Here is a 72,089-nt window from a genome sequence, read left to right as displayed (position 1 = left end):
GCTCAGAGAATTAGTTCATGGATTCCATCACGAGTGATTCAGAGGCTATAATATCTTATGATCTTGAAACAGAGATATATGAGTTGTAATTTACAAGTCGGTTGTACATTGGTAATGCGTAAACGCATCAGTAACTGGATGTTATAAAACGTATTATCATACATGATTTGATGAGTAAAAGATGCAAGCATATGAGTCAAAGTTTATTTGTTCCTTTTTCCCTAACGAGAAAAGTGATATCTTTGGTCCCCTCGGTGATTTGGTGTTGACTTATAGTGTTGGGCCCTACCATGACTAAATTGATGTGTTCGATTAGAAGTCCTATATCATCACAAATTAGAAATCGGGAAACAAAGTCTTGGATAATGATATTGATTCTATTCCATGACTCATGTCCAATTGATATCTTGCAGAACGGAGGATTATATGATCACTTATCTTAGGACACATTTCTGACTAGATCAGAGTTTGACAGCAGCTTTTGGAAACTACAATTTGCTGATCGATTCAGAAGTTATACTCACAATTATAGTTATAGACTTATCCAAGTGGGAGACTATTGGATTAAGTGTCTAAGCTGTAGTGAATTGATAACCGAGTATGAAACAAATCAGAGTTAATCAAACGTAATTTGAACACGAGAAGTGAATATAATCTGGTTTCAGCTCTATTACTTCCGATGAACACGAGTTACAAAATGATAGTAAAAAGGGTGAACTCTTACAATCACTCTTTGACTCTTTATCTCATGAGTCAAAAGGCTAATGCACCACATGCAAGTGGGTCTACAAAAGTTAAGCATTTACAAAGTCAATCATGAATAACTTTGTACCCCAACATAAGCCCATAACTAAAATTGGTATATACTTGAATTGATAGTAGCATAGTCGTTTTGGGTTTCCCTCAAACCTAGCAATTGGACATGGTGACTTTTAGAGAGAGAGAGAGAGAGAGAGAGAGATAGGGAGAGAGATTAATTTATTATGTGATTAATAAATTGAAATAAACAGTTTATTAATATATAATGAAAATAATATATTAATTAGAAAAGCTATTATTTAATTAATAATTTATCAGAAATTAATTAGAATTAATTTTGGGATTAATGAAATTAATTAAAAGTGCAGGTTCTGAAGTGTAATTGTTCAATAGTTGAATAAAAGGCTCCAGAACCTTCCAACCCTAGGGATGGACGGTTTTGAGGGGATATTCTAGGGTTTCTAGAATATCCCATATGGATAAATAAGGAATGAGATAAATACAGAATTTAAAATATTAATTTAATATTCAAATCAAGGTTATCTAGGGTTTCATGTGCCACTATATAAAGACCCTTAGGCCTCTTATTTTCGGCCACTCCTTCTCCTTAAGAGATAGCCAAAAATCCTACTCTCCCCTCTCTTCTCTCGTAAGCCTCTTTCTTACTAGCTTGGTTGTGAACCATTAGAGGCACGATAATTGTGGTGCTTGCTTCCAAGAGATCTACAAGTGAAGGATTATTGTTATTTACTATAATAACAATAAGATATGTAATCCTAAACCCTTCTTTGATATTTTCAAAAATAACCTAGGGTTTCTAGGGTTTATTATTTGATGTTCTTAGTTATAGGTTCAATAGTGAAAACATAGATCTTTTAGGTTGCATGTGAACTTAAGGGTTTTAAGTTTATTTGTTTTACCTAAATCCTATTAAACACATCATTAGGTGTTTGCTCTTTTATGTTTGATACGATTTCTGGAATATTTTAAACACCAAATTTAAATGTTTAGAATCACATTTCCAAGAATAACTTTCTGCCTCAACTTGGACAAAATATTAGATATGCACCACTTTAAAGTTCTTAGACCACTTCCTCTTTTAGCACACATGATGGGTAGCACCTGTATCAGTCCATCACACAATGGAGTTAGCTTCCATAGAGTTCACTTAGGAAATCATTCCATTATAGATGGTGACATTTCAGAAACATTTAAACACCAAAAGTAATTGTTTAACATACAATTCCTAGAAAACAAACATGTCTCTTGCTTGGACAATATTCAACAGATTCTAAAATAGCTAAAAACTATTATTAAAATTTATAACCTGTTTGAGAAATATATTTTAGCAATTCTGAAATTCTGATATCAGAAAATTATGTCTGAATTTCTAAAGATTGAAAAACTGAAATTCTGAAAATCAGATTATCTGATTTTGTAAACTTTCATGAAATCGGATTATGAAATATTCAATCTCTTACAGAAAACTGTTTCAACAATTCTGAAATCTAAGATCAGAAATTTGTTGCTAAAATGTTGAAACAAGAAAACTGAAATCCAATAATCTGAAACTATAAATCTAATGTCTAAAATCAAAAAACTGTTTCTGGAATCCTGAAGGCTGAAAACTGAAATTCTAAAACTCAGAAAACTGGATTTCTGGAATTCTGAAATCTAACAAATAAAATCTGAAATGGAGTTTTCAGAAAGTTAGTAGTTCTTTTCAAATAATCTGATTATTAAAACCTGATTTTAGAAAACTGGAATCTGACTTATGATATTTAAATCTGATACAGAAAAAAATGGAGCTTTTAATTTTCTAAACAAAAAACTGATGGTTTTATTTTCTTCTGAAAATTGGTTCAAAAAATCTGATGCTAGAATTCTGAAATTCTGATGTACAAACCTGACAAAGAAAACTGATGAGTAAACCATATATTCTGATGCATAAATTTGATGCACGATCTGACTCAGAAATCTGATATAATATTTGATGCTTAAAATCTGATAAAAAGAAAAGTGATGTTGAAATCAGAAATTCTGATGCAAAAATTTGATGCTATATTTCTGAAAACTGATTGTCACAACTGACAAAAATTAGATTAAGATGTAAACAACCTTCTTGACCTTATTGGGCCTTTTGGGCCGAAAACATACACTAGGACCTTAGTTGGGCCGATAATTATTATTTTTGGGCCCTTTGAACCAAAAACCCTTTCCTAAGCTTTAATGAGTCGAGAATCCTTCATGGGGCCAAGCCAAATCGAAGCCCATCATTTTGGGCCATCATATGGGCCGAGAAACACCCCTAATAGGTTGGCCCATTTAATAAAAAAATGGAAAAGAAAAAGAAAGGGGTGGACTTTTGAGTGTCACCTCATATTTACACATCATATATCTAGGTTATAAGCCAACATGTATCTAGGGAAGGAAGTTTTAACCATCAAACATCAAGGCACAAGTCTTTTCCCTCTCCCCTCTCCATATCTCGGCCAACCCTCCCCATTTCACCTCATTCTTCCCTTCAAACAACACAAGAACTCTCTCATATCCCTCTCTAGAACACAAAGAAGTTCTTCCTTTTCTCATCTAAAAATCGTGACCTTGGGGTGGGATTTCAAGAGTTTTGCATCAAGTATTATCATCTTGGTAAGTTTACTTCACACCTAAGTTGTGTAACTCCATTTTATGCTAAGATCTTACCTTAAAATCCACTTTATTTTCGGGTTTATGCTCTTAGAACACCAAAACAACAAAAATCTCATCAAGAACTCAAGCTAGGTTCAAAGATCCTTCTTCTTCTTCATCTACATCTCAAAAACCCCCAAGGTGAGTTCATACCCCCTTGTTTTCGGTTTTATAATGTTTTTGGGGGAGGATACAAGTGCTTTTGTGTTAGATCTATGTATATATGCATGTTTATGTGTTTAACTTTTAGATCTTTACTTGAAAATGAAGTTTATCACTTGGATCTTCATATAAACCTTGAGAAAAGTATGTGTCCTCACATATAATACTTGTAAACTTGTAGATTTGGGATTTATCCACTTAAAATAGCAAAAACAAGTGTTGTGAACAAACTTAGATAACTTAAAATCAAAAATCAGCCCTTGACAGAAACGTTTTAGTCCAATCTCGAACTGTTTTGACCTCCTTAATGGAAATATTTTTCAAAACTGTTTTACATGAAAAAAGTTCAGGTTATTACCTTTAAAATGACTACTCCCACGTTTTCATATGATTTTTCTACTATTTTTGGCGAATTTTACAAAACTGCCTATCAGATTTGAAATAATTTCGGACCAACCTGTGAAGGTGAACAATTTCACACTTGTTAGAGGCCAATAAAAATTATGAGAAAAATTGTGAACAAAGTAGACAAAATTTCCAAACTTCCAGAATTTACGGATCCAAATTTTGACTTACGATGATTTTTCTACAAATTTTCCAACAACTAGGTCGGAAAAGCCAAAAACCAGAAAAATGTGTATTTCACAAAAATCAAGCCAAAAATTATATTTCTGACAAAAATGGGTTTAAAATGTTATTATTACCACAAACTAGTCAAAAACACAAGTTTTGAACAAAATGGGGACTAAAGTGTTATTTTTACTATAATTGAGCCTTAATTGAAAACTTTGTGGCTTATTGGGCCAAGAATGTCATTTTTACAAAAAGTGGGCTTTTTATATCAATTTTGTAAATAATCGAGCTAAAATAAACAAAACAATAACAAACGGGTTAAAAACGATATTCTTATCCTTATTGGGCCTGGAAATAATATACATGTTTAGTGGGCCTTAGTGTCCCTTTTACATGTATATTGGGCTCAGGGTAGACATTCATATTCCTTTTGTGCCTGGAAATAATAGATACGTATAGTGGGCCTTAGTGGTCCACTTACATGTTTATTGGGCCTAGGAATGAGTTTTATATGTGTTCTTCTTTCTTTTCCGTGTAAATTTTCGATTAAGGATCTAGTGAGACCTGTCGGTTGGCACCTTTGAGTGTACAATCGTAGCCTGTAGTTATAACCAGAGTTTTCTGGAGGGATAGCGGGAGTTTGTGTATAGATCTATACGGGGGTGACACCCCACACCTGAGTTGTTCGCTACAGTTAGACTAGGCCAGTCTAGGGTGACAAAAACCTTATCTTATTCCGTCGGCGTCCCAAAGACGCAAAGACAGGCGAAATTGTCATTATTTAGTATGGTTATAACGACTCACTTAGAGGAATTAACGTTATAAGATTTACGGGAAACCATTCTATTTTCTTTTTGGGATAAAACAGGAAACCATTCTATTTTCTTTTTGGGATAAAACAGGAAACCTTCTTTTTGATAAAACGACAATCTATAAGCATCGGTACTCAACCACTGGGGTTGAGATTTCAGCATTATCTATTGCAGACAACATCGGGTTGTCTGGAAATCATTCTCTTTCTATTTTTGTAACCATTAACACTCATGCATTAATATAAGATCGGACACAAATATTTCAAACCATTTCTTTTTAGAAAGTATCAGATATTTTTGAAAGCACTTTGAAAACGATTCTAAACAAGTACAAAAACCATTTTTATTCAAAACTGCTTATGAACTCACCAACTTTTTAGTTGACGCTTTTCAAAACGACTTGTATTCTCAGGAATTCCAGTAGCAGGTAATAAGTTCGACTATAAGATCAAGTGGTGCGACTTCAAGAAATTTTACCTTCTTACTTTTGTGTAACTGATGAACAAGATTCAATATGTAAACTATGTAAGTGTGTATTTCCAATGTATGATGTTTGGTTGCTATGTTTCATTCATATTCAATTGTTATGATACTGTACACGAGTCGTCCACCCCCGGACGTTTCCGCCGTCCAGGTTCGGGGGTGTGATACTGATGGAGAAATTTGATGCTGAAACCAGAACTCTGATGTATTAATCTGATTTATGAATCTGATGTAATATCTTATGCAAAAGTTCTGATACAAACTGATACAAAATCTAATAGAAATTCTGATTTACAAGCCTGATGCATTCTCTGATGAACACCTGAAACTAAATTCTGAAATAAGAATTTCTAATGAAAAAAATCTTGATGTAGAAAATCTGATTGTGAAATTCTGATGCATTTTCTGATTTAATATCAGATTCTGAAATTCTAAAATGCTGAAAATCTGATTCAGCAAAATTGTTTTTCCTTTTCATTTGTTTGATGTAAATTATGAAAAGCATAACAACATAAACAACAAGCTCTTTTTTTCTTCCAGAACTGAAGCTGTTTTTTCAAAACAAGCAAGAAAAACTCAAAAAATGATTTTTTTCCCGTTTTCCTGTTAAAACCGAACAAAAAAATGCAAGTAAAAAATTGTTTTCGAACACCCAACTAGGAGGATTCTCAACACTCCCTCTCAAGTTGGACTGCGAATATCACGAACACCCAAATTGCTACGTAGAAATTTAAAACGTTCAACTCCCAATGCTTTAATAAAAATGTCAGTTGCATGTGATTCAGAGCGAATAGGGCAAGGTTTTATCTCACAACTGTTAAGCTTTTCACGAACAAAGAAACAATCCATCTCACATGTTTTTCCTCTCGTGATAAAAATGATTAACTGCAATGTGACGAGCTGCTTCACTATCACACATTAATGGTGTAGCTCCCTCGTGCGTATCATCCAGGTCCTGAAGGAGCCATCGCAGCTATAAAACCGCACACACAGTACTATCCATGGACTTATATTTAGCTTCAACTAAGCATCAAACCACAACACTTTCCTTTTTGGCTCTCCAAGAAATAGGGACACCTCCCAAGCTAATTAAGTAACCAGTACACGAGCGTCTTTTTGAAGGGAAACTTAACCAACTAGCATCACAATAAGCTGCCAGATTAAGATCCCCATTTGAAGGCAAAAACAATCCTTGTCCCAGTGTAGTTTTTAGATAACGCAAGACTCGAATAGCAACATCCATGTGAGTTTTTCAAGGCTTGCTCAAAAATTGGCTGAGCTGGTTCACAGAAATACAAATATCTAGACAGGTAACTGTCAGATTTAACCATCTTCCCACCAACCGACGATACTGTAAAGCATCAACTTCTAGGCTATCATCATCTTTGTGTAAACGAAGATTTTGTTCCATTAGGAACTCGTTAAGGCGTCCTCCTTGAATACCACAATCCTCCAAGATATCAAGTGTGTACTTGCATTGACTGATCACAAACCCCTCTGAAGATAGAGCTACTTATATTCCTAGAACGTATTTTAATGGCCCCAAATCTTTAATACTAAAAGGCATGTGAAGATAATCTTTCACATCTTGAAGTTTTCCATTGTCATTACCCATTAATAAAACATCATCAACGTAGATAAGAGCAACGACATGGAATTGATTTCTTTTGAATATAAACATAGAGTGATCAGCCTTAGACTGTTTGAATCCATTTGCGATCAAAGCTTTAGTAAACTTTTGATACCAGTTCTCAGAGGCTTCTTTTAAACCATAAATCGATTTTTCTAGTTTGCACACCCAACCTTCACTAGACTTCACAAACCCTTGGGGAACCTTCATACATATGTAACATCCATAAAATTCAAGCCAATTTAAAACTTTTTCAACCATTCAAAAACCATTAATTATTACAAAGTGTTTTCAAAATAGTTTTGACATCAGAGTATCCCAGAAATCCAAATCATAAAATGTGAGGAAGTGTACGGTCACGCCTTCGCCTTCCCACGGTCATCTGAAGTACCTGAAACAAAATCAACAACTGTAAGCCCGAAGCTTAGTGAGTTCCCCCAATATACCTGCACAACAAATAAAACACATACAATAACAACATACTATGGGCCCAATCAACCATCGGGATGGAATGCCAATACACTATGGGTCCAATCATCCTCGGGATGGTATACCCTCAGCCCACAACCATTGGGGTTGAATGCTCTGGTCTGTTGGCTCATGCACAAAGCAGATAAGCCTCAACCACCAATCAATCATGTACACATATATCAGATAATCACATAACAGTCTACAGACAGACAAACCGATCTACAGATCACTAAGCATAGCAACATCCTATCTACCAGGATACCAATCTAACTGATCATAACCACATGGAATATCCTATCTACTAGGATACTGATCTAATAGATCACACTAACAACAAAGCAGGATAACAATCCAAAGGGTCGGCCTTGGTGCCTTAGACCCTTGAGTATAGTGAGGAAAACTCACCTTGCGAGTAAGACTGGATGATAATGTCAAACTCCCCAAATACAGCTCCAAACTCAACCACCTACAATTATCATATGACCAATTCTATAAAACCCAAATTACCAAAATACCCTTGAAGTCAAACTTGGTCAACCCTGGTCAAAGTCAACAACAGTCAAGTTCAACAGTCCTTATTGACCCAACTCGTCGAGTGCATCCAGCAACTCGTCGAGTTCCTTCAGAACTCAGAGACCAAAAACTCAAGTCAACTCACCGAGTTTCCAAACAACTCATCGAGTTCATGCAGTGTCCAAAAGATGGAAAACCCCTAACCAACTCGCCGAGTTATCTCACTAACTCGTCGAGTTCATGCAGAATCCAGAAAGCGGGAAACCCTCATCTAACTCGTCAAGTCGACTATGCAACTCGTCGAGTTCCTTCAGTCATTTTCTCATTCATACGCTTTTAAGCTAAACCAAGGCTCCAAATTGTAGATCTAGCCTCCTAGAGTGTAGTTACCATGTAAAGTTACTAACTTTACGTGCATGTAAGGCTTCAAGAAGCTAAAACACTCAAATTAGCCTTAGGAAGAGGTTTTGGACATGGAAGAGGGCCAAAGCTTTATAAAGCTTTACAACTTCAGATCGTGTTCAAAACCAGAAATGCTTCAAGATTAAACTATAAATGGCCCTAAACTCTTGGATGAAGAGATCTATCAATATAATGATCAAGGTAATGACTTTTTACTAGGGGTGTAAACGAGCCGAGTCGAGCCCGATCCTTGTCAGGCTCGGCTCGGGATCGTTTATGTTATAAGAGGCTCGAGCTCGAGCTCGACTCGATTCGAGCTTCTTGTACTGAGCTCGGCTCGAGCTCGGAGATAATTATACAAGCTCGACTCGAGCTCGGGCTCGGCTCGTTTTTTGTCTAACGTGCCTAAATAAGCTTAAGCTCGGCTCGAGCTCGTTAAGAAGCTCGTTTACTAATACCCTAAATTCCTAATCCCCAAATATGTTATTATTTTAATATATAAAAATAATAATAATTTATTTTTTATAAAGGCACATTTAGGCTCGCGAGCCTAATCGAGCTTAGTGACATAGGCTTGAGCTCGAGCTCGTTTAATAAATGAGCTTAATATTAAGCTCGAGCTCGGCTCGGACTCGTTTAAAATCGATTTCGAGTCGAGCTTTTAGCGATCCGATCTTGAGTAGCTCACGAGTAGCTTGGCTCGTTTGCACCCCTACTTTTTACCTTCAAATGCAAGCCAAAACGATGTAGATGATGGATCTACAAGCTCCTTCCCGTTCCAAGCTTCTCAACCTTCAAGTCTCTTCAACAAATACACCAAACACACGCTTTTAGCCTGACACACACTCAAAATAGGGTTAGCTTTGTTGGGTTATGAGCATTCTAACACTCCTAAGTGTACATGCAACCCTAAATACCTTGGATCTATGTTTTCTCTATTATACATACAATTATGAAAATCCAAGGTATTATCCTAATCTAGCATACAAAATAATAAATATAACAAGATAGAATACATACCTCTTTGATGTAGAATGTCTTCATGAAGCTTGAGTGCCTAGTGCCCCAAGTGTGACACCTCAAATGGTTCACACAACACCAAATACACTTGGAATAACTTGAGAGAAACTTGAACACTCCTTGAAATCATCTAGCCCTCACACTCACACATTAGTGCCCGATTTCTTGAGCCATGGGATTCTTTTATATGGTGGCTATTAGGGTTACACCATGTAACTCATAACTTTACCCATTCCTTATGCACCATGGATTTTAACCTCCATGGAGTATCCATGGGTCACCCCATGGACTTAGTCCAACATAAGGAATCTTGGATCACAAGCCCACATATATAAGAATGAATGATTTACACAATCAACCCATATATTTAATTAGTCTCCTTTTGATCACTTAATTAATTCCAAATTAATTCTTGATCAATACTAATTAAATAACCTTATTAATATATATTAGAACTTATAATATATTAACCAACCTTATGTGTTATTTCTCTCATTATAGTCTATCCAAATGCATGATGCCATGCAACCCAAATGGACCATGTCGGGTCGGGTCAAGTCTTACCAATTATAGTTATGGACTTAGACATTAATCCAACAGTCTCCCACTTGGATAAGTCTAAAACTATTATTGCGTATGACTTCAGGAACCGATCAGCAATCGTAGCTCTCAAAAGCTTCTGTCGAACTCTGACCTTGTCGATGAACTCTGACCTTTGTCAATGACTTGTCCATTAGATAAGGGATCATATATTCCTCCATTCTAGATATCATATGGACTGAGACATGGATTATCAATCATTCTCTCTGTCCATTTGTTGTTTCCCGATTTCCGATTCATGATGACTGACTGATTGAACAAATCAAATCAGTCCTGGCTTGGCCAAGCACTCACATGTATCATCTTTAAATCATCGAGGGGCCCACAGATATCGCTTTTATCCCGAAGGTAAAAGGAATGGATAAACTTCGACTCATATGGCTTGTTCTACTACTTGTTGAATCATACACAAAGGCACGTTTTATAACATCGAGTTACCAATGCGTTTTCGTGCAATCAATGTATAACCAACTCATAGTAACAACTCATATCTCTAGGTTTGAAGAATATAAGATATTATCGTCTCATGATCACTCGTGATAAAATCCATGAAGTGATTCAAATGAGCGCGGGTTGAATCCAATACTCAGAACTTATGAGCACTCATGAGTGTTGTAGCACCACTTTGTCCACCAACTTGGACCTCTACAAACCAACCCATGACAGTCTTGATTCATATCTACTTCCAACATATGACCGACTGTGGATGGTTTGAATAACTTAATCATTCAGGAAGAGCGACTTAGTTATTCTGGAAGTCAAAACATGCAAAGTGAAACACAAGAATAAATGAATCAAATATGGTATCAAACCCTATGAATATAAATAAACACTTTTATTTATCACCATACTGATTACTCATTATTCATTGTTTCGGTTTTATCAACTTTATACTTGAATTTAAAACAATAGTTGTCCCATGCTCCAAGCATGTACACTATGTTTTCTAAACACTAGTCATGCCATACACCAAGTATGCATACTATGTTTGTCTATGATCTTTACTTTGTAAAATAGATCAATTGAACATCACTCCAATGGTCCTCTTTTCACAGTCCCAAATCCTTACTGCAAATGCAAGAATTCCAAATTCATGTCATTTACTGAAATCTGTTAGATTCTAAACTTATATGCATTGATCCTCTTAATGATTATGCACGAAGTCATAAAGACTTGACAACAATCATTACAGAGCATTCCAAAGGAGATCAGCTCCTTGGAAACATCCTTCTTTCATTAAGTTTCCTAATCTTACACAGATTGAATAACTTCTAACTTTGAAACATTTCCATATTCCATTTTGACTATCACTTCTGAACAAGAGTTGCCTCCTTACAGATTATGTCAATATGGTCCTTGAGCAACCAATCTTTGGTAAGCCTTAGATTGTCCTCGACAATTGCTTAATCATTTTAGTCATATCCAATTGTAGACCATTTCCCTTCATAATGCCCCAGGCATTTGGAAAATTTTAGAAAGGATGAATATAGCACATGTAACCGATCATATATCCGAAGCATATGGGACACGATTCATGATGTCTCACATAAAGACTAAACCAGTCTTTTGCTATAATATTTCCATTTCAATTTGCCAAGTTCTCAAAATTCAGATTATGAAAAAGGATGCCGTAATCATAATCGAATTTTAGAACGCAAATAATGGACCCATATATAGAATTTCCTTATGTTGAGCCATTCCAACATGAAATTCATATATATATCCTTGATTAAATACGATTAAAATCTCAATCTAAGCTTTTAGAATTGAAATGAAGTATAATTTCCTCTCCCTTAATTATAGCAAAACAACTTTTTCAACCCCTGCAACCTCACGAATTGAAACTTTTGTTTTCTATAATTAACATTGCTAACTTGCAACCTTTGTCATAATTATCATGCTCCCACTAACATGATTATTATTAGCATAACACTTATGCTCCCACTAGCTTTGACATGTACTCAGAAATCAGCTGACTTTCTTACCAAAGTTCAGAATTCTGATACTAAATTGTTTTGATAAAACTTTATCAAAATCATACACCTCTCTTAGATAGCTCACATGTGTGTCTAAACAATTTTAGAACTATGAAAAGGGATGCCGTAATCATAGTCTCAATTGTTTAGACCTTTGCCACTTCTCACAAGTCCATGTTAGTGTGCCGGTAAACCACACACGCTCCACTAACGACTTTGAGAATGCAAATATCACAATTGCTATCTAGCTAAAATCTACTTAGTGAAAGTGTTTCCTCACCATCATTTTCATGAATCGGAGAGAAACCTTATGACACTTAGATTTAATAGTGTATGTGTTCTTATCCATGTGAATTTGTCAAAACCATAATCACAAGACAAGGTTAGTGACAAATCCAAACTCATATTGATTAAACTTGTGCAATCTTAAATTCTTGCCATTTGGCAGCTCAGGTGCCTGCCATTGCTTCCAAGTAGTTGTGCAACCAATTGAGATCTCTCAGAACTCCTATGCAAAGCCAACTTGAATAGGCACAAAAAATTCAACACGATAGGTTATAAACCTCAAGTCGTGTGCTAGTGAAGGACTTTAGGTTTTATTCTTGATTAAGTCTTGAAACTTTCAAGAGCTTTAAGACTCCCTCTGTCCTCTTGACATATAAGACTCCCTTGTCAAATATTCAAGAGATAGTGCGGATTCTTTATCAAGACTAACACTTTACACAATTGGCCAAAGTTGGTCTCTGTTTTATCCAAAACATCACAACTTACCAATTTCAAATGTACAAGAGTAGATAACCTTTTACTCTTACATTTGACTAGTGTTAACAAACCCTCTTTAAGATATGTCACTCAAGTTACAATCTTGGAGTATGACTCTAAGAATTGTTTTGGAACGAAGTATGACTCATCTTTTTGATTTAACCATTTCAACAATTCATGACTCCTCTTCTTAGTCATAAGAATGCACTAAGATGACTTTAGAGGACCAATTGTGATATGGTATCTTAATCACTAAGATGATCATAAACATGATACTAAAGTACTCTCCCATCTTTTCAGATTTGAGAAACTTTTATCTTTCTGCCATACTTTGATTCTTCTTATTCGTTCTGTCTCACATTGAAACTTCTCCAATGCTACAGACTTATACTTAAACTTCTAAGTATAACCATATTTACTGAACTTAAGTAAATCATGATGAATAGTCTTCTTGATCTTTTGTGGTGGACTTGACCAGTGCACAAGAATGTGTACTCGATCCCTTAGTCCTTTCCTTATTCACATAAGGAATTAGTCTTAATTTTCCAAGCTGAAAGTTCTCATTCATCATACTGTACAACTTGCATGATTCCAAGTTTCGGTCCAATTGAACCTTGGGTGATGAGAATCTTTCCTTATTTGGTAATATTAGACACTACCACAACCGAAAGAATCAAATCCATTTTTCCAATATTGCTATCAATGGAATCTTATAAGCAACAACTTTTCACAAATGCCATTGTAAGGATACTTAAAATAAATAAAATCAAAACCTTTTTCTTTTATTTTAAAACTTTGCGGAAAAACTTATCCTTACAATCCATATGAAAACCTTGTTGGTATCTATTCCTAAGCAATATAAATATCATAACTCTTAAGTAATAGCCCAAAATTCTGATCACCGAACCATGCGATTGAAATCCATCTTCGCGATCAGAATCAGCATGTACTTAATAGAGTTAGACAATGGACTTTACCTGAAGTAGAGCCAAACTTATTGACTTTAACATCCTTAGGTAAATTTGGCAGCTTCGTAACCAATGCCCCTTCAATATGTGACTACATCTCCAAGATGTGATCACACCTAGACCTTGCCTTGCCAATAGGGCTTGAATGACCTTAAACTTTTTAGGAACTTGTGGGTTAGGGAGAATAATTGGAGGAGGTGAAAGAAGTATGATATCCATGGGACATCATCTTCATTTAGGAAAGCTTGTTTCAAGAGATTTGGGAAGATCATAAATGTCTAGACCAGACATCTTTTTGGGAGATATTCAAGATAGTTGATTTAAAGTCCTTAATATGACACCCAATATGAAATATTAAGGCTAGGACCCAACAAACTATTTTATAACTTAGAAGAGGGATGCCGTAATCCAAGCTATAAAATATTTGAAGGTAGGTGAATGACGATTCACCAATTTCCACCATGAAAAACGAAATAATTTATTAGGTTTTAATTGGATTTGAAAGTCCTAGATCTTTGAGATTCATTGAACTCTTCAAAGGCATGTTTCAATCTCGAGTGTGCCCTTCAGGTTTTGTGACTGGGATGCCGAGGATCACAAAACAAGGTGTGAATAACCATGCAAATATACTTAGTACCCTTAATATTTACCCCTTAATCAGTGTGCCGGTTAACCACACAGGCTCCACTAACGACTTAAGCAAAGTGCAAAGTGTAATTTCATGGGTTAGCACCAAATTCACATTTTCCTAAGTAACTAAGATTGTGTATTAATAAGAGTTTAGTTACTTAGTATTTATCATTAATACTTTTAATGAAAGGAGAATTATAGTCCTTGTCCTACCCGTTCGGCTAACGACCCTCCACCAGTCAAGGAAGCGGTGGGTGAGAGTGGACACCCATTAAACTGCCATTTTATAGGCAGTAACCTTATACCCCCCTTATAGACCAGCTTCGTGAATGAGGCCTACTAACGGTAAGACTGACTTTACTCTTATACATATATATAAATATTATTAACTTATAATATTATAAAGTATAAGGGTTGAATTTTAACTTTTAAAATTCTAAGGGCTAACTTAGAATTAAAGTATTCATAAGTGAAAACTTTTCAAATTCCAAAACTTGAGGGCAAGTTTTGAAACTATTCAAAACTAATTAATTCCATAACTTATGAGTTTAAAGTAGTTTTAATTAAAAAAAAACTCTTCAAGTTCCATAACTTGAGGACAAGTTATGGAAGACTTTAAACTAATTAATAAAAAAAAAATAACTTTTTTTTTATTGTAACTTATGGAACCAATTAAGGTTACACTTTTTTTTTAATTTAATGAAGAGACTCTTAAACCTCGATAACTTGAGGACAAGTTATGGAGTTATAAAACCATTTAATTAGAACTAGACTCTTCATTTTGTAACCTTTGCCAACTTTTATGAGTTTTATGATTCTTAAATGTGACTTTTCATATAACTTGAGGACAAGTTACAAAAACACACTTTGGAATCAACTCTTAGATTAAAATGGATTGAAAACAACTATTTCACACAACTTTTCTATTAATCTAAGAACCTCATAAGAACAAGATAATTCAAATCATCAATCTTCAAGAAATTAGCATGAACATACAAACTAATACAAATCTTGAAATTATGACAATTATCTTAGAAATTGGATTAGCATGAACATTACCACATCAAAAACAAGTTTATAAGTCCAAAAACATCTTAGGGTAATGTTCCTAGTCCAATTCCAGCCAAAACAATTGAATATATGCATCCAACTCGATTTTTCAGCTACTTTTGCAAGTATAACAAGAAAACAAACCTGGCTCTGATACCACTGTTGGGTTATGAGCATTCTAACACTCCTAAGTGTACATGCAACCCTAAATACCTTGGATCTATGTTTTCTCTATTATACATACAATTATGAACATCTAAGGTATTATCCTAATCTAGCATACAAAATAATAAATATAACAAGATAGAATACATACCTCTTTGATGTAGAATGTCTTCATGAAGCTTGAGTGCCTAGTGCCCCAAGTGTGACACCTCAAATGGTTCACACAACACCAAATACACTTGGAATAACTTGAGAGAAACTTGAACACTCCTTGAAATCGTCTAGCCCTCACACTCACACATTAGTGCCCGATTTCTTGAGCCATGGGATTCTTTTATATGGTGGCTATTAGGGTTACACCATGTAACTCATAACTTTACCCATTCCTTATGCTCCATGGATTTTAACCTCCATGGAGTATCCATGGGTCACCCCATGGACTTAGTCTAACATAAGGAATCTTGGATCACAAGCCCACATATATAAGAATGAATGATTTACACAATCAACCCATATATTTAATTAGTCTCCTTTTGATCACTTAATTAATTCCAAATTAATTCTTGATCAATACTAATTAAATAACCTTATTAATATATATTAGAACTTATAATATATTAACCAACCTTACGTGTTATTTCTCTCATTATAGTCTATCCAAATGCATGATGCCATGCAACCCAAATGGACCATGCCGGGTCGGGTCAAGTCTTACCAATTATAGTTATGGACTTAGACATTAATCCAACAAGCTTCGCTTAGGGTTTGCTTCTGGACGTGAAAAGGTGGTAAGGAGGACAAAGGAAGGACTTAAGGTCCTTTAAATAGGGTGTAAACCTTAAAAATTAGGGTTTCCATGCACAACTTCTACTCGTCGAGTTGGGGTCCTCCGACTCGTCGAGTAGATTCCTTAAACCACGCGGCCTGATCCGTCAACTCGTCGAGTAGGTCTAAAACATGAATATATAAAGCTTTAAATTTATACCTGGGAGTAAGGATGTTACAATATACTTCTTCGTCCAAGTCACCATGCAAGAACGCATTGTTAACATCGAGTTGGTGAAAAACCCGTTGTTTCTTGGAAGCTACAGCTAGACCACTTCGAATGGTTACCAGTTTAGCTGCCAGTGCAAATGTCTCGTGGAAATCGATCCCTTCAACTTGCATATACCCTTTGCAACCAAAAATGCGTTAAATCGCTCTATCTGCCCATCTGGTTTGTATTTCACTTTAAACACCCATTTTAAATCAATAACTTTCTTTCCTGGAGGAAGCTTAGCCAAGATCCAAGTTCCATTATCCTCAAGAGCCTTGATTTCTTTGCTCATAGCTTCACGTCATCTAGGGTCAACTGCTGCTTGAGAATTTTTTTTTTGACTCATCACAAGATGTGATGGCCACTAAGAAAGCACGATGTGATGAAGTGGGAAAGGGAGTCGAGTGCTCAAGAGATGGTGACAAATCCATGACAAACTCGCTGAATCATGTAAGTTTTGTTCTAACTCTAGTGCTTTGTCGCTTGTTGTGCCTCGACATCATACTTGGGTTGATTGGGTGTTTCTCGATTTGGACTGTCGTGGGTATTAGTTTCGTCTTCATTCTCTGTTCCAAGATCAACATCATCACCTTCATCAAGGTGTTCACTTTCAAGCTCATGTTCAGTATCTTCATGAACATTGGCACCTATATGGTTTTCCCATAGTTCATTATCATTGTCGATTACTTGTTCGAGTTTTGTTAATGATTAAGCGAAACTTGTGTCTTCAAATTCCCTTTTGGTCTCATAATCGGTTCCAAATGGGAAGATGTGTTCGATAAAAGTCACATTACGACTGGTGTAAACCTTTTCTCCCTTTATATCATAAAACTTGTAGCCCTTCTTTCCCATTGGGTAACCCAAAAAGACACACGATCTCCCTCTTTCATTGAACTTATTTTGCTTTCCAATGTTATCATGGACGTAAGCAAGGCATCCAAAAGCCTTGAGATGGTTATAGGTGGGTAATTTTCCAAGAAGTATTTCATATGGATTTTTGCTATCAAGAGCTTTAGTAGGTAATCTATTTATGATATAGGATGTAGTTAAAACACAATCACCCCAAAGTTCGATGGGCAATGATGCTTGGAATCGTAATGCACGGCCCACTTCCAATAGATGATGGTTTTTTATTTCAACAACATCCTTCTGTTCTAGTGTGTAGGGGCACGAAGTTTCCAGGAGGATTCCTTGTTGTTTATAGAAATCAAACATGTGTCTTGATTGGAATTCAGAACCATTGTCTGTTCGTATCCTATTAATTCTTTTATCGAATTGTGTTTTAACCATGTTATAAAAGGAAATTTGTAACACCTGTTCCAGGAATTGCTTAACGGATGCAAGTTTTTAGGGTCTTGGTGTCGGGACTCGACGAGTTGGGAGCCCCAACTCGACGAGTAGAGTCATTTAAAGGATCACGGAATTTCGACCCTACTCGACAATTCGGAAGGCCCCGACTCGGCTAGTAGGCGCTGTAAAGGAAACCCTAAATTTTAGGGCTTGGTACCCTATTTAAAGGACTTATGTCTCATTTGCAGCCTCCCTTATTCCCCCCTTTGTCCAGAGAAACCCTAGTTCGTGCCCTCCCTCTCTTTAAGTGTGTGTATGAGCTTGGAGAGTGATTCTTTGTGCTCTTTTGGAAGGAACTTGAAGCTTGAAGAGGTTGTATTGAATGGAAGGTAGTAGATCCGGGATTTCCTCCAGTGTTGCAGCTACTTTGAGGTATAAAGTCGAAACCTTGGCTTTTCATTGCTTAGATTTCCTTCTATGGAAGTTTATGGCCATTATTAGCATGGTTTGGGATCATTCTTGGATTTGAGCTTGATATGAGCATATGGCTTTAGATCTGGATATCTCAGGGCCTTTTGGGACTTAAAGTTGCCAACTTTATCAAGTCTTGGCCCCCTTCATGCTCTAAGTCCCTTGTCAAACTTTTATTAAGTGTTTCTAGCCTTGGATGCTTTGCATAACATGTAAAGTTTGCAACTTTACGTGGTAACTACACCATAAGTGGTTGGATCTGTGATTTGGAGCTTTGGTTTCAACTGTAAAGGACCGAAAACGAGAAGGGCTAAAGGGACTCGCTGAGTCCTTTAATCAACTCGGCGAGTCGGCCAAAGGGTTTACGGCCAAGGAGTTTACGGCCAAAGGGTTTACGGCCATGGGTTTGCGGTTGAGGGTTTACAACCGCAAACATCGGGGAACTCGACGAGTCACTCAAGTGACTCGGCGAGTTGACGAGTCAAGCAAGAACTTGGCGAGTGGCTGGATATACTCGACGAGTTGAGGTCAACATGGATTGTTAACCTTGGCGGTAGACCTTGACTTGGTCCAGGGTTGACCTGAGGGTATTTATGGGGTTGTGTTAAGCTAATCACCTGATAATTATGGACAGTTGAGAAGGAGCAGCGTGTGGGATATATCTGACTTCAGCTTATCAGTTCAGTATTCGAGAGGCGAGTCTCCTCACCATACCAATGGGTCTAAGGCACCAAGGTCAGCCCATTCAGTTAGTTGTAGTGTTTATTGTAGATTCACTACTGATATGTCTGGTATGCATGTATATGTGTATGCTAGTGATTATGTGGTATGCTATTGACTATGTGGTATGTGTTATGCTAGCTGTCTTTGTGATACTTGCATGGAAGACCATGGGGGAGCCCATGGCACTGGATGTAAGACCATGTGGAGAGCCCATGGCTTTCCTATTAAAGACCATGGGGGTTGCCCATGGCACTTGGATGTAAGACCATGTGGAGAGCCTATGGCTTTCCTATTAAAGACCATGGGGGAGCCCATGACACATAGGTGTAAGACCATGGGGGGAGCCCACGGTATCCGTATATGTTTATATGCATGGTTATGTGATTGATATGGTTATCTGATTGATATGGTTTATGTAGCTTTTATAGCTAATGTTATGTGCTAGAGATAGCTTTTATAGCTAATGATATGTGGTAGAGATAGCTTGTATAGCTAATATGATATGTGATATGTGGTAGAGATAGCTTGTATAGCTAATGTGATACGTGTCATGTGGATTGTGTGTGGGGTATGCTCTGGGGGAACTCACTAAGCTTTGTGCTTACGGTTTACGGTTTTGGTTTCAGGTATCATTGATTTGGAAAAGAAGAGCTCGAATTGATCGCAGTGCACAAACCTATGAATTCCGCAATGAATGATTTTGGGATGAACTCTGATAAATGATTTACTTAACGATGATTTGAAATGTTTGAAATAAATGGTATCAATGTTTTAGCTAAATTAAAAACGAAATTTTTACCCTTGATTTTTGGGTCGTTACAAAATTGCAAATTCTCCTGCTTCAGATTTGTTTCTCATTAGATAAACCCAAACTCCCCAATTATGATCATGCATAATAGACAAAAAAAATAATGTTCTCCATTAAGAGTATGTTGTTTCTATCGACCCCAAATATCAATGTGTAATAAATCAAAACACTCCATGGATTTAGAAAAACTAATGGGAAAAGGTAACCTAGTTTGTTTTGCTCGAATGCAAGAATCACAAAATTGTTTACAATTACCTACGTTTAATTGTTGTATCTTCTTTAAAATTGTTTCAGATGCATGTCCCAATCTTCTGTGCCAAATCATTTGCTTACTCAAAACTGACATTGCCACCCTATCTCTTTTGAATGGTTCCAAATAGTATAATCCATCTCGTTCTTTACCGTCCCAATCAGATTCCTCGAACATAAGTCATGTATTAGACATGAATACGAAAAGAAAGTTATAGAACACTTTTGGTCACGAGTTAGCCGGCTTACTGATATCAAGTTACATTTAAAATTGGGAACATTTAAAACATCCTTTAGTCGAATCCATTAGGAAATTGGACATTTCGTACATGGTCAATCGGTAATGACTGGCCATTAGAAATAGTCAGAAGCCAATTCTCCGTTTTTAATTGGTTTTAACCAATGTTTGTGATGAGTGACGTGTTCACTGGCTCCCGAGTTGATGACCCAAGAATTTTGAGTTTTGTTCTTACCAGTCATGTATGATTTCAGAATATTTTTACCAGTCATGTTGGCTTTTAGTGTGTTTTCAAAAGGTTTGGCTGGCCGTATCATCTTCAGGAGGCTGTCATATTCCTATCTAGTGATCACCGATGAGCTTGTTTCCTCCATGACAGTCACAACATGTGCTTGAACTTTTTTCTTTATTGGTTGAGTTTTCACTGTGGTGGACTTTGTGTTCCACCATTCAAGATAACCAACCAATTCAAAACATACATCGATGATGTGCCCTGATTTCTGACAGTGAGAGCATCAACGGTCATCGGATTTTGATCCCTTTCCACAATCATCTCGTTTTGATTGAAATGTAGATTTTCCAGATTAGCGTGTGCCTCCTATTCCCGTGGTTTACAATTTCACTGTTTGAAGCAATTGAAAGAATCATCTAGAAGACAGCTAGGACGATTTTCAACAAATATTAATTACAATTTCAGTTTCGAAAGAAAAAATATTTACAAGAAAGGTTCCTGAACTTTTTTTTTCTCTCACCCATTAAACTTTTTTATTTACTTCTTCCAACATCCTTACTTTAAGTATTAATTTTCATTCATCTGAAATCCGTTTTGGACGTGTTCAAAAATGGGGAAAACCTATTTTATAAATTGGTTAACACTAATTTTTCAACACTTGGATAGATTACCTACTCGTAATAATCTGGTGACTAGGGGTATAGATCTCAATTATGTGTTATGCCCTTTATGTTCTGTTCAGATTGAAGATTGTGGGCATGTTATTGCGGAGTGTGATGTGGTAAAAGAAATACGAGGAAAAGTTCTTAAGTGGTTTGACCTGTCCTTTCCTTTGTTCACAAATGTCTCGGAGATCTTGGAGTGGATGGATTTCGGTTTCTTTGTTGAACAAAAGAAAGATTGAAGTAATTGTTATCACAATCATTTGGGTTATTTGGTCATAAAGAAATAGCGAAATCTTCAAGACGTACACCATGAAGAAGAGTCATATTTTTTAAAGTATAGTTATTCATTCTTTTAATTGGTTTGCAAGTAAAAGTAGCAAAAATAGTATTAACGATCTCAATGGTTACAAAATCCTCTTCTTTAAATTGATTTTCTTTTCTAGCTCCTTGACATTTCTTTTAATAAAATACAGCTGTTAAAAAAAGATACTGTAGTACCTAAAACACAACATAAAAATGAAAACGTAATATCAAACTATCATAATTCACTATTCATTAAGGAACTCTTTACATCGAATATTGCAACTCTAGTAACAAGAAGACGTTAAAAAAATACAAGATATTTATATTTAAAAAAAATATTTACTTGAATTTTGAAATGAACGTTGAAAATTGTAACAAAAAGAGTTTATTTTCTACTATGGATTACTCCTTGTCTCACTTCAATTTCCTTTTCAAGATGGTGAAAAACTGAAAATAGTTGAACAAACATAAAATATCCAGGTTGGCATCACATATCCATTTTCAGCAACATTTACCCATTTTTCTTCTGTTTCCCGAATTTTCTTGTACTTTTCGACGTTTCTTTAGTCGACTGTTTCTAAGAACCACAAAAACTAACATAGAATGACTTTAGGATCGTTCATTATCTTTGCAGAGACAATTATATATAATTTTCATATATCATTCACATTGACCTTTCTCAACGTTCTTATATGATCTAGACCATGATTTTTTCGACCCTAAAATTCAAAAGAAACAAAGTATTTTAACTTCAGTATCATTTACTCAACCTAATTTTCTCAAAAGAAAAGGTAAAACAAAAAACTTATTATAACAATTTTTAATCTAAAATAATCAAAAAGTTAGACACCAAACACCACCTAAATCCGCGTCCTCCTCTTTTCATGGGGAGAAGAGTAGTTCTTTTCTTTCTAAAAAACGCTTCTAGTAAATTACACGAATGGTCCCTATGGTTTGGGGTAGTTTGCATGTTTGGTCCTTAACTTATTTTTTTAATTCGGAAGGTTTCTATAGTTTGTTTTTATTGTGCGTTTGGTCCATGTCTTACCTAAAAAGACTATTTTGTTCTTAATTTTTTAATTTATTTAAATAAGGTGGGTAGGTAGGGTAAGCTAAGATGAGGTGGAAGTGGGGTTGTGTTGTGTTTATTTATATAAATTAAAAAATCAATGACAAAATAGTATTTTTAGGTAAGATATGAACCAAATGCAACAAAAACAAACAGTAGAGATCTTCCGAGTTAAAAAAATAAGTTAGGAACCAAACATGTAAATTACTCCAAACCATAGGGACCATTCGTGTAATTTACTCAAACGCTTCGTATGATATGAACGCAAGAAATGAGGATCAGTTTCTTTGGCCCCCAATCTCTTTGGAGGGCATCAAACGGTTTCTTTTCTTCATGCCACTCGAAAAAAGACACCAAAAGAAGAAGAAGAAGCTGTTAACATCAAAAACATCAATGAGGAGGGGGTCCTCATTCATCTTCTTCTTCTTCAACACAAAAAAGTCACCTTGACCACCGTCACCACCGCCCCCTCCTCCACCATATTTTATTATTATTCCACAATACCTGCATTTTCTTGATCCCTTCGTCTTCCTCATTCGTATTTATAACCAACCCATGACCCATTACGTTCTCAATTTCATAAACCGGTGAACAAAATTCAATTCCCACAAAAACCCTCGTCAAAGATTTGATTTTTAGTCATGGGTATCTGTTTTTCGACCACGAAGATCAGCGGCTCCGACAGCACTACCACCTCCCTTACCGACGCCGACGCCACCACCACCGGCGCTGAAAACCATCAACGGCATCTTATCTTAAAACAGGATGGAAATGTCAATTTGCCCAAAAGGAAAGAATCCAATAGGAATTCTCATAAAAAGCAGGATTTCAACAATAATAAAACTAAACCGAAAGGTAAGCAGACGCCAAAGCGTCAAAAGGGTTTGATTCCTTGTGGGAAAAGAACAGATTTTGGGTATCTTAAAGATTTTGATCGAAGGTATTCGACTGGTAAATTGTTGGGTCATGGTCAATTTGGGTATACATATGTTGCTGTTGATAAGGCAAATGGCGATCGTGTTGCTGTCAAGAAAATCGATAAAAACAAGGTAATTTCTTGCTGCTTTTTGTGTGGATTTAATCCAATTTTAGCTAATTTGCGTTTGATTTTGGGTGTTTTATCATATATTGATTTCAATTTTCATATGCTTGATTATGAAATTTCGTTGTCTTGAGATTAATTTGTGTTTTTTTAACAGATGGTTCTTCCAATTGCTGTTGAAGATGTTAGACGAGAAGTCAGAATCTTGCGTGCTTTAAGTGGTCATGAAAATGTGGTTCAATTTCATAATGCATTTGAAGATGATTCCTTTGTATATATTGTCATGGAGTAAGTTTTGTTTTAGTTCTTGGATTTTAATAACAATAAATCCTTAAAAAAAAGTTAAATAAATCTCGTAATTAACATTGAGACATTTCAGGTTATGTAAGGGTGGCGAATTGCTGGATCGGATCTTGTCAAAGTAAGAATTTCACCATTCTTCAAACAAAAATCCAAAATTCCATTTGTTTATCTTCTGATAGTATTTTTTTTTTTTTTTTTTTAACTTTGTAAAAGAAAAAATATTTTTCGTTACCTATTTATGACATTAATGTGATAAAAAAAATTACAGAAAAGAAGGTCGTTACACAGAGAAAGATGCAGCAATTGTTGTAAGACAAATGCTTAAAGTTGCAGCCGAATGCCATTTACATGGTTTGGTACATCGCGACATGAAACCCGAGGTTAGAATAAAATTACATATTTACCCATTGTCAATTTGTCATTCACTTAAATTAATACACGTGTCAAGTAAAACATTGTAGCTTTCACACAAAGAGTAACATTTTTTTTTTTGTAGAATTTTCTTTTTAAATCCCCAAAGGAGGATTCACGCTTGAAGGCAACGGATTTCGGTTTGTCGGATTTTATAAGACCCGGTGAGTATTATCATATCTATCATATCATATTGTAGTTCATATTTGTATTTATTTTTATTAATTAATGAGAGTTTTCAATAAAATATTTATGATTAAATATAGGAAGAAAGTTTACAGATATTGTTGGTAGTGCATACTATGTTGCTCCGGAAGTATTAAAGCGTAGATCGGGGCCGGAATCCGATGTTTGGAGCATCGGTGTCATCACATACATTTTATTATGTGGGCGTCGACCCTTTTGGGATAGAACTGAGGATGGAATTTTTAAAGAGGTATTTTTTTTTTTTCATGTGATTTGTAAATTGTTTGTATATTAGGGTTGTGGTCTGTTTTGTTGGATGAAATGGAATGGAAATTCGGTCAAGGGAATTGAATAAGCAAGGTAATGGAATGAATCATTAGTTTCCGTTGATGATGTTTTGTAGACTATAGGAAAATAATGGGTTTTTTTATATTTATATATGAATACAAGGTATAATACTAAGACTATTATATATGTTATATGTTATATGTTAATTAATTATAAGTATATAGTAATTTATTGTTTATGAAATTACTAAAGTAAACATAATAAAAACTCATTAGAACACAAGTTGTGGCTAGACCATTTGTCTAACAAGGAGGTTTTGAGTTCTATCCCAGACATATATTAACAAGCTGTTTTTAAAAAAAAAACCTCATTAGAACCCAAATAAGATTATAGTAAAAGGATATTTCTAGTAGTCTTTAGGAAACAAAATTATAATTCAACTAAAATCGTTAAATCCTTAAAATTTCAATTGAAAGTTTTATAAATGAAAATAGGTTATATCACAATTCTTCATTCCATTTCCCTTAAAAAAAACAGTGGTTAAAAGAATGAACATTATTAAACGTTTTCTTTGATTCCATTGAAATATACGATTCCATAATTTCCATTCCATCACACAAGACATTACCTTTGTCCTTTACCATGGCTTCTACAAAAGTTCTTCTTTTCAAAGCCCAATTGGGCCCGATTCTACTTAGTAGTTACTACCTAATGTTCATTTCCCAAGGCCCGATACATTGGCCCATTACTTAAAATTGTTTTATCGAGTAAATTAAACATTTGGTCGCTATGATTTACTTAGTCCAAAACTTGAAATTGTCTCAATATCGTCCTTAAGTTTGCACATAATTGCGGACATGCTCGCATACTTTACACAAAATGCAAGTTCAATCCAAAATTTGACGTCATTTTATATAAAACGTAAAGACTACATTGGAACAATTACAAAATTTGTCTGAACTTGCGATTTATAATATACTCGTCTATTTCATGTAATATAAATGCAATATTCAGATTTTTGTATACTATTTATTTACATAATCCACCTTCTCATATAAAAATCCACAGGTATTAAGAAACAAGCCTGATTTCCGTCGCAAACCATGGCCAACTATTAGCGACAGTGGTAAAGATTTTGTAAGGAAATTACTCATGAAAAATCCTCGTGCAAGACTCACCGCTGCACAAGCACTATGTATATTTTTATTTTTAAAATATTTTATATAATCTTTTAACATATTTTATATAAACTTTTTCAAAATTATTTAATAATTTATAAATTTATGCAGCTCACCCATGGGTTCGAGAAGATGGAAATGCGTCCGTGATTCCTCTTGACATTTATGTTTTAAACAACATGCGACAGTTTGTGAGATACAGTCGCCTAAAACAATTTGCTCTACGGGTAAAATTTTGTTTTTTGCATATTAAGTGGTAAATAGGGAAAAATACATAAAAACCATTAAACTTGGATACAATTTTCTATTGTAAAACTCGGGTGTCTTTTGTTGACAAAACTGAATATAGTTATTAAACTACAAAAATGTCCAAAGTATAGTCGTTTATTTTTTTTTGTAATTTGCATTGGTAAATAATAAAATAATAAGTTTTTGTGACACTTTAGGCATTGGCTAGCATGCTCGATGAAGAAGAAATATCTTTCCTTAAAGATCAGTTTCATGCAATTGATGTAGACAAAAACGGTACCATTAGTCTCGAGGAAATGAGACAGGTGTGTTTTTCTGAATCTTTTTACCGAAGATCTGTTATATTTGTTCATTTTCAATTCTAAATTTTAAAGTATAATTAAAAAAATACATAATATAATGTCACATTTAACAAATCCACCATCTTTTTGACCAATTGTACAAAATAACTTATACCAAATTTCGCAATTGGTCTGTTGTGAAATTCTAAAAAATTGGGAAATTACTTTTTACTGAAAAAAGGCACAATAAGGATTTCCTTTTTCTATTGTGAAATTCCAAAAGTTTGCAAAATCATTCAATATGTCGCAAATTTTTAACAATTTCGTTGAAACAATTGCAAAATACTTTTTTTTTTAAAAAAAATTCAAGGGTTTTTTTTTTTTTTTTTTTTTTTTTTTTTTGTGGTGTGCACCATTCATATTGCAATTTCACAATTCGCAACTGATAAATTAGGAAATGGTGGTAGTTTTGTGTTTTTTTGGTTAAAAAGGTGGTGAAATTGTTAAAATGCAAATCACATGGTGCTCTTTTTTTTATGATTGTATCAATTTTATTCAAATCATATTTTTATTAAATTATATCGGTTTTTCGAGGTAGGCTCTTGCTAAGGATGTTCCATGGAAGATGAAAGATTCTCGTGTTCAGGAGATATTGCAAGCGGTGAGTCACCAATTTTTAATCTTTTAATCTTTTCTTTTTCATTTTCTTTTATTAAAGCAAATTACATAAAATGCACTGTATTTTAACTATTTTTGTGGTTTAACCACTATATTTAAGTTTCATTAATAAAATCACCCAAGTTTTACAATTTTTTTCTATGTTGAACACTTTGACCTAGCTATAACATGTTAAAGTGGTCACAATCTAAAACATTGTCAAAGTTAAGTGACTTTAGTGAAAATTTTGACACTAAAGTTAGACAAAATTTTCTATTATAACCACTATAAAAGGTTGCCATAGAAAAAATTGTTTAAACTTGGGTTGTTTTTATTTATGAAACTGTGGTTAAACCATTGAAGTATCAATTTTGTCATTGTTTTTAAGATAGGAAATTACACGAATGGTCCCTATGGTTTGGGATAATTTACACGTTTGGTCCCTAACTTATTTTTTTAACTCCGAAGGTCTCTACTGTTTGTTTTTGTTGCGCGTTTGGTCTCTGTCTTACCTAAAAAGACTATTTTGCCCTTGATTTTTTAATTTATTTAATAAACACACTCCAACCCCAACCCCACTTCCACATCACCTTACCTTACCTTACCTTATTTAAATAAATTAAAAAATCAAGGGCAAAAACGTCTTTTTAGGTAAGACAGAGACCAAACACGCAACAAAAACAAACTGTAGGAACCTTCCAAGTTAAAAAAATAAGATAGGGACCAAACGTGCAAATTACCCCAAACCATAGGGACCATTCGTGTAATTTACTCTTTTTAAGATCATTGTATAATCAATTATGTGGGTGTGACACAGATCGACACTAACACAGATGGGCTTGTGGATTTCATGGAGTTTGTAGCTGCTACTCTTCATGTTCATCAATTAGAGGAACATAACAATGAAAAATGGCAACGATTATCAAAAGCTGCTTTTGAAAAATTCGATGTAGATAGAGATGGATTTATAACTCCCGAAGAACTCAAAATGGTGAACTTTTTTTTTTTTTTTGTTACTTTAACTCGATTAATCAAAGGGCAAAATACTTATTGATTGATGTTTATTGGGGTTTTCATTTTCAGCATACGGGGCTAAGAGGGTCTATATATCCAGTTTTAGAGGAAGCTGACATTGACAAAGATGGCAAAATTAGTCTGCACGAATTCCGTAGGCTGCTAAGAACAGCAAGCATTAGTTGAAGAATTATCACAAGCACAATTGTACATAAAATGGTCCTACTAAAAAGTGCAACATAAAAAGAAAAAATGACACCTTTATAAAGAATGGTGTTACCTTTTTGGGTATGGTGGGCTCCACGGAATTGAATTAATAAGTTTTGGAGAGTGAGGAGGAACGATTGAGTGGCATCATAGGTTTGTGATAGAAAGAAATATTATTGGTGGTGTTGGTGTAAATTGTTTTCTAGAGTGGTTACATGGGTTTTGTTAGATTGGTTTGATGATTTGATGGGAGTGATGATATGTAAATAGGTCTATATATATTGCAATGAGAAGCACTTGAGTTGGTGGATTTACATGTGTCTCTCTTTAATCATATTATGGGTTCATTGCTAACCTTTGTTTCTTCTTGTTAATAGAAAAGGGTATGTAATTTTTTTACAAGATCAATAGGGAAAATGAATTTCGGGAATAACAAAAGTATTACAATTATATAAAAAATAACAAAACTTTTCTTTGACCGCATATTATAAACAAAATATAGACTTTTTACACATATGACCATTAAATTTTATATTTTGTTCCAAAAAAATATTATCGATGTTACTGGGTTACCTGCCACATGGCAAGCCACGTGGAACATGACATGGATTTTATTATTGACGATGTATATTTTATTATAAAGTATTTTTGTACACAAAGTAAAAGAATTCTACAAAAATATAAAATATATCTTTATACACGTATTACCAACATACAATAGTCTTTGTATACGTATGACCATTGAAGTATATACTTTTTGTTTAAAAAATACCATTGGTGTTATCGGAAATAATAGGTTACCAACCACGTGGATATTACTATTGACGATATACATATTTTACCATTAAACTTTTCTTCACACAAGTTATCATTAAATGTTATTTTGTATACATTTTGCAATTAATTTTACATAATTTGCTCAAAAAATAAGTATCTTTTATATATATATATATATATATATATATATATATATATATATATATATATATATATATATATATATATATATATATATATAACATATGTTCATTTATAAACATGGGATGTTCATAGATAAACATGTTCATCTATGTAGTTAGGACATTTTCATTTGGTTTTGTGGTTATGTGATATATATATATATATATATATATATATATATATATATATATATATATATATATATATATATATATATATATATATATATATATATATATAATAATAATAATAATATTTTTTAAGACGTTCAAGTCTCTAAGCTTAAAGTACAAGCACTTATGAATAAAATGATATTAAATTTGATATTATACAAAATACCTAACACTAATTACAATTACTTAATGCATAAGTACCTTCTCTCTAGCTTTTTACTCGACCATTTTAATCATCCATGACCGAGTCTATGTTAAATCCTGAGATATGAGTCTATGTTAAATCCTAAGATCTGTGCAAATATATCTCGATCCGTTGTTCTGCATCGACATAAACAACCCACATCTGAGTACTGCTCCACCGCCTACCCCCACCCCCTTTCTCTCAAATAAGCCCTAACAACACTCATCTTTCACCACCACTCCTCCCTTCTGTCATCTACATATATCTCTCATTTGTTCATCTGAATTCAAATTTTGAATACAAACTCTCTCTCTAAAACCAATTTTTCTCCCCCTCTCCAGAAAAACCGTAGACGTTGGGATCTTCTTCTTTGTGGTCGGTCGCTGCCAACGTTCGAGCAAAAAAGGTAAATATTTTGTTTATGTTCTTCATCTTAAGACACGTTAGTGTCAGTGTTTCTTCTTTATTCCATTGGTTGGTTAAACCCCTAATAAGTCTGCCCTATTTCTTCCTATGTTTTTTCTATCTATTGCACAATCGAGAAAGGATGCAATCATAGATACATACACATACCTTCTTTCTATTGTCTATACGCACACACATACACCAGTCACTCTCTATCTTTCCTGATTTTGGTTTTTCATTTCTTTGACTTTATATCTTTCTTATTTTCTTTATGACTTCAATTGCATGTATGATTGGGACTTTCTGAAATCTATGGTTTATATAGGCTCGATTTAGTGGTCGCAACCTACCAACACCTTCTTCGCCATCAGCCACTAGGGGTATCCTCGAAACCATAATTTTTGTATATTTTTTTCGATTTAAAGGTTTGGATTTTGTTGTTAATTTTTCTTTTTGGTTTACAGGTTCGTCTTTCTGATGAATATTTTGTGGCTTTATATGCATTGATAGTTTCATTGAAGTGGGTTGGCTAAAGTGTTCGACTTCAATAATTTTTCAATAATCAAAGATGCAAACAATGAAGTTAATGAGCTTAATTGTGTTTTCATGCTACAAACATTCTTCACAAACCTCTTCTTCGTTCCAGTGTTTATAATAAGTGTGTTTTGTCTATTTTCAGGGCTTTACATGAATCTGATGTTCTACAAACACCCCTGCTAATCTAGCTCGGCTCAAAAGAGGTAAAAACCTCAATTTCCCTTTCTATATCTCTTTATCTGTGTCTATGTTTGCAAAAACATAACGAAACCTCTTGGATTTCAGATTTCATGGATAGAGCATTGGCTTGCTTGTTTTCCCATGTGCTTTGTTGATCTAAAATGGCCTCCTGTTTAATGTGCTTATGATTTTCAACTTTTGCTTCACCATGTACTCTGATGATGCTTTGGTTATAAACATTAGCATAATTAGAGCTCATAGCAATTGCAACTTGGTTGTCCTTATATTAGCAATTTAAAAACTATGTGTCTTCTACTTTGCCATTTAATTATGGTGGCAAATTTTATAAACTATATTATGGTTTGTGTTATTCATCGCTTTGTCTTTGCCTAGGTGGTAGATTTGTTATCTAAGGTCCACGAATCACTCTAGAAAAAGATAACCCTTATTTCTCTTTGTCTATTCCTTTTTATCATATACAAATAAAAAATGCGAAAAAAATAAATTTTGGAGGATGTTCCCCATTGTTCATGCCTTTAACATTATGTCACCAATAGTTATAACCTTTACCTGCAATTCTTATTTTTATTGCTAGAGGCAAAGTCACAAGGCCTTACAACATTTAAGGAGGAATGGCACAGAGGTGAAACCAAATGTCCAACTTTATTTCAAGATAATTGCATGTAACGCCCCATTCCTGGTACGCATTTAATTTATTAAAATATTCATTTTGTAAGAGCTACTCGACGAGTTGGTATCCCTAACTCGTCGAGTAGATGCCAGCTTGGTCGCGGGATTTAAATGGTCTACTCGACGAGTCAGAGCCTGGACTCGGCGAGTAGGTCCATCAGGAGGAAACCCTAATCTTCAGGGTTTGCACCCTATTTAAGCATCATATCTGGCCTCCACCCCAACCTCCATTACCTCCAAACCCTATTATCAAAACCCTAATCCACCTTGAGTGATTTGGAGCTAGTTCTTGCCATTTTTGAGGGTTGTTGTGCATTTTGAAGCTTGTCGAAGGAGAAGAAGAAAGAAGGATCAAAGGGGAAGAAGTAGATCCAGGAGCTACACTTCATTCACTACATTTTCTGGTAATCAAGTTTCCAACCTGATCATTCTTCTCTTAGATCTAATTGTTCCCATTTTATGAAGGTTTTGGTTCTAGAACCTTGGTCATTGGGGTTGGGATATCCCAAGTGGCTTATATCTCAGATCTTGGATCTAGGAAGGGTTCCATGGCATAAAGGTGCAAACTTTATGACCATGGAAGCCCCATGCAAGCTTATAAGCAAGTTCATGGCCTTTTTAGCCCTAAAAGACCATCCATAGAAGGAAAGATCGGAACTTTATGTCTCCATCATATGTTAAAACCCTAGATCTAGGTTTGTATGAGTGGATTTGAGATTCTAAGGCTTTTTGGACATGATCCATGTCGTAAAGGAATTAGGGTTTTGTCTAAACCCTTTAAGAAGAGTTATGAACGGGTAAAGTTGGAAACTTTACCCTTAGAATGGCCTTTCTAGTGAGCAAACGAACTAAGGAACATAGATCTGAATGGTAGGAGCTTAATCCTTTGAGATGGCTCAATCAGACAGGGGAACTCGCCGAGTCCAGGGAAGGACTCGACGAGTCCAAGCGGGTTGTCCCGATTGTTATGACAGCAAGAACTCGACGAGTCTGTTAAGGGACTCGACGAGTTGACTCAGTTGACCACGGGTTAAGCATTTAGGGACTCGCCGAGTTGGGAGATAACTCGACGAGTTGGGTTGACTGGGAGTTGACCTTGACTTTGACTTTGACTTTGACCAGGGGTAAAATGGTCATTTTACCCTAAGAGAGGATTAGCATATTCTAATTAAGTGTTATTATGGAATTAATAGTCGGAGAGTCACCGGAGCAACAGACATGGATTCCTCGCTCGAGTTTTCAGCAGTCAGTCTTGCGAGGTGAGTTTCCTTCAGTAGGAACGGGTCTACGGCACCAAGGCAGCCCGTATAAGTGATATGTAGTAGCTTAGAGTGGGCGGGGCCCGATGCTTATATATAGTAGCTAAGTGTGGGCGGGGCCCGAAGCTCATAGTAGTTTAGAGTGGGCGGGGCCTGATGCTTACATTATTAGTTGAGTATAGATATGTGATTGATTGGTAGATGTACTTGTTGTCTGTGTGATACTCGTATGCGTGTTAGTAGTGGAATGTAGGCAGGGCCCGAATCTCCTAGACAGCGGAGTGTGGGCGGGGCCCGAATCTCCTAGACAGCGGAGTGTGGGAGGGGCCCGAATCTCCATGAGAGTGGGCGGGGCCCGTATCTCTTAGTTGCATGTGATTTGTATGGTATGTGGTAGTTTGGGGAACTCACTAAGCTTCATGCTTACAGTTTTCAGTTTTGGTTTCAAGTACTTCCACTAGCAAGGGGAAGGGCTCGGGATGATCGCATGGCACACACCACAGTTACAGCCTAGGATGTTTAGACTCTGATATTTTCATATGATTTGATACAGTATTTAGACACCATGTTTTTGAGATACATGATTATGGTTTTCTTTATGATGATGGATGATGTATGGATTTATTATAAATGATTTAAAAATGAAATTTTTGGCCTAGATCTTTGGGATGTTTCAAGTTGGTATCAGAGCCTTGGTTTGAGGGATTCAGGCATGCTCTTGGGTGTGTATGAACTCAAACTAAGGAATTGGTATGAAAGTTTTCAAAGAAAATCATTTTTATAAAAAGAACTTTGAGAAAAAGAAAAGAATTTTGAAAAGAGAAAAGAATTTTGAAAAAGAGAAAAGAGTGGGGTGCATGCAATCAGCCGAGCTCAAGTAAGTATTCCCAAATTACCCAAACAAGTTTATGTTGTGTTATGATTATCAGCTTTATGAGAACAACATGGTAGATTAGGACTAATGATCTAGGAAGGATGCCTTATGTGCCTATTATATGTGTATCAGCTTTATGAGAATTGCATGCTAGATTAGGACTAAGGATCTAGGAAGGATGCCTTATGTGCCTGTTATATGTATCTCAGCTTATGAACTGCATGCTAGTACAGATTAGTCAGGGATAGCCTGAAAGAGATATGCTTGATTATGTTTACTCGATGCTCGAATGCTGCTTGCTTTGTGCTTTTAGGAGTCTTGGTTATCTTTTACTGACTAGTAAATGAATATGTTACGTTACATATTGCGAGGATTAAATAATTTCAGAAGGTTAGGTCTAGATCTATTGCGCAGCTCTTGTTTGAGTCCAACCATTGTAGGGTAGGATCTCTCATTCGAAGAATTATCTAGTCTTAGTAATATGTAATAATATTCACGAACTAGTTAGGGGGAGGTAGCAGGGACTTCTTATGCAGCTGATAGCGGAGAGTGGGTTGGTGATTACCCTAGGGAAAGCCTAGGAAGAGTTTAGTATGAGATCAGCAGTAGTAGTATTGGAAGGGACTTGGTGGAGTCGAGGCAGTTCTTAAGGAAAGTACGGATAGATGTGGAAGGCAGTATGGGCCCGTACTACTGAAAGCAGAGGATCCGTACTCAAATCAGGAAAGGCTGAGATGAATCCAGGGAACTATAGTATGTTAGATCCCTCGAGATTTGATGAGTATACTGATGTTTGTTATGGTGTATATTCAGTATGGTGGTTCTACGACCTACGTCGGCGGGCACTTCAGGTGAGGGATCGGGCTCGGGCTCTGGATCCGAGCAGATGGATGAGAAGACGAGGAAGTTTCTTTCGTCTGAGTTTACACGCATCATTCTAGATCAGACTCTTGTGAAGGGCCAGCAGGGCCGAGACCACTGTGGCAAGTGTGGTAGGGGGAATGAGGGGCCGTGTAGGGCGGGTAGTTCGGGTTGCTTCAAGTGCGGCCGAACTGGACATGTCAGCAAGGATTGTACTGCTACTACCACCACCACTACAACATCTGATCTGATTTGCTTTCATTGCAGTCAGAGGGGACACAAGAAGTCCCAGTGTCCAAGTCTAGCATCAGCAAGACAGGTGGTGGCACCCGCTCCTACCACTTTGAGGATTACAGACGGCCGTCAGGGCCGGGCAGAGGCGCCGGCGGCGCAGAGCAGAGCCTTCCAGTTGACAACAGAGGAGGCACGTGCAGCCCCTGATGTGGTTACGGGTATGTATCTTCTCCATTATCTCTTTATTATTTCTGATTATTACTCATGTTTGTATGTTTGTGTATAGGATCGTTCTTAGTGAATGACATATTAACTATGGTATTGTTTGACTCGGGGGCTACCCGATCTTTTGTGTCGCCCGCATTTAGTAAGCGATTTAGTAGAGCTCCGAGGGAGCTGGATTGCCCGCTTGATGTAGAGATAGCCAACGATAGGACCGTCAGGGTTGCGAGGGTTCATAGAGGATGTACACTACGATTATTCGATCAGCCATTTTCAGTGGATTTGGTTCCTATTCCCCTGCGTGGGAATAAGGTCATAGTGGGTATGGATTGGTTGAGCTCCAATGGGGCAATGATTGATTGTGAGCAACAGCTAGTGAGGGTTCGTACTCCTAGTGGGGGAGAGCTAGTGATTCAGGGCAAGAGGCCAAAACGCAGACCGATCTTATGTTCAGCAGCGAGGGCGAGGCGCCACCTCTAGCAGGGTCGTGCAGGATACGTCGCCTATATCATGGATACCCGGGATAAGGGTAAGGCGACCATTAATGATGTACCGGTAGTGCGAGAGTAACCGGACGTATTCCCAGAGGATTTACCTGGGGTACCTCCGGAGAGACAGGTTGAGTTTAGGATTGACCTGGTTCCTGGTGCGGCTCCGATAGCCAAGGCACCATATCGGTTGGCTCCTCCCAAAATGCAGGAGTTGTCTACGCAGCTGCAAGAGATGTTAGAGAAGGGTTTCATCAGGCCAAGAAATTCACCATGGGGAGCCCCGATCCTGTTTGTGAAGAAGAAGGACGGGTCATATCGCATGTGTATTGATTACCGGGAGCTGAACAAGGTAACGGTGAAGAACCGTTACCCACTTCCGAGGATAGATGATCTGTTTGATCAGCTTCAGGGTGCATCTTGGTTCTCCAAGATTGAACTACGGTCAGGGTATCACCATATGCGAGTCAGGGATGATGATGTGTAGAAGACATCTTTTAGGACTCGATATGGTCATTATGAGTTTGTGGTGATGCCGTTTGGGCTCACCAATGCTCCAGCTGCGTTCATGGACCTCATGAACCGCGTGTGCAGACTGATGCTGGATCGGTCTGTAATATTCTTCATTGCTGACATCTTGGTTTACTCCAAGTCTCAGGAGTAGCATGAGGAGCACCTGAGGGAGGTGCAAGAGACCTTGAGGAGGGAGAGACTGTATGCGAAGTTCTCCAAGTGTGAGTTCTGGTTGCGCAAGTTGCAATTCCTTGGGCATCTTGTCAACCAGAAGGGTATTTTGGTCGATCCGTCCAAGATAGAGGTCGTGATGCAGTGGGAGATTCTGAGGTCTCCAACCGAGATTCGGAGTTTCCTGGTTCTGGCAGGGTATTATAGTAGATTTATTCAGGACTTCTCCAAGATTGCAGTTCCATTGACCCGACTGATCAAGAAGTCGGTAGTTTTTCGTTGGGGACCTGAGCAGCAGGTAGCCTTCGAGACGCTCAGGTAGCGATTGTGCGAGGCAGTTCTTAAGGAAAGTACAGATAAATGTGGAAGGCAGTATGGGCCCGTACTACTGAAAGCAGAGGATCCGTACTCAAATCAGGAAAGACTGAGATGAATCCAGGGAACTGTAGTATGTTAGATCCCTCGAGATTTGATGAGTATACTGATGTTTGTTATGGTGTATATTCAGTATGGTGGTTCTACGAACTAGGTCGGCGGGCACTTCAGGTGAGGGATCAGGCTCGGGCTCTGGATCCGAGCAGATGGATGAGAAGACGAGGGAGTTTCTTTCGTCTGAGGTTACACGCATCATTCTAGATCAAAATCTTGTGATCTTTGGATCGGTCAAGGAGGGTATTTTAGAGCTTCTGGATGAGAAGCTGAGCGCTTTTCGTACTGAGATAACGGCCATGATGGGGTCGCACACACTCATCTTCTGGGAGTTCAGAACATGTGGAGCTCCCGACTATCATGGGGCTCGGGACGCCATCGCTAGAAGCAGATGGTTGGTTGATGTTGCCAACGCGTTCGGCACCAGCAGATGTCCCAAGGGGGACAAGGTTAGGCTTACGTCCTGTCATCTGAAGGAAAGGGCACGTGACTGGTGGGAGGAGGTTGGTAGATCTATTGGTGATGATGCAGTGTTGGATGCGATGACCTGGAGTGATTTCACGACCAGGTTCAGGGCCGAGTTCGCACCAGTTATTGAGGTGCAGCAGCTTGCTAGGGAGTTCCAGGATCTCCGACAGACGACTGAGACGGTGGCGGAGATTACCGCCAAGTTCAGGGAGAGGTCCCTTCTCGTTCCGCAGTACGTGGCGGATGAGGAGATGAAAAAGGCCCAATACCATGAGATGCTGAGGAGTGATATAAGACAGTTTGTGAGCCGGTTCAGCTGCAGGACGCTAGAGGATATGATAGCGAGGGATCGTGAGAGGGAGATTGATTTGGAGATGGAGAGGAAGAGGAAGCCAGAGACAGTATCTGGCACGGAGGGTTCGGGCAAGAGGCCAAAGGTAGATTCCCGAGGGAAGGGCCAAAAGGGCCGAGGCCACTGTGGCAAGTGCGGTAGGGGGAATGAGGGGCCGTGTAGGGCGGGTAGTTCGGGTTGCTTCAAGTGCGGCCGAACTGGACATGTCAGCAAGGATTGTACTGCTACTACCACCACCACTACAGCATCTGATCTGATTTGCTTTCATTGCAATCAGAGGGGACACAAGAATTTCCAGTGTCCAAGTCTAGCATCAGCAAGACAGGTGGTGGCACCCGCTCCTACCACTTTGAGGATTACAGACGGCCGTCAGGGCCGGGCAGAGGCGCCGGCGGCGCAGAGCAGAGCCTTCCAGTTGACAACAGAGGAGGCACGTGCAGCCCCTGATGTGGTTACGGGTATGTATCTTCTCCATTATCTCTTTATTATTTCTGATTATTACTCATGTTTGTATGTTTGTGTATAGGATCGTTCTTAGTGAATGGCATATTAACTATGGTATTGTTTGACTCGGGGGCTACCCGATCTTTTGTGTCGCCCGCACTTAGTAAGCGATTTAGTAGAGCTCCGGGGGAGCTGGATTGCCCGCTTGATGTAGAGATAGCCGACGATAGGACCGTCAGGGTTGCGAGGGTTCATAGAGGATGTACACTACGATTATTCGATCAGCCATTTTCAGTGGATTTGGTTCCTATTCCCCTGCGTGGGAATAAGGTCATAGTGGGTATGGATTGGTTGAGCTCCAATGGGGCAATGATTGATTGTAAGCAACAGCTAGTGAGGGTTCGTACTCCTAGTGGGGGAGAGGTAGTGATTCAGGGCAAGAGGCCACAACGCAGACCGATCTTATGTTCAGCAGCGAGGGCGAGGCGCCACCTCTAGCAGGGTCGTGCAGGATACGTCGCCTATGTCATGGATACCCGGGATAAGGGTAAGGCGACCATTGATGATGTACCGGTAGTGCGAGAGTAACCGGACGTATTCCCAGAGGATTTACCTGGGGTACCTCCGGAGAGACAGGTTGAGTTTAGGATTGACCTGATTCCTGGTGCGGCTCCGATAGCCAAGGCACCATATCGGTTGGCTCCTCCCGAAATGCAGGAGTTGTCTACGCAGCTGCAGGAGATGCTAGAGAAGGGTTTCATCAGGCCAAGAAATTCACCATAGGGTGCCCCGATCCTGTTTGTGAAGAAGAAGGACGGGTCATATCGCATGTGTATTGATTACCGGGAGCTGAACAAGGTAACGGTGAAGAACCGTTACCCACTTCCGAGGATAGATGATCTGTTTGATCAGCTTCAGGGTGCATCTTGGTTCTCCAAGATTGATCTACGGTCAGGGTATCACCAGATGCGAGTCAGGGATGATGATGTGTAGAAGACAGCTTTTAGGACTCGATATGGTCATTATGAGTTTGTGGTGATGCCGTTTGGGCTCACCAATGCTCCAGCTGCGTTCATGGACCTCATGAACCGCGTGTGCAGACTGATGCTGGATCGGTCTGTAATAGTCTTCATTGATGACATCTTGGTTTACTCCAAGTCTCAGGAGCAGCATGAGGAGCACCTGAGGGAGGTGCAAGAGACCTTGAGGAGGGAGAGACTGTATGCGAAGTTCTCCAAGTGTGAGTTCTGGTTGCGCAAGTTGCAATTCCTTGGGCATCTTGTCAACCAAAAGGGTATTTTGGTCGATCCGTCCAAGATAGAGGCCGTGATGCAGTGGGAGATTCCGAGGTCTCCAACCGAGATTCGGAGTTTCCTGGGTCTGGCAGGGTATTATAGGAGATTTATTCAGGACTTCTCCAAGATTGCAGTTCCATTGACCCGACTGATCAAGAAGTCGGTAGTTTTTCGTTGGGGACCTGAGCAGCAGGTAGCCTTCGAGACGCTCAGGTAGCGATTGTGCGAGGCAGTTCTTAAGGAAAGTACAGATAGACGTGGAAGGCAGTATGGGCCCGTACTACTGAAAGCAGAGGATCCGTACTCAAATTAGGAAAGGCTGAGATGAATCCAGGGAACTGTAGTATGTTAGATCCCTCGAGATTTGATGAGTATACTGATGTTTGTTATGGTGTATATTCAGTATGGTGGTTCTACGACCTACGTCGGCGGGCACTTCAGGTGAGGGATCAGGCTCGGGCTCTGGATCCGAGCAGATGGATGAGAAGACGAGGGAGTTTCTTTCGTCTGAGGTTACACGCATCATTCTAGATCAGACTCTTGTGATCTTTGGATCGGTCAAGGAGGGTATTTTAGAGCTTCTGGATGAGAAGCTGAGCGCTTTTCGTACTGAGATAGCGGCCATGATGGGGTCGCACACACTGACCTTCTGGGAGTTCAGAACATGTGGAGCTCCCGACAATCATGGGGCTCGGGACCCCATCGCTAGAAGCAGATGGTTGGTTGATGTTGCCAACGCGTTCGGCACCAGCAGATGTCCCAAGGGGGACAAGGTTAGGCTTACGTCCTGTCTTCTGAAGGACAGGGCACGTGAATGGTGGGAGGAGGTTGGTAGATCTATTGGTGATGATGCAGTGTTGGATGCGATGACCTGGAGTGATTTCGCGACCAGGTTCAGGGCCGAGTTCGCACCAGTTATTGAGGTGCAGCAGCTTGCTAGGAAGTTCCAGGATCTCCGACAGACGACTGAGACGGTGGCGGAGATTACCGCCAAGTTCAGGGAGAGGTCCCTTCTCGTTCCGCAGTACGTGGCGGACGAGGAGATGAAAAAGGCCCAATACCATGAGATGCTGAGGAGTGATATCAGACAGTTTGTGAGCCGGTTCAGCTGCAGGACGCTAGAGGATATGATAGCGAGGGATCGTGAGAGGGAGATTGATTTGGAGATGGAGAGGAAGAGGAAGCCAGAGACAGTATCTGGCACGGAGGTTTCAGGCAAGAGGCCAAAGGTAGATTCCCGAGGGAAGGGCCAGTAGGGCCGAGGCCACTGTGGCAAGTGCGGTAGGGGGAATGAGGGGCCGTGTAGGGCGGGTAGTTCGGGTTGCTTCAAGTGCGGCCGAACTGGACATGTCAGCAAGGATTGTACTGCTACTACCACCACCACTACAGCAGCTGATCTGATTTGCTTTCATTGCAATCAGAGGGGACACAAGAAGTTCCAGTGTCCAAGTCTAGCATCAGCAAGACAGGTGGTGGCACCCGCTCCTACCACTTTGAGGATTACAGACGGCCGTCAGGGCCGGGCAGAGGCGCCGGCGGCGCAGAGCAGAGCCTTCCAGTTGACAACAGAGGAGGCACGTGCAGCCCCTGATGTGGTTACGGGTATGTATCTTCTCCATTATCTCTTTATTATTTCTGATTATTACTCATGTTTGTATGTTTGTGTATAGGATCGTTCTTAGTGAATGACATATTAACTATGGTATTGTTTGACTCGGGGGCTACCCGATCTTTTGTGTCGCCCGCACTTAGTAAGCGATTTAGTAGAGCTCCGGGGGAGCTGGATTGCCCGCTTGATGTAGAGATAGTCGACGATAGGACCGTCAGGGTTGCGAGGGTTCATAGAGGATGTACACTACGATTATTCGATCAACCATTTTCAATGGATTTGGTTCCTATTCCCCTGCGTGGGAATAAGGTCATAGTGGGTATGGATTGGTTGAGCTCCAATGGGGCAATGATTGATTGTGAGCAACAGCTAGTGAGGGTTCGTACTCCTAGTGGGGGAGAGCTAGTGATTCAGGGCAAGAGGCCACAACGTGGACTGATCTTATGTTCAGCAGCGAGGGCGAGGCGCCACCTCTAGCAGGGTCGTGCAGGATACGTCGCCTATGTCATGGATACCCGGGATAAGGGTAAGGCGACCATTGATGATGTACCGGTAGTGCGAGAGTAACCGGACGTATTCCCAGAGGATTTACCTGGGGTACCTCCGGAGAGACAGGTTGAGTTTAGGATTGACCTGATTCCTGGTGCGGCTCCGATAGCCAAGGCACCATATCGGTTGGCTCCTCCCGAACTGCAGGAGTTGTCTACGCAGCTGCAGGAAATGCTAGAGAAGGGTTTCATCAGGCCAAGAAATTCACCATGGGGATCCCCGATCCTGTTTGTGAAGAAGAAGGACGGGTCATATCGCATGTGTATTGATTACCGGGAGCTGAACAAGGTAACGGTGAAGAACCGTTACCCACTTCCGAGGATAGATGATCTGTTTGATCAGCTTCAGGGTGCATCTTGGTTCTCCAAGATTGATCTACGGTCAGTGTATCACCAGATGCGAGTCAGGGATGATGATGTGTAGAAGACAGCTTTTAGGACTCGATATGGTCATTATGAGTTTGTGGTGATGCCGTTTGGGCTCACCAATGCTCCAGCTGCGTTCATGGACCTCATAAACCGCGTGTGCAGACTGATGTTGGATCGGTCTGTAATAGTCTTCATTGATGACATCTTGGTTTACTCCAAGTCTCAAGAGTAGCATGAGGAGCACCTGAGGGAGGTGCAAGAGACCTTGAGGAGGGAGAGACTGTATGCGAAGTTCTCCAAGTGTGAGTTCTGGTTGCGCAAGTTGCAATTCCTTGGGCATCTTGTCAACCAGAAGGGTATTTTGGTCGATCCGTCCAAGATAGAGGCCGTGATGCAGTGGGAGATTCCGAGGTCTCCAACCGAGATTCGGAGTTTCCTGGGTCTGGCAGGGTATTATAGGAGATTTATTCAGGACTTCTCCAAGATTGCAGTTCCATTGACCCGACTGATCAAGAAATCGGTAGTTTTTCGTTGGGGACCTGAGCAGCAGGTAGCCTTCGAGACGCTCAGGTAGCGATTGTGCGAGGCACCGATTCTCACTCTGCCAGAGGGTGTGGATGACTTCGTAGTCTACTGTGATGCTTCAGTCACAAGCATGAGAGCAGTGTTGATGCAGCGGGGTCATGTGATAGCTTATGCCTCGAGACAATTGAAGCCTCACGAGGCTAACTATCCGACGCACGATTTAAAGTCGGGGGCAGTGGTATTCGCCCTAAAGATTTGGCGACATTACCTCTATGGGGTCCGATGTACCATATACACGGATCACAAGAGTTTGAGGTACCTCATGGATCAGCCAAATCTGAATATGAGGCAGCGTCGATGGTTAAATGTGGTGAAGGACTATGATTGTGAGATCCTTTACCACCCGAGCAAGGCCAACGTAGTGGCCGATGCCCTGAGCCGCAAGGCAGTAACGGCCCCGATCCGAGACATCTGTTTGAGGATGACAGTGGTTACTCCACTATTGGAGCAGATTAGAGAGGCATAGGTCGAGGGCCTGAAGGAGGAGCATCAGAAGTGTTAGAGGATTGTGGTTCGGGTGGCCTCGTTTGATTATGACAGCCGAGGGTTGTTGACCTTGCATAAGAGGGTCTGGGTTCCATACTGGGGCGGAGTACGGTAGGTTTTGATGGACGAGGCCCATAAGTCGAGGTTCTCCATCCATCCCGGGGCGACAAAGATGTACATAGATCTTCGACCCGATTACTGGTGGCCCTGCATGAAGCGGGACGTGGCTTGGTACGTGGAGAGATGCCTGACCTGCAGGAAGGTCAAGGCAGAGCACCGGATACCGCACGGAAAGATGCAGCCGTTAGACATCCCTGTGTGGAAATGGGAGGATATCACCATAGATTTCATTACTAAGCTTCCCAGGACTGCACGTGGGATCGATTCGATATGGGTCATCGTGGATCGATTGACCAAAAGCGCCCATTTCATACCGATCCAGGAGAGCATCTCGGCCGAGAAGTTAGCCGAGATTTATGTTCGATAGGTAGTGGCACGTCATGGAGTGCCTGTCTCGGTGGTGTTATACCGAGATGTCTGTTTTACTTCCAGATTTTGGAAGCGGTTTCACGAGGAGATGGGTACTCGTCTCCACTTCAGCACCGCTTTCCATCCCCAGAGGGACGGGCAGAGTGAGAGGACGATTCAGACTCTCGAGGACATGATACGCGCATGCGTGTTAGATTTCGGTGGCAGTTGGGATACGTATCTTCCGTTAGCGGAATTTTCGTATAACAACAGTTACCATACCAGCATAGATCGACCTCCTTTTGAGATGCTCTATGCGAGGAAGTGTAGGACCCTAATCTGTTGGGGTGAGGTCGGTCAGAGAGTTATGGGAAGTACGGAGGTAGTACTCAAGACCACCGAGCGGATCCAGCAGGTCCGAAGCAGGCTCCAGACTGCTCAGAGTCGGCAAAAGAGCTATACCGACAAGCGGCGTTCAGACTTGGAGTTCCAGGTGGGCGATATGGTCCTCCTGAAGGTGTCACCCTGGAAGGGTGTTATCAGGTTCCGGAAGCGGGGCAAGCTGGGCCCCAGGTTCATAGGTCCGTTTAGGGTGTTGGCCCGGGTGGGTCGGGTTGCTTACCGGTTAGATCTTCCTGCAGAACTCAGCCAGATCCACAACACATTCCATGTTTCTCAGTTGCGGAAGTGCTTAGTGGATGACTCAGCAGTGGTACCCCTTGAGGACATTCAGGTTGATGACAGCCTGAACTACATCGAGAGACCAGTGACGATTTTAGATCGCAAGACGAAGGAACTGAGGAACAAGAGGGTGGAGTTAGTTAAGGTGCAGTAGCAGCACCGCAAGGGATCTGAGTGGACATGGGAGCCCGAGGAGGAGATGAGGGACCACTACCCGGAGTTGTTTTCAGACGCAGCAGACTTCGAGGACGAAGTATAGAACAAGTGGGGGAGAATTGTAACGCCCCGTTCCTGGTACGCATTTAATTCATTAAAATATTCATTTTGTAAGAGCTACTCGACGAGTTGGTAGCCCTAACTCTTCGAGTAGATGCCAACTTGGTCGCGGGATTTAAATGGTCTAATCGAAGATTCAGAGCCTGGACTCGGCGAGTAGGTCCATCAGGAGGAAACCCTAATCTTCAGGGTTTGCACCCTATTTAAGCATCATATCTGGCCTCCACCCCAGCCTCCATCACCTCCAAACCGTATTATCGAAACCCTAATCCACCTTGAGTGATTTGGCGCTAGTTCTTGCCATTTTTGAGTGTTGTTGTGCATTTGAAGCTTGTGGAAGGAGAAGAAGAAAGAAGGCTCAAAGGGGAAGAAGTAGATCCAGGAGCTACACGTCATTCACTACATTTTCTGGTAATCAAGTTTCTAACTTGATCATTATTCTCTTAGATCTAATTGTTCCCATTTTATGAAGGTTTTGGTTCTAGAACCTTGGTCCTTGGGGTTGGGATGTCCCAAGTGGCTTATATCTCAGATCTTGGATCTAGGAAGGGTTCCATGGCATAAAGGTGCAAACTTTATGACCATGGAAGCCCCATGCAAGCTTATAAGCAAGTTCATGGCCTTTTTAGCCCTAAAAGACCATGCATGGAAGGAAAGATCGGAACTTTATGTGTCCATCATATGTTAAAACCCTAGAGCTAGGTTTGTATGAGTGGATTTGAGATTCTAAGGCTTTTTGGACATGATCCATGTCCTAAAGGAATTAGGGTTTTGTCTAAACCCTTTAAGAAGAGTTATGAACGGGTAAAGTTGGAAACTTTACCCTTAGCGTGGCCTTTCCAGTGAGCAAATGAACTAAGGAACATAGATCTGAATGGTAGGAGCTTAATCCTTTGAGATGGCTCGATCAGACATGGGAACTCGCCGAGTACAGGGAAGGACTCGACGAGTCGAAGCGGGTTTTCCCGATTGTTATGACAGCAAGAACTCGACGAGTCTATTAAGGGACTCGACGAGTTGACTCAGTTGACCACAAGTTAAGCATTTAGGGACTCGCCGACTTGGAAGATAACTCGACGAGTTGGGTTGACTGGGAATTGACCTTGACTTTGACTTTGACTTTGACCAGGGGTAAAATGGTCATTTTACCCTAAGAGAGGATTAGCAGATTCTGATTAAGTGTTATTATGGAATTGATAGCCGGAGAGTCGCCGGAGCAACAGACAGGGATTCCTCGCTCGAGTTTTCAGCAGTCAGTCTTGCGAGGTGAGTTTCCTTCAGTAGGAACGGGTCTACGACACCAAGGTCGGCCCGTATAAGTGATATGTAGTAGCTTAGAGTGGGCGGGGCCCGATGCTTATATTATTATTTGAGTATAGATATGTGATTGATTGGTAGATGTACTTGTTTTCTGTGTGATACTTGTATGCATGTTAAGTGGAGTGTGGGCGGGGCCCGAATCTCCTAGACAGCGGAGTGTGGGCGGGGCCCGAATCTCAAATACAGCAGAGAGTGGGCGTGACCCGAATCTCCATGAGAGTGGGCGGGGCCCGTATCTCCTAGTTTCATGTGATTTGTATGGTATGTGGTAGTTTGGGGAACTCACTAAGCTTCGTGGTTACAGTTTTCAGTTTTGGTTTCAGGTACTTCCACTAGCAAGGGGAAGGGCTCGGGATGATCGCATGACACACACCACAGTTACAGCATGAGATGTTTAGACTCTGATATTTTCATATGATTTGATACAGTATTTAGACACGATGTTTTTGAGATACATTATTATGGTTTTCTTTATGATGATGTATGACGTATGGATGTATTATAAATGATTTAAAAACGAAATTTTTGGCCTAGATTTTTGGGATGTTTCATTGCAGCTCCACTCCAAGTTCTTGGATATAATCCTACACATCGTGCAATATTTTTGTTTTGTTTTGTTTTTTTGTTTTTTTTTATTCATGACAGAGGGGTGGTAGAGAGTAGGCTTATTTGTTATTAAGTTTTTAAGTCTTTTGTCATGGTGTTATTCAATAAAATTTGGGTTTATGTTGTAATTGTAATGATAAGCTAGGTTTCATGGCTTTTGGTTTATACATCGGTGTTTCACTAAATGTTGGGTTTATGTTGTAACTTTTGGTTTGTATTTTTTAAATTTTAACAAGCGTAAGTGTGGATCCAAAACTTGTAGATATTATATAGTATACATATATTGAAAGTGTGAACTTTTTCAAAATTCAGTTTTGATTTATTTGACACTTGATACATAACTGATACAAATAAGACACTATCTTTCAGCCCTAAGTTCCTTTTATGATTGGAGATTATATGCGATTTTAGATGTCTGATAAAACCGAACAATTTTGTGTAAATTTGCTTAATGTAAACAAATATAGCATCTTAATTTGATTATTATTGTAAATTTGCTTAATGTAAATAATATAGCAACTTAAGCAATGAAAAGTTCATTTATCTATTTATGTATATTATTCATCCCTTTTTATTGGGCTGAATACATAAATAGAAAATAAACCATATCCTTCCTCCTGTAATATATAAGTTTACTGAAAGTTTAATCATATGAGTGGCTAAATAAACCAACAAAATTACATGTCAATAAAGTTCACAATGACTTACTTATGTCAATAAAGTTCAATATATGGCATAATCTCACCTTGATGTTTCATTCTTTTAGATACTTTAATAACATTACTTTATATAACAGTTTTTATTCAAAATATTTACGAACTGAGCTTATTGACCAACTCATTTCATTCAAACCACTTTTGCAAAATCATCATAAAGCATATTAAATTTCCATAAAATCAATACCATAAAACATCAAACTTATTTTAAACAATCCAAGGAAAGACAAAACCATAAAAATTCCAGCCTAATAAAACACTTTTACTAAAAAAAAACTTAGGTATTAACATCTACATCGTCATCACCCTGAGATGGATGGTTTTCGGCTGCAACAGTATGCAAATCATGCCTGAAAAATAGATTTGAAGGCATTAATAAGTTTAAAATAAACAATTAAGTAACTACATATATAGTGATAAAAGGAATAAAAAACATTGTTTGGTGTTCATTTGTAAAATAAAGGACAAATGATCTTACCCGACATTAACATGAATTTCATCATCTTCCTCATCACGAAGCCGATAACATCTGTTTCGGCTTTGAACTTTGACATGGGGTCTCTTGAGTGGTGGTGTCAATGTTGTTGGTTTTGTTGAATCTGATGTATCAGCCATTTCCACAACTTCATTATCCAACTTTTCATCTTCAGAACTTAGAACATCAACAAACTCATCCCAATTCCAGTTTAGCAATGCGCAGTCTCTTTTCTTCTGTTTCACCTGTTTCTCGTGCATACAAAGTTGAAGCATGGTTTGATCACATTCCTGCTTTTTATTATTGTTATTATTGCTTAAGTTCAACATTATGGTTGTTTTTCTACGTTAAAATTAGTATTAGTTACAACATAAAAATGAAACGTAAGAGAAAACAAAAAATACGTGAACATACCTTCTTCCCAGGTGGAATATTGACATGTAAATTCATTTGTTACAACTTAAAACACACCCCGAATAGTTTTTCTTTTTGCAATTATATTGTATTGAAATATTAGATGTTTTTAAATGTGCAATTATTAGATGGTTGTGAGAAATTAAAATGAACTATAATTATAATTGTGCTTTTAAATTGCTAACTGTTAGTATACATGACAATGTTAATTGAAATTTAGAGTTCTTAACAATAATGTACATGACAATGCTAATTGAAATTTAGAGATCTTAACGTTATATATGATATTGTGTCTAAAGTTTAAATATCAATATCACTTAAAAAAGTAAAAAATATAGATATTCGTTATTCGGTTAACCATTAATATTAGACAACATTAATAGTGACCAAACCAGAAAACCATATGTTTTACATGCTTGATTACCAAAACGAAAAAAAAGACAAAATAACCGAAACTATTTGTTGGAAATTAATTACTTGCGACCGTTGTATCACACGAATTTAACATTAGGATATACATAACTAATCATCAAAAAAAAAAAAAAAACGATTCACCAAAAGAAAATTATTCGAAGTCTGATAATTTGGAGGTTCGATATATGTTGCTTTAACATTGTTGGAGGATTGATTTTCGGAGAGAATTAACAAACTGATGGTAAATGATATTTTCCAATATGTTGTGTATTCCTTGGAACATAACATGTTGAAAAGAAAATAATAGTCAAAAGATGTTACAAACCCACGACCCAACAAACCGGTCAGAGTTTGGTTTCAGGGCAGAAAAACAACTCAACATAGACTAAAAAAAATTAGGTTGAATATTACAAATCCACAACACATCAAACCGTTGAGAATTTCGCAACAAGTTAAGATGTTATATTTATTTGAAGTTAACATTCTGATTGATTAATTGCAATTTGCAAAGAAGTGACACAGAAATGAGTTTAACAACGTTTGAGATTGTAAGAACTAAAGAATTATCAATTTTTTATAATTTGGTTGATACGTAATGGTTTTTATGGTTTGATTTGACAGTAGTAAATAAACTATTCACTGAAATAAAATAATCATCGGTTGAAAACTATTTACCGCCGCAGCTTTGCCCGGATATACATCTACTATATATATATATATATATATATATATATATATATATATATATATATATATATATATATATATATATATTATTTTTTTAATGATGATTTTTTTGATTAAATACCCATTATTAGGTTGATGTTATGTAGAGATTTTGGTTTAATACTTTTTGACGATGGATGATGGAATTTCGTGTCTATAAGATTTACGAGAAGGTTATAGTTTCCTAAAAGAATAAGACAAGAAAGTTTAGGAGTATTACTAGGATGGTTTCTGTCAATATTCTCTGATACCGGAGTTAGAACAAAGGGTCTATGTATTGTCGTATGAGTGAGTTAGAATGTATATCTTTCATGTTTGTTGTTTTATGCCCTTTGATCGTAATGTTATCTTGAAGTTGGTGGGTTCCTATATGTGACTTGTCGATATAAACAAAACGTCAGAAGTTATAACGGGGTCACCCCTGGTATTGCTTTCCGATGCTCAAGTCGAGACAAGACTGCATATTGGTGTAAGTTAACGATGGAAGAAAGAGAGACACCTTTACCTTATGGTTTGCCTTGTTCTTATAGAGCTTCATGGGATATCGGATACATTCCTTTATCCGGTCCTTTGTAGAGTTCATTAAATATAGGTGTACATTTTACTTTCATGGTTAATTTATCTTTTGTATGTGTACTTCTTTTTTTTATAGAGTGTGTGTTATCGGGGATATGCTAGCTCAGAGTTTTTAATAGATATGTATTGTAATTTTGTTGTTGTTACCCAGCTAGTTAGGACATCCGGGTAAATTTATGTCATGGTAAGGACCCATGTTAGTATATTTATGATAATACCGATCCAGGTACAACATTAAGGTGAGACACACAGTACTACCGATAATATAGGCATTGTCCTAGTATCGTGGATTCCTATTAAATAATATTATCTTAGGTCAATTGTGCTAGATTTGTAGGATGTGATTAGGCTTGCTGCCAATTAGGCATGTTTGGCTTATCCATATTGTTCGGCTATGCATATGTGTCATCTTATGGCGAACGATATGCTACTTAGGTAAGGTTTGTCCGACGTATGCCACATTCTTCTATAAGACTACCCCCATTGGAGCTTCTTGCGAGCGGGTTGCAGAATTTTTTTTAAAAAAAAAATGAAAAGTAGACAATCTTTGGTGATCTAGGCCCTCAGCTCACTCTAGCTTGTATATAAAGATTTTCCAAGTGTCCAGCTTTGTTAAAGGGAATACATTAGTTTTTATACCAAAAACTAACTTTTGTGTTAATAAGTAGATTTTATCTCTAATAAAAAATGAAATAAAATATATCAAAATACTTGATTTATTTTTCTCTACAAAATAAGACCAATATTGATATAGTTTTATAAATATAAAATTTTAATATAAAATAGATTGGATTGGATTGCTAATGAAGTAAATAATTAGATTGAATTGGGTTGTATAGTAGAAGGGGAAGAAATTAGTTATTTATAAAAAAAATTAGGTTGGGTTGGATTGCTAATGGGAATAGCCTAAGGGTTTCTTGGGTGGGTTTGCTTATATAACATAATTCACTCGTCTATTATATTAGATGACAAATTTTTTGATTGAATACCAATAATGAGCTGATTTATTTACCTCATTGCTTTACCGATCCGAATAATATCTCATTGATATGTGTTACCGGAAGTAATAAGTTACTAGCCTTTATACTAAACCAATAAGGTATGCAATTTGGATTAGTAAAGCACTCAGTCAAAAAACTTGTCATCTAATAATAGACCAATGAGGTATGTTATCTGGATCGGTAGTGAAAAACCTTTGACCAATAATGGGTAATGAAAAACCTTTGACCAATAATGGGTATTCAGTCAATAAAATTGTAATCATTTTTTCTATATATATGTATAATAAATACTTATATAAATATTTTTCGAACAAATCATGTAAGACTAATGGTAAAATATGTAATTAATGGTAAAACCGCTAAAAAAAATTATATGATAAAATGTAGACATCATCAACAATAAAACCCACGTCAGCTTCCATGTGGCTGGTAACTATTACTTTTGGTAACGCCAATTTTATTTTTGAACAAAAGATAAACTTTGATAGTCATACATATTCAAAGACTATAGTTTATTGTTAATACATATACAAAAAAAATTCAATAATATATCTATAAAGTATACGTAGCATTATTCACTTGGACTGCAAAATAGTCTTAGTTTTGTTCAGTTATGCAGAATTTATATTTTAAAATATGTGTGCTCGTAAAAAAATTAGTTTATTTTTCTATAGTAAAACTCACTTGAATTATGCTTTAGGATTTTAGCATAATGTGAAAGACATTTGTGGCCTTTTAACCATTTGAAAGGGCTCCTCTTGGATTGTCAAAGGGACAAAATAAAAACTGGAAAATGGAAAATAACATTACCGTGAACTTGGTCCACATAAATATAATCAATATTACGTTAATTAATAAATATGTTTATTTATATTTAGATGTCATGTAAAGACTGTTGTTAAATAAAAAAGTATATAGTTTAACTGTCATTTTGATATCGAGTGAAATAACGCGACATAATAAAAAAAAGGATTGAATACAATGCCATTTTTAACGGCATTTTGTAGACTTAAATGATTCGGTTGCATCTTGTTAATTATATTACATTTTTTAATTTAACGGTATTTTCTAGCATCTAAACTAAAAATAAACTATCATCTGATTTTAAACAATGCCATTTTTTTTATAAAATGTCGTTTTTTTTCTTTCTTTCTACCAGTTTATTTTAAATACAAACGTTTAATATTCATACATTGTATACTTGTATGCCTATAATAACGAGATACACTTTACCTTGAATATCTATATTGCATGAGTCGAGGTGTTGAAGGTTTGACCATTTATCCTACGTTATATATACTATCATGGTACACTTTACATGTAACGATTTAACGTACAAGAGTAATAAGTGAACTCATAACTTTTGTACTATTTAAATAGATTTTAAATATCTATACCAACTTTGACAATTTTTATCACCAAACTACCATAAAGTAGTTTTATTATCACAATATTTTTGCTTTTTTTTTAAAAGAAATTTCATTGAATTGAAAACCAATCGACCCTAATTTCATCAACTGTTTATCATCAATAAGGAACCGATGTTTTTAAATATAGATCTCAGAATATATCCACAAAACATACAAAATGATTATGGATATGTTTCGTAAAACTAATCGGTAGCTGAAAACTGATAGTTGATAGTTTAAAGTTGTAGTTTCTATTTGTTTAGAATGTTCCGTAAAAAAATAATGTTTTTAAAGATGTAAAAGTATATAAAACTTAGACTATGTTTGGCGTACTAGCTGAAAAGCTAGCTGTTAAATAAAAAGCTAGCTGATAAAAAATAACATTTGGTAAAACTAGCTGAAATATATAAAATTACATAAAAGGACATGTAGGAGTATGTGTTTCTATAATTATATAACGGGTGTATTTGGAAAATTTTTAAAAAGCTCTTAAAAAGCTAGTCTAAGTAGTTTTTCAAAAAGCTAGCTTAAAAGCTACTTTTTGGCTTACCAAACACGACAACATAAAAAAGCTCGAAAAATAAGCTAGCTTATCAGCTAGCTGTGACGCGCCAAACACAGCCTAAAAGTTAGAAGTTCCTAAAAGCTAAAAGCTTTCAAAATATATTTAAAACAACTTTTGAATTATTAGTTTTTTTTAGATAACAGTTTTAAACTAGTACCCTCAAACGAAGTTTTTTCTTTAATTCAAAATTTTTATGGAAAAACTAATAACTTTTATAACATTTTTAAAAGCTCACAGCCGGACATACCATATGGCTGACATGTCCTTTATCCATGTATGATTTGTACAGCAAAAAACCGAAAAGAAAAACAGAAAAAAAAAAAAAAAAAAAACCAACAAAGTTTGTGATTTTCAACCTCCCGAAACAGAAAAGAGTCCATAAGAATGGAAGGTTGCTACTGAAAAATTATTTCACAATTAAAAAAGTAGTATTCATGGATATTTTTTGGAACGGAGTTGGGTCCTTAAAGTCTTGATGTGGCCCAAACCATATATATTATTATAGAGAATTTGTTTTCAATACCAATTTCATCATTAAAATCTAATAGTTTACTATCAACTTTTTTTTCATTATCAAATTCTTATTAATTGGCTTTTAATCTGAAACATTTGGAAAGAGAAAATAGATTACTCATACAAGAGCATCTGAATTCACTGGAACGCTCAGTTGTTTAATCCATGATAGAGACCGGAGATTTAAGAAAGTAATAAGACATCTACAAGTGATCTGCCGACATGAAATTGAGTTTTATGAAGAGTCACTTCTTAATGAAAGTTTGCCCAAGTTCTTTAAAATATTAAGTTTATTCTCAAGGAGCATATATATATAAAAATATATATATTCCTATGATCCTTTGTCTCACTCTTTCGACGTGAAGGCAAGGATAAGCTTGTTTTTCCTTTGAGTGATGATCAGTAAATAGCTGTGATGAAGAGTAAAAAAAAAAAAAAAGTCGTGAAGCTATTGAGTGAGGCACCCTACACTAGTTAGGTTTCAAGTGATACAGTGTACTTGAAAATTAGGTCATAACTGATGGAATGCTGGCTAGTACTCAATATGCTTTTCAAGATAACTCAAGATAAATACTAGTACAATAAGTGATGTATCATACCCATAATTAACCTTTCCAATAATGGCTTGTGCTTTGTCAATTCATCAAATAAAAGTGATTGACAATGAGTCTCATGGTCCATGTGAATCGAGTAATATATCTTATTGTTGGGAAATTTAGGGTTTGTGGTGGAGATCTGGATACCAATTTGGATCGTGATATCACTTTCCGAACTGATATTTCTACCCTATGTCTGGATTACAAGAAATTCAGCCTAGGATAATCCAAGTGGACACTTACGATTCTAGGCATAGAAATCGTAAGCCAATATGCTAAAGGATTCTGTGAAAGTATGATGAAACGAGAGCTTAAGATCGTAACCCCCTTCTGTTGAGGAAGAGTTGTTTATATATTAAACACGATTAGGGTTTCATTAGGGTTGGGTCGTCATTAGTTGCTTTGGAAGCAAGTAATGTTAATCCGGATTTAATGAGGATTTAGGGTTATCAAAAACTAACGAGTTTCATTAGTTTTACCATAATCACCCTCAAGAAATTGAATTTTCCATTATGTTCCCATATGTAATGTTAAGCCAGGGGCTTTGCCCCTTGGACCCCTCTAGGGGCGCTGCCCCTAGACCCCGACAAAGGGGCGCTGCCCCTTTGGAAACCCCGGACCCCCGACTAGTCGTCGAACCGACTTCTAATTCGATCTTATACATGCGTGCACTCCGCACAACCCCGTACATATAATAGAGTACAAATTATGAAGCCCCTTAGCTCACATGTTAGTTCCAGTTACTTAAAATGACATGGTGATACTAAAATCACCTAACACTTATGACATAGAATTTGTGGGTAAAATTAGTTCATAGTAGGCATGTGGGTGTTAAGTTAAGCCCTTCTACCCCATCTCTTTTAATTGGACAAAAAATCTACAACCAGTTAAAGTTCACTATGAGTAAAGCCTACCGTTTATTTCCAGCCTCATTCTAAAATTGATATTTTTCTTAATCCCGCATTATTAAAAAATTATGACTTTGTCCCTTTTAGTTTATGGTTAAACAAATATTTAATTGTATCATGTCAAACCGAAAACATAAAGCAAATGTTCATTGTAATAAGCCAATAAGACAACATAGATAAAAAGTAGAGTGTTATTCGAACAACTATTTGTTTTATCTCAAACTATAGCATCGTTTACCTAGCTGATCCATCTTCTTCATTCCGTCAATATTAAAAATCATATTATGAGTTCATAACTTGTATCATATACATCGGGAATCAGAAGTAAAGAGAATAAGGTTACTTGAAGTGTTAATCGTATTTGCTCTCCTTTCTTTTTACATTATGGAGGTTAGTGTTATAGTATAGCTTTGATGTTCTATCGGTCTTTTTTATGTTCTCATTGATTGCACCATTCATTATTTCCTTTCCAATTTTAGTTTCCAAACACTTCTACGCAACTGCCAACTTTTGATAGAGATTCTTAATCGAATCATCCATCCTATTTGTACTATAGAGTTGTACAAATCGATCATTTGTAGAGAAAAGATGATATGGTGAAATCTATAGCAACTTAGCAATCTCATGGCTTGTAAGACAATGGATATTTTTAAAGTCTTTAATCATCCTTAGAAATGATCACTAAGATCATATCAGTATAGCACATTATAGATATCGCCTTGTGTGTCTTTGCTTTGGAATATTTCTTGAAGATACATATACATGTAAAAAGCTTACATAGGTTACACGAATACAGGTAGTCCAAGGACCACCTTAGCTAGCACGACGCGGGAAATATCCAAAAATAAAATAAAATCATAAAGACGTTTTCATAAAAGCTTCCTTCATCTCTTGTTAAGTATTCTATTGCATGAGATCACATTAAAATAAATAAATAACATGCAAACCACAACATTGGTAATATTGGCAATGCTATACACGTACAGAAATTAACAAAAATAAATCATCAATCATAATTGATCAAATAGATAACCAAAACCAAGAGATTTAATTAGATTTAAAAATCTTGCACAAAAAAATCACCAAATCAAAATAAATAAACCAAAAACATGGTTCTTGTGTTGTGGGCCTAATGGCAGGTTAGACTTTTGAGCACACTTCTCACAAAAAAAAGTTGATGTCACCGCTGTTGCCATCCAGACTTCAGAATCGCAACTATAGATAATAGCGGCAACAAATCGCCGCTAATGAGTCACCGCTATTGTTCTATCGTTATTGCCATAAATAATCGTCCGTAAAGAGAAAAGTCGTTGTTAATGTTGGTGATTTGTTGTCATCAATATTATTTAAGTGTAATGAAATTACTTTGTTGACCAAAAGTGATCTTGATAAATATTAAACAAGTAAGGAAGGTGTGGAGTACACACTTTTTTAAGTTTGATCAAGTTTCAAAGTAGACTGTCATTTAGGGGCGAAGCCCCTAAACTGTAACGACGTAAATTTTAAAACAATTTTTCATTTTTCAAACATAATAAATCTCATATAATATTCTCAAAATCTCATGTATCAATGTCATCACAATAAAACATATCCCAGAATCTCAACACAAAATCTTCTGCCAGTGTGTACAATTCATGCCGGCGCCTTCTCGCGACCATCGCTGATACCTGAAACACATATCACATAACACGGTAAGCATAAATGCTTAGTGAGTTCCTCAAAATACCACATACAACACATACGCCACTCGAGGCTACAATACGACCCTCTGGTCGATGTGTCTCAGCGGGAACCTCCAGTCCCGTAGCTCGTTGGACCCTCTGGTCCGGTCATAGCTCGTTGGACCCTTCGGTCCGGTCTATATTGTTGGACCCTTCGGTCCGGTCTATATCGTTGGACCCTCCGGTCCGGTCTATACAACACATTGCATACATATATCACAATGCACATAATCTCATACATACACATAGCACACAAGACCCTTCGGTCTACACATAGATACCACTCTAGGTAATGTATAGTGAGAAGACTCACCTCGGCTAGCAGGTGAGCAAATAACCTCGCGCTCGGATCTCGAACTAGTCTCCTCCTAACACAAAGGATGAATATCTCTTATTATTACTCTTCTCACAACTCAGATAATCGAAGGCGGGTCTTTCTCTTTCTAACTCATTAAAGTGGGTAAAAGACCATTTTACCCCCTCCAAGGTCTCCATCACATATGTTGACCAAAACCTCATGGTCAACAGAAGTCAAACTCGAGTCAACAGTCCAAGTTTGACCCGACTCGTCGAGTGCACTCCTGCGACTCGTCGAGTCCCCTCGTATCCTCAGAAGTCTCAAAAGTCCAGCTCAACTCGTCGAGTTGACCCCCAATTCGCCGAGTTATCGCACAATCAATCCATCGGGACAAACCCTGTCGACTCGTCGAGTCAGATCATGGACTCGGCGAGTCCCTTTGATCTGATTTCTCATTCAGACGATTTCAACCAGATCTATCACTCTAAACTATAGATCTATCATCCCAAGGCTCAATAATTACGTAAAGCTTCGATCTTTACGTTCATACATGATGCTATTGCTTCAAAACGCCAATACATGCTCTTCATGAAGGTTTTTGCTCATCAACCCTCATTTAGGCCACTAAAGTTGAGACATCTAGACTCTAAGGACCTTAGGAGGTCCAGATCTGAGGTTTCCAACCACAACCAGGTCTCATTCGACTCATAGATTCAAAAGAATGGAAGCAAAGCCCTAAAACTCCCAAAATGAGATCTAGTACAAGGAATGAACAAGATGAGAACTTTGTACCTTCTCTTAGCAGCTGAAACACTCAATACCACAGATCCACTGCCTTCCTTTGTTCCCCATCAAGAAGCTCTTCATCCTTCTCCATAGAAATGCACCAAGAACCACAATATGAGCTTCTCTCTCACTCTCTAGCTACAATAGCAAATATGGTTTGCTCTCAGGGGAAGGTAGCCGCAATTGAGGCTATAAATGCCTTTAAATAGGTCCCAAACCCAGGAAATTAGGGTTTCTCTGCCCAGCACCTACTCGACGAGTCCCTCCTCTAACTCGTCGAGTCCATTCATTAAATCCACGCGGCAATCTCGACTCGACTCGGCGAGTTGGTCCCTCAACTCGTCGAGTCCCTCCTTAAATCTCAAGATTAACATACACAATAATGTCCCTGAAAATCCGGATGTTACAATTCTCCCCCACTTGAATTAGATTTCGCCCTCGAAATCGCTTCTCAACAATATATAGATCTAATCCTATAATCGAACAGCACCATCCAAAGGATCTCATACCACACATCTATCTTTCTCTCTGGGCACCTGAATCCAACAGGAACTCCTCCCTGGAAAAGGACAGACTCACTGCCACTACGCTACCCCTCCTTACTCTCAAGAGTCTGGAAACTCTAGTATCTCGATACACAGCTAGACCGCTCTCTTCAGGTGTCACCTCGTTATTCGCTCCTCGAATAATAAACCCCGATAGCTCACTGTACCTCTGATTCTCTGGTGGGGACCGATAAAAACAAGTCCATGCCCAAAACTGGCTACCGATCACTCGTCCCAGACATGATAAACAACCCATATCATATACCAAGGAATGGAAGGATCACATCACACCAGGGACTCATCCACTGTACTGCAATCAAATCCATCTGAACAACGAATCCTCAACACCCTGACCTCAAGCACAGATAATGATCATGCTTGTTCTGAAGCGTCCTCCGACATCTAACAAACATAAACCTCAGCTCCCCTCTCAAAACTGAGCATCGGGTCCTCACCCGACCCAACAGCTGAACCTCTAAAGGTTACCCCTTGCATGTCCCAAAACGTCTCGTCTACTTCCTTTCCACAACAACTATCTCGGCCCAGTGTGACACACACCAGTCACGGAGTTCGTTGTACCTCAAGCGAATACTGAATTCGACTCACTCTCGATCTCTGTCGTCCACTACTCATTAGTTCCATGCGTTTCCCGGTTTTCTCATACCAACGAATTGACCCACTCCGGTCCAAGACACCATATGGAACAATACCCCCTTCCAAATGAAATGCATCTCTGAATCTGGAATCTCATTCTGTCTACTCGATACACTACTAGAATCGAACTCAACTCGAGAGTCTGATCCGGCACAGAATTGGAACCACTCGTCCCAACGAACCACTCAACTCATGACTCATGACCCGCAACTCATGCGTTCTTCACTTATCCACTTCCCTTTGGTTGCGACAACCATTACTCAATTCAGAATATAACAACTCCCGACAATTATGGAGATCCCAGCCTCACCCCTGATTCGACCACCCGGCTCCCACAAAACTCAAATATTAGGGCTACCCAAGCCCAAAACTCCTCTGTCTCACGCTCTGATCAGCGAGTACTTCGTCGCAACATTCTCTTGCTGACTAGTGGGTACTACGGCTCCCCGCAGTATCACAACAACCTCTCACTGAATAGTGAGTACTACGGCTCCCCGCAGCATCACCACAACCTCTCACTGAATAGTGAGTACTACGGCTCCCCGCAGCATCACCACAACCTCTCACTGAATAGTGAGTACTACGGCTCCCCGTAGCATCACCACAACGTCTCACTGAATAGTGAGTACTACGGCTCCCCGCAGCATCACTACAACCTCTCACTGAATAGTGAGTACTACGGCTCCCCGTAGCATCACCACCCTTGCTCTTACCATTTCACAATCTCATCCTCAGGTCGACGCCACACTGCGATCATTAACTCATGCCCTGCGGACCAACCATAGGTGTACATACTTACCCAAATTATGCATTGCTATTTCTGACGACATCTGCCATAACAAAACACCTTTCCCTGCTGCAATCCACATTCTCGAATAATCCCGTTTGATGTCAACTAGCTGAAAGGGCTCCCACTGGAACCGTTGACACCTGATACACCACTCGTCATCCCATAACTCAAGTCTCAAAATAGTCCGAAATTTAGAACATCATACTCGGATACCTCGGTACACCATCACAGAACCTCATGATGTCCTGTCTCAACCACTGATCTCCTACTTACCGCATCATACACAGATACAACAATGCGTTCCTTCAGGATTCACCACTAATCTTCATGCCACACACGGTCTTCGATCGACAGCCACCTGCCGTGGAGACACTCATCCTTTCCTTAACACATACCACATGCACTATCTCGCTCTGCACTTCGCCTTGACCACTAATAACCCTGGTCTCAGGAATCCGCACCGCAGGTCTCTATATCCAGTTGTCCAACCACTCTTGAACAACCTCTAATCTCCTCAAAGGTACCCGGTTCTCCCCCACTCAGGGTTCGAACCATCACCAATTGGTTCACCAACAATCTATCCCACAGACTGTTTTTACCAGTAACATCACACCTACCCTTGGAAGGTGATACACAATGCTCGATGATCTCCCCGATGGAGATCAAACAACTCCAACTACCCCGAATCTCAGATGAAATCCTCAGAAACTTCTCATCATGACTGCCTCTAGTCATTCAGAATCTCGTACCATCCCACTACCGGACATCTCAACTGTCCAGTAGTAATACTGACCCTCAGTCTGAAAATAATGAACTAACATGCTCCTCATCCTCGACTCCTCAACTGACGTCCCATCACGTCAATTATCATAAGAGCAGAGACCTCATTTCCACACTCGATACCCATCATAGACAATAAGAGCCACCGTTCCGATATACTCCTCTTGACCGTCCGTTGCTGCAGCTAACACATGCCCTACTATGCTCAAATAGGGTGTATCCTGGTCCTTGACCATCTTAGTCCCCACTGACAACCTACTCATGCTATATCCTTACCTCGCGGCAGACATACTGCCCAGATACTCTGATGAAAGATCGTAACCAAAACTACCCCACAGGGCTCACCCCCAACCTCGAAAACCGAAAATCTCAATATCTCTCCTGTTTCCCACTGGAACAGAAATAGCAGCGCTCAGGTCACAGAAAATGACATCTCCACTATCGTCCGGTCGCTCAGCCCAGACCGTATTCTACAATAACGCACCATCCCTACTCATCCCTGAGTCTTGCGACTCCAACTGGCATCTCACCAAAAATCCCTCGGAGCTAACTCGATTCCCCTTTCAAGGGATGCTCTACTAAAACTCGTTCATCATGGCCCTCTGGCCCCATACTCTTTCACATCTGATCTCAGTCTAGACAATCACCACAGAATAACCGGTAAACCAGAAGCACTAACCGCCACGAGTCAGGGTACTCGAACCATGTGGCCACCTCTTGATCTGCTATGAATCATGGTACCCGAACCACGTTGTCTCTTCTCAATCCGTTACGAATCATGGTACTCGAACCATGTTCTCCCTTCTCAATCCGCTACGAATCATGATACTTGAACCATGAAATCACCTCTCGTTCTGCTACAAATCATGGTACTCGAACCACGAAATCACCTCTCGTTCTGCTACAAATCATGGTACTCGAACCATGCATTCACCTCTCGATCTGCTACTTAGATCCTCCGGAATGTTCCCTGCATCGAGTATGGGTCCTCTGCTTTCAGTAGTACGGGCCCATACTACCTGCCACATCTACCCATACTTTCTGCACGGACCATCCCCGAGTTCCTAAGTAGCTGCTCAACCTTATCGATCACCAATCCTGTCACGTGTGTTCGCTCCTCTGCGAAATGCTCTACTCTTGTCAGCGTACTCATCTGACTAGGGTCACCCTTTCCTAGGCTCTTCCTAGGTTCTCACACTTCTCCGCCATCAGCTGCTGAAGAACTCCTTATGATGCCAGTCATCTACCTCCTGAATATCGTCATATTCAGTTAGTAGGTGACTCCCATCATCAAGAGTTCCACAAAGCACGAAGCAAGCAGCATTCAGGCATCGAATAATTTCTACCAACATGTAAAACCACTCTAGGTTATTACCCACTTACTCTCCTCATACTCAAAGGATATCACCGAACTCAAGCAACTTTACCCCACGCGGGCATCTGACTACTCTCTCAGTAGACTCCTCAAATGCTCATCTAGGTATCTCTCCTAGATTACTCCTCTACTCAGATCCCTCTCTAAAAGGATTCCTGCTGGATACTCATACTCAGCACATACTCGAAGGCACATCACATATAACAGCAACTCCTAGGCTAAGGCATCACAAATCAGGCCACTCTAGTCCTAAAATATGAATACCTATCCTATCTCTAGCATGCATAGCATATCACATAATATCTCATAACACATAATGTAAGGGTATTTTGGGAAATCACCGTTCGGGCGCTGGCTGATCGTACACACTGCTCTGTTCTGATTTTCTCAAAAATCTTTTACTCTTTTTAGAAAAATTGTTTCTTTTATGAAAATTCCCTCAAATCCTCAGTTTGAGTTCAGATACGCCCGAAGGTGCATCCGAATCCCTCAAACCAAGGCTCTGATACCAACTTGTAACGACGTAAATTTTAAAACAATTTTTCATTTTTCAAACATAATAAATCTCATATAATATTCTCAAAATCTCATGTATCAATGTCATCACAATAAAACATATCCCAGAATCTCAACACATAATCTTCTGCCAGTGTGTACAATTCATGGCGGCGCCTTCCCGCGACCCTCGCTGATACCTGAAACACATATCACATAACACGGTAAGCATAAATGCTTAGTGAGTTCCTCAAAATACCACATACAATACATACGCCACTCGAGGCTACAGTACGACCCTCCGGTCGATGTGTCTCAGCGGGAACCTCCAGTCCCGTAGCTCGTTGGACCCTCTGGTCCGGTCATAGCTCGTTGGACCCTTCAGTCCGGTCTGTATCGTTGGACCCTTCGGTCCGGTCTATATCGTTGGACCCTCCGGTCCGGTCTGTATCGTTGGACCCTTCGGTCCGGTCTATATCGTTGGACCCTCCGGTCCGGTCTATACAACACATTGCATACATATATCACAATGCACATAATCTCATACATACACATAGCACACAAGACCCTTCGGTCTACACATAGATACCACTCTAGGTAATGTATAGTGAGAAGACTCACCTCGGCTAGCAGGTGAGCAAATAACCTCGCGCTCGGATCTCGAACTAGTCTCCTCCTAACACAAAGGATGAATATCTCTTATTATTACTCTTCTCACAACTCAGATAATCGAAGGCGGGTCTTTCTCTTTCTAACTCATTAAAGTGGGTAAAAGACCATTTTACCCCCTCCAAGGTCTCCATCACATATGTTGACCAAAACCCCATGGTCAACAGAAGTCAAACTCGAGTCAACAGTCCAAGTTTGACCCGACTCGTCGAGTCCCGTCGTATCCTCAGAAGTCTCAAAAGTCCAGCTCAACTCGTCGAGTTGACCCCCAACTCGCCGAGTTATCGCAGAATCAATCCATCGGGATAAACCCTGCCGACTCGTCGAGTCAGATCATGGACTCGGCGAGTCCCTTTGATCTGATTTATCATTCAGACGATTTCAACCAGATCTATCACTCTAAACTATAGATCTATCATCCCAAGGCTCAATAATTATGTAAAGCTTCGATATTTACGTTCATACATGATGCTATTGCTTCAAAATGCCAGTACATGCTCTTCATGAAGGTTTTTGCTCATCAACCCTCATTTGGACCACTAAAGTTGAGACATCTAGACTCTAAGGACCTTAGGAGGTCCAGATCTGAGGTTTCCAACCACAACCAGGTCTCATTCGACTCATAGATTCAAAAGAATGGAAGCAAAGCCCTAAAACTCCCAAAATGAGATCTAGTACAAGGAATGAACAAGATGAGAACTTTATACCTTCTCTTAGCAGCTGAAACACTCAATACCACAGATCCACTGCCTTCCTTTGTTCCCCATCAAGAAGCTCTTCATCCTTCTCCATAGAAATGCACCAAGAACCACAATATGAGCTTCTCTCTCACTCTCTAACTACAATAGCAAATAGGGTTTGCTCTCAGGGGAAGGTAGCCGCAATTGAGGCTATAAATGCCTTTAAATAGGTCCCAAACCCGGGAAATTAGGGTTTTTCTACCCAACACCTACTCGACGAGTCCCTCCTCTGACTCGTCCAGTCCATTCATTAAATCCACGCGGCAATCTCGACTCGAGTCGGCGAGTTGGTCCCTCAACTCGTCGAGTCCCTCCTTAAATCTCAAGATTAACATACACAATAATGTCCCTGAAAATCCGGATGTTACATAAACGAACGGGGGTCCGGGGGAATGATTGGCTTAATATTTATTATCCTTCTAGTGATAATTCTGTTTGCATGTTTTCTAGTAGTACTAGCAATAATTTTCATAAATCTGAATTATGGCATGCTAGACTAGGACACATTCATTACAAGAGATTAAAAGACATGTCTAAAATGAGTTTAATTCCTGCTTTTGATATGCAAAATAATGAAAAATATAAAACATGCATGCTAACGAAAATCACTAGACAACCTTTCAAAGATGTTGTTAAGGAAAGCAAGGTGTTGGATCTTATACATAGTGATTTATGTGATTTCCATGCAACACCTTCCCTTGGAAACAAGAAGTATGTTGTTACTTTTATTGATGATGCATCTAGATATTGTTATATCTATTTGCTACATTCTAAGGATGAAGCAATTGATAAATTTAAAATTTATAAACAACAAGTTGAGCTTCATAAAAAAGAATTAATAAAAGTATTGCGTACCGATACATGTGGTGAGTATTATGATCCAGTTTATTTTGAATCAACTGGAATAATACATCAAACCACATCTCCATATACACCACAACAAAATGGTGTAGCTGAAAGGAAGAATTGGACTTTGAAAGAAATGGTTAATTACATGTTGTCATATTCTGGTTTAAGTGAAGGGTTTTGAGGTGAGGCAATGTTAACTGCATGTTACATCTTGAATAGAACTCCAAATAAAAGGAGTAAGAATACTCCTTATGAACTTTGGTGTAAAAAGGTACCAAATTCGAGTTATCTCAAAGTTTGGGGTTGTAGAGTAGTTGTAAGGCTCACTGAACCCAAAAGGAAAACATTGGGCGAGAGAGGTATATATTGTATCTTTATTGGATATGGTGAGCATTCCAAAGTATATAGATTCTATGTTTTAGAATCTAATGACTCTATGTTGATAAACACAGTGATAGAGTCAAGAGATGCTATCTTTGATGAAGAAAGATTTACATCTATACCTAGACCAAGGGACATGATTCATCAATCTTCCAGCAAGAGTAGTACTCAAGCTGAAGATGTTTCTGGTGGTGCAAGTTCTGTACCTGAACCTAGGAAAAGCACCAGAGCTAGAAAAGCTAAGTCTTTTGGATCTGATTTTCAACTTTATCTGGTTGAAGGAACAAGGAATGAGACTATATGTCAACATCAATATTGTTTTAATATTGAGGAGGATCCAAATACTTTTAGTGAAGCTATGGCTTCTAGGGATGTTCATTTCTGGAAAGAAGCAATTCAGGATGAAATTGATTCTATCATGCATAACCATACTTGGGTATTGTCTGATTTAGCTCCTGGTTGCAAGGCATTAGGACGTAAATGGATCCTCAAAATAAAAATGAAGGTGGATGGCACAATTGATAAGTATAAAGCCAGACTGGTTATCTAAGGCTTTAGACAAAAGGAAGGCATTGATTTCTTTGATACTTATGCTCCTGTTGCCAGAATTTCCATTATTAGATTATTATTAGTTCTTGCAGCTATACATAATCTTGTGATTCACCAACTGGATGTGAAAAATGCATTCTTGAATGGTAACTTGGATGAGGAAATATACATGAAGCAACCTGAAGGGTTTGTGATGTCTGGAAATGAACACAAAGTGTGCAAGTTGAAGAAATCATTATATGGTTTGAAACAAGCACCAAAACAATGGCATCAAAAGTTTGATGATGTTGTCTTGTCTAATGGTTTTGCATTAAACCAAGCTGACAAGTGTGTATATAGCAAATTTGATACTTCTGGTAAAGGGGTCATGATTAGTTTATATGTGGATGATAAGTTGATTTTTGGTACTAATTTAGAAGAAGTTGATAAAACCAAGAAATTCTTATCATCTAGTTTTAAAATGAAAGACCTGGGGGAGGCTGAGGTAATTCTTGGTAGAAGAATTAAACAAGGAAACAATGGGATTTCAATTTCTCAATCTCATTACATTGAGAAGATATTGAAAAAGTTTAACTTTGAGAATTGTTCTCTTGTTAGCACTCCTATAGATCCTAATCTCAAGCTTCTACCTAATAAAGGATCTCCAGTGTCTCAACTTGAATATTCTAGGGCTATTGGTTGTCTAATGTATGTCATGATTAGTACTAGGCCTGATATAGCATATGTTGTGGGAAGGCTTAGTAGATATACTAGTAATCCTAGTACACATCATTGGCAAGCTGTGAGTAGAGTATTCAAGTACTTAAAAGGGACCATGAATTATGGTTTAACTTATAGTGGATACCTTCTGTTTTGGAAGGTTATTCAGATGCCAGCTAGATTAACAACTTAGAAGATCACTCCTCTACTAGTGGTTAGGTGTTTCTTCTTGGAGGAGGTGCCATTTCTTGGGCATCTAAGATACAGACTTGTATTACTAACTCAACCATGGAGTCTGAGTTTGTTGCTTTGTCTGCTACTGGTAAAGAAGCTGATTGGCTAAGGAATTTGATTTATGAAATTCCATTGTGGCCCAAACCGATATCTACTATTTCTATCAGATGTGATAGTGTTGCAACCTTGGCTAAGGCTTATAGTCAAGTGTACAATGGAAAGTCTAGACATTTAGGTGTTAGACATAGCATGATTCGTAAGCTCATCATGACTAGTGTGATATCTGTGGAGTTTGTAAGAACTCAGTTGAATTTAGCCGATCATCTAACCAAAGGGTTAACAAGAGATCTTGTGCACAAAGCGGATGTAGGGATGGGCTTAAAGTCCACTTAAAGTATTTTATATTGAGATACCCATTTCCCATCTAATGTGATATTAGATGTTGAATCAAATGTGGAAAGCTTGATATTTGAAGATTGGAACACATTATTATCATCATCCCAAGGTATGTGTTCAATACTGCAAGTAAAGGAGGTTGAATTTATATTCTTAATAGTTCTTTTGAAAAAATTATATTTGCAGGTGCAAGAATAAACAGACTACCTATATAAGCATTAAGTTTAGCTGCTTCTAGAAGTTAGGACTTGGCTTTGATATGCTTATTGAAGGATGGGACACAAGTTAGTAAAATATAGTGTCAAGTTAGAACTTATGAGAATGTAAACTGTTGTGTGTATTATCTTCATGTATTCACTATGGATAGAAAGGGTTCAATCCTTAGTGACACCCTGATATTCGAATATTTGGATTGTGTAATATACTAATGTGAAATTCAATCGTCACGACATTTCATTTATGCATCAGTTTGTTGGTGTTATGTTTCATTTTAAGTTAATCAAGATTAGACTTAAATGGAGGCGGTTTGTTGGTGATTTGTTGTCATCAATATTATTTAAGTGTAATGGGATTACTTTGTTGACCAAAAGTGATTTTGATAAATATTAAACAAGTAAGGAAGGTGTGGAGTACACACTTTTTTAAGTTTGATCAAGTTTCAAAGTAGACTGTCATTTAGGGGCGAAGCCCCTAAACGAACGGGGGTCCAGGGGGCAGCGCCTCTGGGAGCGGGGTCCAAGGGGCAGAGCCCCTGGCTGGGGTTGAGTTTGACCCTTATCCAAACTTCCGTTTTTATGTCAGTTTTTATAGTTTTATGACAGTTTGAAACTGTCATATGACAGTTTTCAGACAAAGATCATAAAGTCGGTTTTGGTCTCATTTCTGGTACATACGAAACTATCATCAAAACATTTTAAGTTCTTGTCTCTCTGAGTCTTATCCGATTAAGAATATTGAGAGTACCACCCAAATACTTTAATCTGAAAGTGTTTAACACAATTCTCGAAATTCCAAACCTTTCTATACCCCAATTTCTAACAGTTAATGCATTGTCGCCGCTAAAAGTTGATGTCGCCGGTAATACTGCTATTGCAGCTTGTTAGGTGTGTCAAACCCAACAAATAATAAATGTATAAAATGACTCCAAATGCACTACTAAATATACACTATAAAGTAGTACACGGAAGCCAGTGCCAATCCACAGAGACACAAGACAACTATTTATGCCTTTTTGCACAATGTATAAATGAGTCACAAAATTGGGGGGGGGGGGAGAGGATTCATTTGTAAGAAGTAAAAAGACAATTAAAGAACTAACACAATGAAAAAGAAACAAAAATGTAAAGATTCCAACTCCATGCTCAATGCCGCAGCCACATAAAGGCAACAGTGGGCGACCCATATAAATTTCAGGTTTATATATATATATATATATATATATATATATATATATATATATATATATATATATATATATATATATATATATATATATATATAATGAAATTAGGCGTGTAAACTGATTGCTAATTGATTGAATATGCACATACATATTACGCACCTATAGGTCGACAGGAAAAATGATGTTTTCTTCGATTAACGTACTTAGGTTTAAGAGGCGAGAAGAAGATGATGGTTTTTTAATTAACCTACATGATCATGTAAGATATTAGATATCCTTTGGCCATAAAAACAATGTACTTTAATGGGTTCCACACCTAACCTTGTATGGGGCTATTATATATATATATATATATATATATATATATATATATATATATATATATATATATATATATATATATATATAAAGTAAGCTTCATATCATTATTGGGAATAGATAATAACAAAACAATTTTGTAACCATGGAAACAAAAACAAATTATCAGTCTAAATTAATCCCCAAAATAATGGATCCAAATAGAAGAACATAGATTAGCTAAATATCAACCATATGGTGTTGAAATTTACTACATCAATTATGTATCCTTTTGGTGTTGGAGAACAATTACTATAAACTAGATGTAAAACCCATATATTATATGGGTTCATTTAAAAAAATTATATATAAAGTTATAAACATTTGAGAAGTTGAATTTATAAGAAAAATGGAAAAATATTGAATTATTAAAAATAAAGTATTTTTGTAAAAAATTTAAACAAATAATTTAGATAAATAAACAAAGAAAACTAATGAGATTTAATTTATAAATTTAGAAATTAGAGCAAAGTCAATTAATGAAATTGAAATACCTTTATTATTATACTTATTGCAATTAATACATTTAATTAAAATGAAACAACCACAAAATGCCATGTGGAAAAAATTTAATTGAAAATAACCACAAAATGACATGTGGCCAAATCAATAAGAGTGTAACAAGTGACAAAAAGTTCTTTATTTATTAGGGAGGATGACAAATCTTTATAATTATCGATACAAAATAGGAACATTGATTATACATTTGTGCTTGCTTCAAGTTGACGTCAAAGAGAGCGGGTGACTAATTAGCCGACGAGACGGTACCGGAGATTATGTTGAGTTTGAAATTGATAATGACAACAAAACAAAGCTTTGAAATAAGTTTTTTTTTTTTTTTTTTTTTTTAAAGGCCTTTTGATCTCCAAGAAAGCAAGTAAGAGGTAGTTTTCAACAATTCATATAATGATTTGATCACGTGGGTTATCTTTCACTAAGGCTTTATAGCTAGAGTTTCAAGAAATCCAAAATTCCTAGTGTAAGGAAGTTCTTTGTACATATCTTCAATCCAACCTATGAAAAATTGATAAAATGTATCTTTCACTAAGGCTTTATACCTAGAGTTTCAAGAAATCCAAAATTCCTAGTGTAAGGAAGTTCTTTGTACATATCTTCAATCCAACCTATGAAAAATTGATAAAATGTATCCTTATGGTTTAAAAAAATTGCACTGCATATCTTTAATCTATTTAAACAGACCATTTTACCTTTACTTTTTATTTTTTTCTTTTATATATATATATATATATATATATATATATATATATATATATATATATATGCTTACATTTTATTTTATTTATTATTATTTTTGATGTTTTTTGAATAATTTTTTCTAGTTTTTTGACGTGTTGTTTGAATACATTTTAATTTTTTTTTTGAAGTTTTGTTTGTTTATATTTTTTAAAATATTTTTTTATAAAAAATATAAAAAACTTCTTTAAATGTGAATATTATTAACATATATTAGGTTTAAAATTATTCTTTTAATAAGATTAATAGATAGGTTAACCGAAATTCGAAAACGGGTTTCAAATTATATAATGGTTAATTGGAAACCATATAACTCGAAAATGAACAACATTTCTAAAAATAAAAAAATGAACTCGAAAACATTGACACATGTGTTTGAGTTATAGGAATTCTGATTAGAATTTGTCATTCGGAACAAAATATAAAAAACAATTTCTAAAACTAAAAAAATTGAACTCGAAGTCATTAACACTTGTTTCGAGTTCCGGTTAGTCTATACAATAGCCCAATTAAAATAAATAATTTTATACCTAATATGTGTTAATCATACTCACATGTAATAAACATTTTTATATTTTTTATACAAAATATATTTATAAAAATCTTTACAAAAATATAAAATAACAAAATATCAAAACACCATTAAAAATATATTCAAAAAAAAAAAAAAACTTGAGAAAGTGTTAAAAAAAACATCAAAAAAATATAAACGAACACAAATAAAAAGCATTAAAAAATATTTTTGGATAAATTTTTAAAAAAAGAGTATAAATCATAAAAAATATAAATAAATAAAATAAAATGTAAGCGGTAAAATATAAAAAAATTAAATATCTATATATATATATATATATATATATATATATATATATATATATATATATATATATATATATATTGCACTTTTTTAAACCAAAAGAATACAGCTTGTCAAAATTTTAAAGATTAGGTCCCGTTTGATAGTTTCTGTCTGGGAAAGTGCTGTCTGGTAAAGTGCTGTCTGGGAAAGTTTTCTGACTGGGAAAGAAACCATGCTGTTTGATTGTACATCTGATTGACTATGCTGAATGTTGAAAAAAAGTAATAATTCAATAAAAAATAAATTTAAAAAAAGTTATTTAAACAAAATTAATAATCCAAGAAAGAAAGAAAGAGGTCGGGTTTGGTGCATAATTGTCTTTCCAGCCAATTCAGCCAGAAAGATATGATTTTGGAGCTTTCTGGGAAAGACATATCTTACCGGGAAAGACCCTTTTTTTGTGCAAATCAAACAGTCTTTCCGGTCCATTCAGCCAGAAAGATCTGTTTGGACCTGGAAAGATGCGTATCAAACGGGGCCTTAGATTGAAAATGTTAATCTAGCCGAACCACATGGAGCAAACAAACTCTTTTTTAGATCTTCTTTATGGTCTATAGAAAAGGGAAATAAAGGACTATGGAACAACCATAAGATTTTGATGTGATGTTAGTTGTACTATAAAAGCTATTAGGTTTTAAATTTATAAAATGACTTATCGAAAATAAGGACTAACACACTACTAAACAAGTGTATTTAATTGAATGATAGTATAGCTAGGTAAGTACTGATGGTCGAACACTATGGAAACGAATATGATTCTGAGTTAAAAAATTTAATTATCTGTTAATATAAAACAATAACAATAAATTCGGTACTTTGTTTAAATTGAATTAAATGAAAAATAAACTAGTAACGAGAACAAAAGAACTTGGTTTTAAATAGTATTAAGAAGTACTTCTACTTATATTCTAATCTCATGCTCCTTTCCTACGGGTTGATCAACAAACTTGTGCAATAGATGTATGTCATCTATTACCAATATATATTAATTAACTATCTTGATTCGATGAACTAATATTAATAATTATAAAGAATAGTTACTACAATGATAATGTCATAAAATAATCCATAACCAATTATATGTTCGAATTCCGATAGATATAATCTAATAGCCACTTTCAATGATCATGAAAGTAAACTTCTTGCTGAAGAAAATTAATCCAAAGCATTCTTACACGTTGCAGTCTTTAATTATTATTACCATACCCTACGATTTGATCAATTACTAGTCCTACCAATTTGTTACCATAAATTAGTTATGATTCAAGTTAATACAATCAAAATGATCATCTAATTATATGAACTCGTCTAAAGGAAAAGATAATTAAAAGTTAAACACATAAAGATTTTCGATTAAACAAACATAATAAATAATAAACTAATAAATCCAGTTTCATTAATTAAACCATAGAATAAGAAGTGTTCATCTACATCTAAGTAGAAGTAAAGGGGTTTTAGCTCATAAGTAGAACAATAAAAGAAATCATAAATACATAATGCAAACTGAATGATAAATCTTAAAATTTTGCGTTTTTATATTTTAATGCTTGCTTCAATGTGTTCGTTAACTTTCAAGTAGGCTCTGGCTTCAGAAAAATCGAAACTTGATTTATTTCTTGAAGTTGGCATGCTTTGGAATAAAAGATATTGTCTATTTATAGTTGTTATAAATCATGGGATTCGTGTCGTGTA

At 37.5% G+C, this 72,089-nt stretch overlaps 1 protein-coding gene across 2 annotated transcripts; it reads left to right on the top strand.

Annotated features, from left to right (window-relative positions):
• The first annotated feature begins 23,042 nt into the window (after positions 1-23,042).
• On the top strand, positions 23,043-28,927 carry LOC145166748 (calcium-dependent protein kinase 28-like). 2 transcript variants are annotated; one of them, XM_079085780.1, is made up of 12 exons: positions 23,043-23,797; positions 23,948-24,078; positions 24,170-24,211; positions 24,362-24,473; positions 24,590-24,668; positions 24,786-24,940; positions 26,047-26,173; positions 26,268-26,383; positions 26,603-26,710; positions 27,285-27,347; positions 28,161-28,334; positions 28,427-28,927. In XM_079085780.1, exons 1-12 carry the CDS (start codon positions 23,390-23,392, stop codon positions 28,541-28,543), a joined length of 1,632 nt encoding a protein of 543 aa, XP_078941906.1. In that variant the 5' UTR covers positions 23,043-23,389; the 3' UTR covers positions 28,544-28,927. The 2 variants fall into 2 exon arrangements, with proteins under 2 accessions (XP_078941906.1, XP_078941905.1); XM_079085779.1 differs by having other exon boundaries at positions 24,771-24,940.
• Positions 28,928-72,089: the final 43,162 nt, after the last annotated feature.

This window comes from Lactuca virosa, chromosome 3 (genome assembly GCF_052849685.1).
Source record: "Lactuca virosa cultivar CGN04683 chromosome 3, Lactuca_virosa_CGN04683_v6, whole genome shotgun sequence".
NCBI classification, from domain to species: Eukaryota; Viridiplantae; Streptophyta; class Magnoliopsida; order Asterales; family Asteraceae; genus Lactuca; species Lactuca virosa.
The sequence above is the reverse complement of the archived record's forward strand: the minus strand, read 5'-3'. Positions and strand labels throughout refer to the sequence as shown.

Excerpts from the sequence above, each read along its gene's own strand:
- LOC145166748 (XM_079085779.1), top strand. The coding sequence starts at position 23,390 with ATGGGTATCTGTTTTTCGACCACGAAGATCAGCGGCTCCGACAGCACT. Across the intron at positions 24,941-26,046 it reads AGGATGGAATTTTTAAAGAG|GTATTAAGAAACAAGCCTGA; the intron begins GTATTTTTTTTT and ends AAAAATCCACAG. Across the intron at positions 27,348-28,160 it reads TTCAGGAGATATTGCAAGCG|ATCGACACTAACACAGATGG; the intron begins GTGAGTCACCAA and ends GGTGTGACACAG.